Source organism: Papilio xuthus, unplaced genomic scaffold (assembly GCF_000836235.2).
Source record: "Papilio xuthus unplaced genomic scaffold, Pxut_1.1 DF826945.1, whole genome shotgun sequence".
Classification (NCBI taxonomy): Eukaryota; Metazoa; Arthropoda; class Insecta; order Lepidoptera; family Papilionidae; genus Papilio; species Papilio xuthus.
In genome coordinates this window covers 399,304-471,392 of record NW_013531704.1, presented here as the reverse complement: position 1 = coordinate 471,392, position 72,089 = coordinate 399,304, and the positions used below count along the sequence as shown (strand labels likewise).

Here is a 72,089-nt window from a genome sequence, read left to right as displayed (position 1 = left end):
GAAATCTTATGAAACACTGACCTATCTCAATTGAGTAAAATTATAAAGTGCTGGAAAAATTAAAAATATTCACTCTACTGATGCCGGAGGAAATTCATCTAATTATCAAATTCAATAATAATAATCAGAAGACCACCAGAGTCCAACATTGTGTGAGCCACACGCAGGACAGGCGGCAGGCTCGCGGTGCAGGTGACAGCGATAAAGCGGAATAATTCCGTATGATATATGCCGCGTGTGGGGTTACACAGACACCACCAGTCTATCTAGACCCCCGCTTACGTGATGTCACAAATAATTGTATACTAACCAACACAAATCAAAGAAGATTACCATTTGTCAACCTTTGTTACTATCTTAGTGGTCAGTTTTATAAAGTTATACTTAATGTTTTGTATTACAAGGATAAGTACTGGACGTCTTAATTATATCTTCATAATTAAACTGTAAAGAAAAAATCGTGATTAAACCTGTATTATATTTAAGAAAAAATTCAAAAATGTCTGTGAAGTCCCTTAGTGTAGGCTTGATCCTTCCTTAAGGCCGTACTGAACACGATAATGATTTAATTTATATTTCTTACAGGCGTATTGTTAATCAAAGATAAAAGTATATAGTTATATACATATGGAGTAATATAATACATAAGATAAATATATATTCTCATCAATTAAGATATAATATACTTATCACGTAGCATGTATATGTACATAACATCGACAACAATAAATAATAAGAAGGAAACATTTAAATAATAAATCCCTTTTCATATTGTAAAGGGCAACTAAACAACTTCCTCGTGTTAACATGTATTTAACATTAACTATGTTAATAACATTACGATCATTGACAGATTATTTTCCTGATAAATAATCAACAACAAAAAAATCGGTTTAAAATGATTATCGTGACTCAAAAAATGATTTTTTTTTTTATAAGAGAAGGGAGCAAACGAGCGGCGGGAGCACCGAGGTGTTCAACGACACACATGGACATCTGCAACATCAGAGGAACTGCTTATTAGTTGCCGGGCTTTCAGGCAATGGTACGATTGCTTTTTGAAGGTCCCTAAGTCTAAGTATTGGTTTGGAAGAACAATTTAATAAATTATTTTATTTGTAAAAAAACTCAAAATTCAAATAAGAGCAATAGAGTAGTACAAAGCTTATATTTCATGAAAACCACAGATTAACATGATATAGCAATCGAAAAACATGATCTGTTGGTTAGAGAGTATAATTTTCATTCATTTCATATGAATTAATTAAAGCGGAAGAAGTTGTCAAATAAAATATTATATCAAGGACCGATATTTTCAGCGATTCATCGGAACAAATCTATTCTTAACAGATCCTCCGGGGTCGTGAGGTCGGTGAGGGTGCCGGGTGGTCGCGGGCGGCGGGAGGCATTGTGCTGCGCGGTCAAGGCGCGGCACAGTTCGCACGCGACAACCGTCGCCAGTGCGCTATACTTGTCTTTTGTCGGAACAGATACCCTTGTATGTTACAAAACATTATGTTAATAGTTACTAATTCATGCTTACGATTATTATGACTTTTTAACACAGTAAACCAAGGCAAGAGAGGCAAATTATTTTCGTTTCAAAGACGACCTTAAAAAGAGTTCGTTCAAAAACTGAACACACATCATATTCTGACGTCATAGCGATTTAGTACATTTTTAAATTAAAAATTTCAAAAACAGATATTTTAAAAATATTTATTAATATTTTAATTTCTACTTTTTTACCAATTTTTAACAGATCGAGCTTGACATCGAAATCGAGATTGGGCGTCGTTGAACATCTCGGTGTTGCCGCTGCTATAATCCTTCTGTTATAAAAAACATGCATATTATTATTTGCAACGGATTGTAAGAAAGACAGACTGAGAGGACTTTGCAACGCTAATTTATAATTAAATGCTATAAAATGTTATTATAAGCGATTAGGATAGCTTACAATCAGCATAGAGCGGATAGTTAAGTGCCGACATAAATCAAGATCACGATAGCAAAGCAATAAAAATATATAGAGCGAATTAAATATCAAACTATATAAGTGTTAATGAAACATTTCATTAATATTCATTTGAAAATCGATTAATATTATACGTCGCGATATAATATTAAAATGTAGCGAACGTATTTTGTACTACAAGTATATCCGATTAGTTCAGTTGTTAATATGTAACACATTCCAGGATTCAATTCCAATTTTATTAAATATTACCAGTGTATTACTAGGAATAATGGAGAGTTATATAAAAAAACAACAAGGAATAATAACTCGTGTTTTAATATTTCTAATAAATCTATATATATATATAAAAGAAAGTCATGTTAGTTACACTATTTACAGCTCAAGAACGGCTTTACCGATGTGGCTGAAAATTGGTGAGGAGGTAGCTTAGAGACAGGAAACGGACATAGGATACTATTTATTCATTTTTTTCCAATTAATGCCTTGAAGAGTTGCTTTTTATTTAACATACTAATGTTATAAATGCGAACGTTTAGATGGATGTGATATGGATGGGTGGGGCTACACTAATTATTTTTTTTGATATATACACGCGGACGGAGTCGCGGGCGACAGCCAGTCTAGGATTAACAATATATTTCTTTATACAATAGATCTGATTAATCGGCGGACGTTAGTACCGAATGACATAAAGAGCATCAAACTAAAAGAAATCATATTAAAAGTTATAAAGATGTCAATGGTAATCTAAAGATAAATAGTGGCAAACGGGAATTATCGAGCCGTGATCGTTTGGTAGCCGGCGGTGCATTCATGAGGGCTGTTGATAAATTGACGACATTTATCTATAAGAGATTGTATCAAAATATTTTAGTTGATCTTCAGGATAAGTGTCACTGTAATGGTCCAAGCTTTAACTCGCTCCCCGAGGTAGACCGCTACTGTCCCGTGTCGTGCGTTTTAACGTTTAAAGACTTAATATTAAAATTACTAGATGATATAAATAAAAATATTAAATGTAAAATACTAAAATTAAATCATGGCATTTAAAAATTAGATCATGGAAAATATTTAATAGGTTATTAAAAAATAAATTTGTAATAATAAAAACTAAATTATTATATTTTTCTTTTTACAATTATCCTTGAGAATTATAACCCATTATCTATAAAATATAGACGGAATTTCTTTTATTTATTAAATAGAATTCTTAGAAATGTTATGACAAAAATAATATTAATTTTATAGCATCAGCATAAAAATTATAATAATTAGTCAATGATTTATAAATTAAGAGCAATAAACGTGCCGCTGACAAAGTTCAACGACCTCTATAAATCATTTAACATTGAAATAAATAAACTGATATATAAACACGGCTAAACACTCACGTATATTTGTCCGGTGGCGGCACCGACTAGTTTCGAGCCCATCGGGGGCCCTTCATCAGGATGAGTGGTACTCTAAACTAAAACTAGTCTGTGAAACTAGTCGGTGCCGCCACCGGACGAATACACGTGAGTGTTTAGCCGTGTTTATATATCACTTTAGTATAATGTCTCATGAAAGTTTGAATAATTTGACATAAATAAAATGACTTTGACAACAAACAATATTCTATTACAAAGCTGTGTTATTATAAACAGCAACAAAGTCCAAAGCAACATTAGCTGCTGTACGAGTGGATCTTTTGCTTAGGACAAAACCACGACTACACAGAAGACAGGCGAGAAGTACAAATAATTCCACATTTCTTCTGATGAGTATACCGGAGACCAATTCTGGTTCTCTTCCAATATCCAAACTCACTTATATAAAGAACTAGCTATCGCCTGTGACTGTCCGCGCGGAATTTAAGAAAAGCGTAATAATTTTACATCTGTACCAAATTCTATTAAGATCAGTTGAGTCGTTCCGGAGATATGTACTTTCAAACAAACATCCATCTAAGCTTTCGCATTTATAATATTAGTAAGATACTAAGTGGACGTGGTTTTGGGAGGAAGGGTATGGATGTGAAAGAGAAATTTTTCTAAATAAATTCTCCTCTGTCTATTAAAGGTACCTTTAATTTTTACAGCTTTCAATGGATACCTGTATTTTAGCGTTATCAGTCTACTATTAGCTCATTTGCCATCATAAAAAGATCAACTCTAACATATGTACCACTTTATAAAGTCATCAATTAATGTTATTCTGATTTATAAATTGAACTAAGTGAATCATTTTCTTAAATATCACTAAAACTAACCAGTAGAACGAGTTCTGTGCTTTTAAACATTATTTGTGATGTCATTTCCGAAATAGGTAAATCTTTACTAATATATTATTTCACTAGCTACACACCACACAGAAGACAGGTGTGAAGTGGACGCAATTCTGCGTTTCGTCTGATGAGTGTGCGTCCCGGAGGCCTAATTTAGTCCCTTCCCTTCCCACCCTTTTTCTTATAAGGAAAGGATGGGAAGTGGAAGTGGACTGTCCGGATGAGAGGATGCATGGAAAGGGAAAATATTTTCTTTCTGTGCATTCTCCTCCGTCGATTAAAGGTAGGCAACGCATATGCAATTGCGTATGTCTATGGGCATCGGTCACTTCGCTATATCAGCGATTTCAGGTGGCCGCTCGCTCGTTTGCCACCTTATGATATAAAAAAAAAGCTATCGCCGGCGACTCCGTCCGTGAAGGGTTGAAAAACAAACTTAATAAGTAGCATATGTGATCTTCCAAACTATATTCTACATCTTCCGGAGATACCTTCTTACAAACTTCAGTCCATCCATCCATGTAAACATTCGCATTTATAATATTAGTAAGATTTCACGGTGAGTTTCTATTGTCGTCGTACGTCTTTTGTTTTCAAATAGAATAGTACTCGGCAGTTGTATTACGAGGTACATAACATGTCGTGTATTTATGCTAAAATTGGTTCAATTTTTTTTAATTCAATAATTAGGTTATAAAAGAATTGACTTAAAACAGTATAAAACATGTTATGTAAAATAACACATTAATATTGTATACATTATTTTTAATTAAAAAATGTGATAAACTAATTCACCTCCATCTTTGAACTTTCATTTTCACTCGTGTTATTTGTAATTTGATATCTTGTATGATATTTATAGAAATTATATTCAGATCATTAATAAAATTTTTAAATAGAGAAATATCAAGGTCAAAAAGGTCAAAAAGCATTCGTAGCAAGAATGCTGTCTTACGAACTTCATATTAATAAGACTATTAAAACTTTTGTGAGACATTTTCAATCAACTAATTAAGGTTTAACTGCCGCGTACTCCGGTGTACGCGTACTAGCATTGACGAGTTTCGGACCCGTCGAAGAATCTTCAGAGTGAGGGGGGTGCGGGGGGAGGCATTCAACTTTAATAAAACGTATAGAAATCTTACAAATTTTATCCATAACTAAATATATTGAGCGTGGACTTAAAGTGGGTTTTGTCCTTCGATAAAAAAAAGTCTTTTTATGTGGTGGCGAAATCTCGGTCCAAGATAAGACTTAGAGCTCCAGGTCCCTCTTTGCTTCATCCTTTATGACAGAGACAGGAGCGTCATCAATAGACTGGTTAGCTGTTCAGTATTAACAAGTTAATTTAATTTTATAAATCAACATGCAATAGTGTTATAACGTGAGTCTTCTGCCGCAGCATTCCCGCGGTTCGGCTTCGCGTTTAATTCAATAAAACTAACGGTAACCATTATCTAAATGAATAATTTAGCACTAACGGGAGTGAGATTTGCGCGTTTAATCATAATGGTGCAATAACTTTGGATTGTGCTATGCAGATGAGAATGGTCGGGAGTAATGCTGGGTCAGAGGTGCGCGGCCGCATAGCAATTAGTATGTTGTATTGTCGTGATGTTATATCTATTGCCTCGGTCAAGGGATGTGTCCTGTAGCTTTGTAGAAATTACTGATTTATTTTCATATGAAACAAAAGGGTAGTTAATTATACAGGATGCTTTCAAATTGAAAATATTAATGGGTTATTCTGAATCGAAGTTCGGTAAGTGGATTGTAAAAATCTTACATGCTTAGAATCTAAATTTAGTCATGATTCTTTTATCTGATATCCTGTGTTATAACATGTTGGAAAATAGTGTTTATATATTTTTTATTAATATATGGGATTAAAAGACAATTAAACGTAACTCTGATACAATTTTCAGTGAAGTATTCTTTTTTCGTTATGTTTGAAAACAATCGTACTAAAATAATATTGTTTTCTTAATCATATTTGTTGAAAAAACTGAGTAAGTAATACGTTTTTGTACATGTTTCGTCTGTGGAAACGCCCGGTAAATTGACGTATGTATCGTCGAAACCCGTTATCGTTGACAGTTTTATTGAAAATCGACTTTAGTCACAAAAAGATTATCCTTTTTTAAAAGATTAACCACACAAAAGATGTATCTTTGTTTGTCAATATTTAGCTTTTCTTTTAAATACAAATCTATTAAGAAATACATTTTAATTTCTTTATCCTTTCCTTTGAAATATATAAATTCTATATTTAAAAAACCGTTAACTACTTACCGTGGCGCGTGTTGTCAGATCATAACAATAAACACATTAATATTATACAACTAGCTGTCGCCCGCGGCTCCGTCCGCGTGGATATATAAAAAACTTTATTAGTGTAGTCTATGTGTTCTTTCAGACTATGTTCTATACGTTTGCTAAATTAAATCGAGATCCGTTCAGCCGTTCTACAGATATCTTCAAACAACATCCATCCACATCACATCCATCTAAACATTCGCATTTGCAATTTTAATAAGTTAAATATAAAGCAGCTCTTCAAGGCATAAATTCGAAAAAAAAATGAATAAATAGTATCCTATGTCCGTCTCCTGTCTCTAAGCTACCTCCTCACCAATTTTCAGTCATATCGGTAAAGCCGTTCTTGAGTTATAAATAGTGTAACTAACACGACTTTCTTTTATATATAAAGATTTTTAAAGACAATAAATAAAAAAATTTAAATATAGAACGATTTTTAAACTTGACTGGCACAATACATTAAAATAAAAATAAAATAAGACACAAATATCGTATATAGACCGCAATTACGTTCGCACGTTATTATAATTGAATAATTATATTGGCAATTATTTTGTTATTCTAAATTTGAAAATGATAACTTACAACACTTTAAACAAGTAAATAAATCCATACAATGGAGATAGAAATCGATAACAATTATTTGATTAAGTATCGAATAAGTTTCAATGAAAAGCTACTCAATTACGTATAATAATTTCTATCACTACAACTTGCAAATTGTCATAGTATTACAATATAAATCCCACCAATCACGACGTCGGTCTAGCCACCAGCGTCTAGAAATTACGTGCATCGCCTCTTGATACGATACTATTAAACAGCGAATACTACATTGCCACTTTTAATTATAATTACCAAAACATATCACGTACACAGGAAGCAATGTGTTTTAAACTAACCACTAACATGGTGACATATCATAGATTGAAATGGCGACATTTTTTAAATTGCCGTAGTAAAGGTCATCAAACCCGCTTCCATTCAGGCGCTGGCGTCTAGTAGAGTGTAAATCAAGCGCGCCGGTCCACATAAATCGCTGTGAGCTCCCTAAAGTACCACGGTATCGGATTAACAGACCCTAAACGTAGTATATACAAACGATATCTGACTCGAAACGTGTTAATTCAAAGCAAAATAATTTAGGGTTCCCTAAACTTAATATCATAAATTATATTAAAATCCAGAGCGTATTTTTCTTATATAAATTATTCACAATATTAATAGATTTTGTAGTTACCTATTTTCTTTATTATGTTATTTTAATATCAAAATATGTCAGTGCGCTAGTATAGAGTAACCGCGGGTTTCTGAGACCAAAATATATGTATAAAGATATCGTCATCTCTGTCATTATCTTTGATAAAATAGAGACAACAATATGATTTAAATGGAGTCTTTGGTCTCAGACACGTTTAAATATGACTTAATAGTGACATCAAACAATTTTCGTTTGAATTCATTAGAGATAATGATGTTTAAATGGATTTTGGTCCAGTTTAATCTTTAATAGACTTCCCAAAAGAGCGAGAATTAGCCTAAAACTGTTTCTACCCAAATGGATTATTCGGTTTAATGTACCGAAATGGATTAGTTAGTAAGGGTTTAACTTCAACCGCATATTTAGACGTGCTTAAACATTTAAGTTAACAAACCCAACACAGATTATAGAAATATAATAATTTAAGCTAAACCAGATGTTTAACTTGAAATTTAAAGATACTTTTTAGATGTTATTTTGAATTTCGAAAATATGTTTGTAAAGAGAAGAAAATGTTTGAATAAATGGCCGCATACAAAATAAAAGCCAGAATCCTACTTAAAAGAAAAATATTTTAATCATTTATTTCTAAATAAATTGTCGATTTTTGTTCTTTAGAATAGTGAATGAAATTAAAGATTTTTTTCTACGATTAGTGTTCGAATTAACGCTCATGCATGTTTCTATGTTATACATACAAAAGTTGTATGAAGATTTTAATGGGTGTTGTGGACACGCGGTGGGACCGATGTCCTCAGTTTCCTGGTAGACACGTGTCAAAACTATGCACGTGCTCTGCCTCGCAATAACCTCACAATTATGAGGTAACGATTATCAAGATAATTTTGGCACAATACTGGTCTACTCAGTTCGAAGAAAGTTAACAAATGTCTGAATATTTATTACAAAAAATGTAACAAATTGTATTTTAATAGTTAACTAATGTAGTACACATAAGTCATTAATTGTGAGTTTCTGAGACATTTCGTGATCCCTGTCATTATCTCTGAGTAAACAGAGACAACATGTTTTAAACGGAGATGTTAGTCTCAGAAACCAACGATTAATTCTCAAATAAGTCGTCATTGTTTTAGCAATTCAAATTTTCTTTATTAATTTCTGCGATATTTCATCTCTTTCAATCATGTATGTTTAGAATTGCATTTGTTTGAGTTTAAATTAATTAAATAAAAATAATGAGAAGAACCCACATAATTAATTTCATCACACGCTTAACAAACAAAACAATAGTAATAAATATTAAAAAAAACCCCGTTACTCAATACATTCGGTAAGTATTATCTGGTATAACGATGTATTTAGGTACAGTCTGATCAATAAATATGCGCCGCGACACACGTACAGCCGGACTAATAAATTTACTGTAAAATTGAGATGTACGAACGAGATCTAATCTGACCGCAGAGATTTATGGACCAAATAGATTTATTTTTTTTGTATAAAAAAAGTATAGAATGTCGCCTTCTATTAGATGTATAGGCTCGAGCCACATCTCTATTCACTTTATCTTTGTACCGGTCTATAACCGACTTGTTACTTCCAATCGAAGGCAATTAGGTACTGATAGATGTTTTTAAATGTAACAAATTATATTTTATATGCATTAATTTATATAATTTTATTTATAATTCTTCTTAGCAATTTAAATTGTGTGTTATGGTCTATAAATCTTTTGCACGTTTTCTGGGAAATAATTAATAAACATAAAAGAAATAAAATCTATATTAATCTACTTCAACAAAATTGACCTTTAATATACAAAAGTCAGCGCATTAAATTGATTTGAATATCATGGAATATACAATCATGAGTAAATTAGTTCGAGTAATAGAAAACAAATGCTAATTTTTAGCTTTTATTTCAATAAGATTCAAAAAACGTAATTTAATATTTCTACAACATCTATTATATTATTAAATAAACGTGGAAAGTATAATGATAATTTTTTTACACAAAAAACCTTTTTAAAGTCACTAAACAGGGGATGATCGGCTAACGGTCCGCTACCTAGACGATAACGGGCGTGACGTCAGAGGCGCTCGCCGTGTCGGAGCGGGCAGGCCCAAACCGGCCGGCGAGCATTAAAAAACGTCAATTCCCGTTGAAACAGTAACTATAGTAAAACTGTTCTCTCATAAAACAATTCAAATTTAACTTTTTTCTTACTTTTACCTTAACAAATTTGTTTGCGCAAATTTCTTTTCTGCGAATCTTTTTTGCATGGCGGCACGTTTGCAAAGTTTTTTGATTTTTTATTGGGGATACGTAAATGTTTTTTAACAAATAGTTTGTTACCATTGTTATTGTATAACGGTCTAACAAATGATTTCGATTTTTAATTATTTTATAACTTTAGTATAATATTAAAAAAAAAAACATGTATTATTTGAGCCAGTCTGAAAATAACAATCATCACAACTTTTTACAGAATTTTTATAAAAAGCTAACTTAAAGAGAAGAAAGTTATCTAGACTTTAGCAAATTAATATTAATATCACATCCTGTATCTAAAATTATTACAAAAAAAATGTTTGTTCTAGACTGCACAACATATTAATTATTTTATCAGTTCTTAAGTTACAATAACTTCAATTTAGTTTTAACCAACTTCATAACACCAAAACAGATATCAAAACTTTAGCGAATGTAATTTTTTATTTCTATTGCAATTTGTTACTGTTATACGCTTAAACGTGTAAAGAAAACATAGACTAATTAGACAAAAAAAATCTTTTACAACGCTACAAACTGGGCCGTTATTTTATACAATTAACTTAAGTTACGTAATTATTGCTATTGTTAAAAATTGCAACTAATAAAACTATCCTTAGGAAGGGTAACTGAAAGAGTCTTGTTTTATAACCTTAACTGTTTTGTAACATATTTTTTGTTCTTTATTTTGCTGCTGAATTGGATTTCGCACTAGAAAAGTTACCTTCTTTTATTACTCCTTATGTTAATTTGGAAGATTTTAGAAAGTAGCAACATCAAATGTAATTTAATTGTTGATTATAAAAAAGGAATAAGACATTATGGATATTATTCAGTAAAATTTATTTTTACATATCTCTAACCGTAAGTTTCAGAGACTCAAATACCCGTTTAAAATATATTGTTATCTCTATTTTTTAAATATAAGGACAGGGATGATATGTTTTATACATTTTGGTGTCAGAAACCATCGGTAAATTTATATAGTCAATGTTTGTTCGTCAATCTTACTAATATAAATACGAATGTTTAGATGGATGCATTTGTTTTAAAGTATCTCCAGCACGGCTGTATGGATCTCAATGAAGATAGGCATGGATGTAGAGCATAGTCTACCAAGAACACATAGGCTACTAATTATTTTTTTTAATTCAGACGGAGTCGCAAGGGAGAGCTAGTTCGTTCATAAAGAACCAGTGTATAAGTACTATAAGTAAAATCGTGATATCAACGACGACAGTCAACTTTAAATGTTTGATAGAATTTCTATACAAAAAACATCAACGATCTTGTAACTCGTTTTGTACGGACTAATTGAGGCGTGGGATAATTCTTATATATTATGTATTCAATAAAACATTGATTTATTCATTAAATCCGTTAGTCATCAAATATTAGTTGTTCTCAATAAATATGATTACATCTGACTGATGTTTACGAAAATTTTAATATTATAAACAATCTCACGGCTTTTGTTAGTTTAAAGAATACTATGGTTTTGTTAAATGACGTTTGATATGTAAACTTCGTACATTCACTTTTAATTATACAATTATACATGAAATTATATAAATAACTATAACTAATATGAGATAGTTTTGAAATGACAGATCAGTTGACGATAATTAAAAAGGTTTTAATTAGGGATGTGCGAATATTTTTCAAATTTTCATTGTATATCTCGATATAATATTAATATTCGGACACCCCTAGTTTTAATTTATCAATGTTGTTATTCGCCCAATATATGTATAGAAATATAAGTAATTAATGCGACAAATATAATCCAACGTCATAAAGTATTTGTTGGTGAAAAATCAATATTTAATTATCAATAATTAAAAAGGTTTTTAATTATTGAAATTAAGCATAAAATTTTTAATGTAGAAAATAATATATACAAAAAAAATAGAATTAAGATTTTCAAATGTAAACCTCTGCTATCGCTACGTATTGAAGTTACGTTAAACAATCACGTCTCGATCTATAACGTATAGTTTTATTAATCGACATCGGAGCTGCGCGCGCGCAGTGGCAAAGTTCACGCTGTCCCACCACCAACCATACCTATACCATAGCGCACGACGTTAGAGAGCGAGACAGATAGATGAAATAAACATATGGAGTGACGGAGACAATAGTATAGACCCAAGTTGCGTTAGAATTTAACCACGCCTCCATGCCGGGCGCAAGCGAACATCCTCCTGAGCGAGCATTCGTGCGCGCGCGCCGCCGCAGCAACACGTCGTCCGCGTTCGATCTTCACGAAAATGGAATCGATCGCACGACCCAAAGTAAAGCAAATGGGACTCGCAAACTAGACTGGAGCATTCCGCAACCGAAAGTCCGCTAAACGATGTGTCAACAGAACAAATAGAGACAATAAATTTAACAGAGTGCACGCGCGATTTCAGTTTAAGTTTTCAGTTAGAGCCTTCCTGTAAATGAAACATGCTGACACATCTGTTTGTTCGCATGAAAGTGACTGTATTGTGACATTTTGAAATCGATAGTATTGTTAATTGAGGCGCGGAGTGTACTCGCCGCTCGGCCGGTGCAAGTCGGATATTGACTTTGAAAATATTACCGAAATACTCAGTGTTGTGTGTTTGTGGGATTTTCAACGGGAGCTGTGATTTATTTTGTTTTCGTCGAAATTATACAAAGCAGTAAAGGTATGTTATTTGGCATTTAACACGTCCATATCGCACCCTAAATTTGGTTCTTATTTGCTCAGGACTGACGCAAATCGACCGATGTCCGTCCGAAAACCGCACGATTTTAAAACCAGAATAATTATCGATCTCCTTACAAAAGAAAAAGTCATAACATATTTAATTTCGACTGCGGCGCAAAAATATTTGGCGTTTACATGATAATTGTATTTGGAGAACATTTTTACACACCGTCACATTATTTTTGTTTAGAGCAATTTTTATTCATAGCTTTTCAATCACGCAAGTTCGAAAACTTTGTTCAGATTAAAATTTAAATAAAATTTAACGAAAGAAAAACTATTAAACTTTTCGCCTTACAAAAGACTTAAACGAGTATCCGCCCTCCGATTTCATAAACGACGCGACATCGAAGTAAATATTTCACAGTCGCAAAATACCTTCCATTTAAATTGTTTAAGAGTACTAGGATTTTGTAGATTAACTACGTATACTCTTAATCTATTTAAAATTAACAATTAACTAACCTACACTTAAATAATCCTACTTACATCTTTAGTAATACTTAAGCTGAGAAGTAATTTTAAAATAAGCTTAACATTTAAATACAAAAAGTACTAATATACTAGCAAGAACTTTAGCAAGCTTTCTTAAAGTTTCTAAGCTTACTACTGTAATCCTTTTTAGTAATATGAACTAAAATTTTTAATCAAACAACATCTTAGGATTAACGATTGTAATAATAGCGATTAACACAATTTACTTTTAAGAATTATTAACAGTACAGAAATCAAAGAATGATATGTATTTTTAGGGAAAAGAAACAAAAGCAAGAAGCATATATATAGAGATAAATACTAGTAATATCTACAAAATTCCTTATTTAAATATCTCGTTACTAAACCGACAGTATTTACTCCTACAATGAGTGATTTCCTCCGCCGGACTAAAACATTGAATATTTATATGTACGAAGTATTTCAAAATGAAACGTGTTAACTATAGTGTCATATCAACTGGTGTTATACGCCTGATGACACAAAAAGCTCATGGATTTATCTTTCTCATATGAAAAAAAAACACTAAGAATGATGTAATTACACTCGAATATTAAAATATGTTACGGAGTAATGTGGATATAGTTTTCCTAATTGAATTTACGATATTAAATTTAAAATATGTCAAAGAAGCGACGGCTAAAATAAACAACGTATCTATACAATTATTTAATTTATTTAAAGTTAAATTAGACATATAACATAAAATCTGTAGCTGTAGTGCAGCTGAAATATATATTTTAAAACAAAAATAAAAAAAACATCAAAATCAATGAATGATAAATGCACTCGCGTGTCGCACTGACCCCATTTGAAAATCGAAATTCAATTGAACAATTGACCATTATGTTCGTAATAGTTGACGTTGATATTAAAAACCTAAAGATAAAAAAGAGATATTATATGAGAAACAATAACGCGTGGGAATCATTCCCACATATTTATCTTTGTAAAGGACAAAAAGTATGTACGCGCACAATATATAGGCTCGCCACAAAGAACAATGATGACAATAATCAAATGACAAAAAGCACTAATTTAGACACGTCTCAAGTTAAAGTTGATTTTGCGCATTTAAGTGATTAGTACTCGCTAATAAGGTTGTGTGTTTCCTGGATATTAAACGATAAATAATAAGGTAATGTTCATCATACAAATGTTATAAATATATTTGTTAACAAAGAGTTGTTATCAAAGAAAATTTGCGTGTACTCAACAAAAGAGTTTCGACCCGCGACTAGAAAAGAATAACATCCCGCGAGTCATTATATCGTATGGAGATATGTCCCGTGGAAAATATTTGACGTGGAAAATATCCTGAAAGATATAGATTTATAAATTTATTTAGCCATAAATATATAGTCCTTAATTTTAGATACTTATATTCGTACTTTTGTACTTAATAGATAAAAACGGCTATATCCGCTATTCTTGTAATTACGTTGATTTTGCGCAAACCATATATTTGTATGAGTTATTAAAATTAACTTACTTTTACTAAGTTAAGTCAAAGTTTTAAACTAAGTTAAAGCCAATGATAATTTTAATTTGCTTTCAAGTTTTAAGTTTTAACAATAACATCTTTAGCCGATGCTTTCCTATAACTATTAAATGTCTATTGTACTAAACCCTTCACAAATTAGCGAGCAATATACTCAACTTTTGAAACATTTAGATGTTTTTGACGATGTCAAAAGGCTTTTCAGTCACTAATTGCCGACAAATTATCGTCTTGCGACATCACTTCTTTGCGCAGTTTCACTTCAGACTGTCGAAATTTGATCGTTATGTTTTTGTTTTGTGTCGATAGTAAAATATAATCATTATCATATGAATGTACGCTACATATAACGAACATACGTAGTATAGTAACCAACCTTAATCCAAAGTAATTGAAGGTAATAAAATCGATGAAAAAGGTTGCCACAAACTGACAAATATTTTATAAACACAATACACTAAGGGAAACTTGAAATCAATATGCGCTTGGATATAAAATCTTATATATTCGTGTATATATGTATTTAATTTATATAGTATATATAATAAAGGTACCTTTATCAGAACTGGATGTCGAGTCTTAAGGGAATGTTTAAGGAATGTTGATTGACCAACCTGGACTAGTAAATGCAACTTAAAGCGCTTAAATCAATACACACTTAAGTGACGTTAAGTAAATTATCCCGTCACAAGTTTCGCATCTGTTTACTTAACAGATACCTGGATAGTTGAACCATTAACTTGAATCAAAGACATTTTTCCGTCGTCACTATAAAAACAACTATTGACATTAAATTACATTTATTCAATGTTAAATTAGATTTAAATAAGATGTATCGTCATTATACCTTCAAGAATTTACACCAAATTTACATTTTTACGCTTTACAGTCGATTAAAAAAATTATAACGGCTCAGGGGTTAAGTACTTGATTTGTAATGTCCTGGGTTCGAATACCGCCATCTAAAAACGTGCTTTCGATTTCCGATTAACATATGTACATCCGACACTTTTACGGTGAAGGAAAAGCATTGTAATGCAACCTACACAAATCCACGAAGAAATTTAGAGATATTTGTGAACACAACTAAATCGCACTAGGCCAGTGTGGTTGACTATGACTTAGTCACCTGTATCTTAGGGTAGGCTCCAAGCCCCTGATGATATAGTTAACTAAAGGCCGGCAACGCATCTGCAGTTCCTCTGGTGTTGCAGTTGTCCATGGGTGTCGTTGATCACCTTGGTGTTCTCGCCGCTCGTTTGCCCCCTTCAATTATAAAAACTAAAATCTAGAATATATTAATAAAATAAAATTGGGCTCTCAATGAATAAAAATAACACAATAAAATAACTTGATTAACTAATTTGTTAGATATATTGATCCTACATTTTATGATTTAGATTTCATCCAACACATTGTTCCAATTTACAAATATTTTTTCACATTGATTTATTTATTTTTATCTTGATATTTGAAATTGACAACGCAAAATATTTGCTACATTCATATATTTCTCAATTATATTAATATTTCTTTGTTTAGAAATGTGTTAAAAGTAATATTTTAGAATGTTCTTATTGCATCTAATTTATATTAATAAAAAGCAATCCATATCACTGTAAATAATTTGACTTACAATACTCGTATATGTATATGGAGATGTAGATTGTTATATGTTGATTAAATATTGTCTGTAGACGGTTTGAAATAACGTAACTCGCGATATTAAAACTTAGACTTAAACTTAGAATATTAAAATTAGACAAACTCTGTTCTTGAAATACTCAATTGTTACTTTTTAATTGTAAAGAAAAACGCAAAAAAGTAAATTTTTTTTTTCAAGAATTAAAAAGTTCAACTCTATTTTTTTCCTGACACATAAATATATAGTTTTATCAAAATTAAAGTGTTATAAACTAAAGTTTTCTATAATATCGTAAGGAAACTGAGTTTAACATAACCTAGGCTAACCTCGCGACCGCCGCACCAGTTCTCACGCGTCTACACCGACCTAATGGTGCCCGCCGCCATCATCTGTAAAGCCGTGATCACAAATACTGACCAGAATTAATATAAATTTAAAACTCATAAGAAAACTGAACAAAAAAAGAAACAATTATATAGATTCAGTGTAGTTTTTTCATGTAATGAATGAGATGTCTACAAAAAAGATTGAAATAGACAATTATAGCCCATTTTATTCAATTTTTAGCGTATTTGTTTAAGTCGTAATCTAGAATAATTACGTTAAAATACATGTAGAATAATTATATTTTACCTGTATTTTAACGCTACTAAGTTTTATGAATCTTCAGACTAAACTTATTTTTTAAAACTTACTTTGTACGACACATCAAAACAATTCTAATAATGTGACTCTGTGTATACTCAGCTTTAGACAAAAAGTAACGCACAACACATCACAATTGCGTGTGTCCAATATTCAGGCTCCATTGAAATTTACCTTCGCTTTATTTTCTTATCATCTTTAAATTGATTGTCATTTGCCTTTCATTGTTTTACTTTAAATGATTCCTTCTACATCACTTAAAAATCTAATTGAACAATTTGATATCAACGTTAATTACACCATTTTTACCGTGGATTTCTAAAACCAAAATCCCCATTTAGTATATTCATTAACAGATATACTGTTTTATCAAAGATCGAAGATAAGAGTAACAATATTTTTTTACAGATATTTTGGTTTCAGAAACCTACAGTTAGTAAAACAAAAGATATCCGTCGCACAGTGATAGTCACAAAAGTTTAAATATAAATAATATAGTGAACTTTTAAAAAGAAATAAATTCTCATATAATACTACGCAGTTGGAACTGACAGTACAATCTTTATTACATCGTATAACCAAACATCAATGAATACCAAATTCCTTGGAGCTGAAACATCGAAATCGTCCCATTGGATTATAAACATCCGTTGTACTTCCTTGTTGGAAAGTGTTTAACATGAAAACTGTTACAAGTCCATTCGTGGTCGTGAGCGCAGCGCAGTGCGACCATCCTAGACAGCAAGACACTCTTGTTTACGACGCGACTGTACCTTTTTATTGGCATGTCGTGATGTTCACACAATGTTTGTCAAAATTCCAACAGAATATGTCCTCAATTACTATTCGCACAAAATTATTCAAAATACAAAAGTAAAAGTAGAGTGAACAAATCACATAATTGACTATGTTAGTTGCCTAAGCAAATTTTAATAGGATTTTAGTATGAGTAAAAATTACTTTTCTTCATAATAACGCTATAAAACGTAACAAACACAACAAGATATTCGCGTTTAACGTACGTAAAGCCTAGATTAGGTTAAGATTTTTATTTAAGGATAACAATAATGATACTTTATAATCTACCTCAAAGACGCTTCCTCGAGTAATTGAATATCATTTTGTATATATACTTTTTAAAATGTAAATCCATATATCACAGTAGTGAAATCCAACGTAAACGGAAACTTAAGAAAATAAGAAAGAATGGAGTGTATCACACCTCATTAGACATTATAATTATTTCTTAATATCTATTAGTGGTACGTCACTTGTTTTTTCTTCAACCTGTTCACCCCAAGTAGCGAGAGACTCACGCATCATTAATTACAATAGCTCCGGTCAGGTGGAAACGATTAATTTTAATTAAGATCAGCCGAAATGCCTTTCTGTATGGTACAAAGTATAAGCGCAAGTTATTTTGTCGCATTCTCTTATTGTTCTTCTTAGAATTTTATAATAACTGTATTCCCTATCAATTGCATTATTAATTTCGAGATAAGTAAATAGTAAATTTATCGATAATTATTATTATTTTTATTTAAGTTGCTGTAGATTTGCTGACGTGTCGTAATCATTGGTGTTGTTAAGATTATTGCATTAAAACCTAAAGAACTCTACATTGTTAAGTCACCCTTTAAGTCAACTTATATTAATCTTGCAAGATTAATCATTTATTATAATATAATATATAATATTTTTTATTAAAAAAAACTTAACATCAGCGTAAGGGAAAGTGTTTTTAATGTTATTCCGCTTGTCTTCTTTGACTTGTACCACTGGCGGTATCATCACGATGATTTCTATGAGTGTGTTCGCATGACCTCTTGCATCACTCAGCGATCTCTAATTACATTGCAGCCAAAATCCGACGTCGCCCACACGCACCACCAACTTTATTTTACCGTTTAAACATTGAAAAGAAGCCTTTACAATCAATTGAATGCGTCGCACGGGTCAGCGGGTTAACGGTAAATCTTACTTTTGCAATGGGTGTTGATTTTTAATTTGTCAATGTTACCGCTGACAGGCTCGTTATTATGTTTCACATGTGTTTTTTTTATGAAATCGTGATTCGATAAGTGGAGTGGTGAAAGAAGTTTTTTTTTTCATTTTAAATGTCACGCGCACGGCAGCGCAATCCGTCTACTGAGGGATAATTTCATTGATTAATATATTAAGTTGCTAGATTGATAGCGGTTAAGATGTGTTACAAAACTGATACGTGAAATGGATTCTTCGTGCGTCGGATTGCATAAGAATGCTCCACTTTATATGCAGGATACTGTACGACTGAGTTGGGTGCATAAAAATCTAAATTAACGATTACTTTTCTCAATTCATTTTCTGAGCGTTACGTCCACAATGACACGCGTCAAACGTAGTCTGAGTTCACTCGCAGATAAGTGAAACTGTATGCGGGGACGTAACAATAGTGTTTTAGCCGAGGCCGTAAATTTTCAGCTTTATTAACCATTTTCCGGTAAATCTACGGAATGGTGTAACGGTGACGACCGTAGGCGCCATAATGTCTACAATCAATGCTTACATTTACACGCGACGACATTTTCCAATCGTGTCGGAACCGTATCTCAAATAGACTATTTGACATACAATTAAATTAGTTTATATTGACCATAGACAACGGTAATCTATTTAAGAGAACTCTTAATATATCATGAAATGAAACATAACCAATAGAAATAGAACATGATAAATGTTTAATGTGTTCTTTTTCTAATTAAAACTTTGATTTTTTTTTTATTTATACTAACATGAATTTAAATTTCTACAATATAAGACGTGCCTCTACGCAATTTAGCGATGCATAACTAATCAAATACACTTCAAAGACAAATGACGTTTAACAAAAAATGCAGACGATTCTCATGTTCTGATTTAAATAATTTATAATGTGAATATTAAGAATTGCATCACAGATTAAACATTAAGCATATAGAAGTAAAAAAAAACAATACAATTTATGATAATCTGTAATTTTAAAATAGTTAACGAGAACGTCAGAGCGTAAAGTCGCTCCATATCTAATATTTTAACGGATAACATCGAATTTGGGCAAAACCGTGCAAAGAATTAAATTAACAGCCGCTATTTAGCATAATATAGAGACACAATTATCATTTGAAATGGCTCGTCTCGTTTTTGTGAGCGTTTTCTTTAAAATACCAAAATAAATATTTATTTTAAAAACTGCATTGTATAAATAATTTAAACTGAAACAAAGGAAGGTGTTTTAATACACATTAATATTTCATTTATAATAAAATAAAATAACTCAAAACAATTTCAATTAAAATAATAATGCATTCTTGCAACACTCGATTAAAACAGTTTAAATATATTTATCGTATCCGTCCCGTACGGTGTAAAAGTACTTCAACGTAATAAGTAGCAATAACGTGAATGTCATTTACTATTGAATTTCAATTTTACGACCGCACCGTGTCGCCCGCGTCTCCCGCCTCATGATTGATTCTCACAAATAACAACTCAACGTATTGTGCTGTCACTTTGTGCAGATTGCGATGCGTCTGCCCTTACACTCAATACATGATTTCTATTTCTCGTCTATTATTAAATTAATTACGAAAATTGCAAACACTAAATGTCTTAATAAATAATAACTCAGATATCATTGTAACAATTAAAAAGACAATCGACTTATTCACTGAAATTCCTTAAACCAAAAATTAAATTTAAATGATACATCCTACTAATATTATAAATCCTGCGAATATTTGTATGGATAGATGGATGTTTATTTCAAGATATCTCTAGTACGGCTGCATGGACTTCGCTGAAATTTGGCTTCCATATAAAACATAGTCTGGAAGAACACATAGGCTACTAATTATGTTTTTTTTTAATTTCGCGCAAACGAAGTCGTGGGCGACAGCTAATAATACAAAAAGTTATCTTATATCTTAACTTAGACGTTTATCATACGAATACTATTTACTACGTTTATATATCTACTTAAACATTCAATGTGTTAATTCGCCTACAATGTCTGATGGTACGACCGCCACTGCTGACGTACCGTCACGTGACGTCACACACAGCACACGTCACGTGAGTAATTAACCCCCTCACAAGATCAAGTCCACGTGCTACCCCTGACTTAAAACACAGGAGATAGCGTGCAATACACATACTTAAAAATGTTATATTAATTTAGTATTTATTATGTCTATCGCTATGTATTTTATTGTGTCAAATTATTTAGAAAGAAAGACTTAAAAATTATTGAAATAATATTTAGAAGGTTTATGTCACTTTTTGATTCCATAAAAAGGAATATGTATAGAATTTTAAACAGGTACGAATTCGACATTTGTATTATACTATTAAACATTTTTTCAACCCAAAAAAGCATGGTATGGTTTAGTGCCAGAAAATATATTTTATGTTTCGACTGTTAATCGCTTTAGTATCATAACTTGTGTACAATGAGCTTGTTCTCTGTGAACTAGAGCGCGAACACTGGCCGCGAGCGACTCTACCATTGTTATGTAAACAAACGCAATAATTGCAGGAAAATATGCATTTTTTGCACTTGGTTATTAGACAATTAGTTCAATGGTAATTGTGAATGTTAATAGTAAATAAAGATGTAAAAACTTATAGGTTATGATGTGTTAAATTATTAATAAAGGAGTATTTAATTCATTTAAATTGTTATGAAAGCAATTATTAATCTTACTAATATTATAAATACGAATGTTAAGATGGATGGTTTGTTTGTATAGTCTGGAAGAACTCATAGGCCACTTATTAAGTTTTTTTAATACCGCGCGGAGTCGCGGGCTACAACTAGTTTTATATATTATTCTGAGCTGTAGAAATCAGCTACTAAAAGCTTGATTGCCTCTAGACAGTCCGGAACTCTAAGTGGTTAATCGCCTTTGATTTACAAAGACTATCGGTTATTACGACTGTATATTAACGGCATCACACATGTCTTTATAACCGATTCTTATGTGACGTGATGTTTTTTTTTATATATGTAGATGTTCACTTACATAGTTACGTTAAATTGATTTGCATGAACGTTTTGCGTCGGCGCTTTCCTTAAACACCGATATGTTTGTGTTGTACCTATGAGCTTAAATATCCGTCTCTAACTCAAGTTCTAAAGAAACAAGCTTTGTGTATGAATAATTAATCTTCAATAAACATTCTTAGTGAGGTGCATAAGTCGTTTGAGCAATCGGAAGTCGACTCTTATGGAGTTGCTTTTAAAATGTACATCTTTAATATACATCTCAAAGATTAAAAATTAATATCCAACTATAGTACTTACTACGAAAGAGAGAATAATTGCTTCTAAAAAAAGTTCTTTGATAAAAAGTTCATTTAACGTAAATATAAAATTACAATAATTTCTATTTTTTGCTAAACTGTCTAGACAGTGTACTATTAGTATAATTTATTTAAATAATATTAAAATATTATTTAAGAATTATAACTTCGCAACAATTGTTAATATTTACATCATAAGATTAATATTTTCAGTTAATTAACACGTTAAGTTATAAAATGGAATAATTTTTACACTTTTCATATTGAGTATTCAGAAGTATTATTGATAAAACAGCTGTCGCCCACGACTCCGTTCGCGAGGAAATAAAAAAATAATTTATAGTCTATGTGTTCTTTCAGACAATGCTTTATAAGAATGCCAAATTTCTCAGAGATTCGTTTAGCCTTTTTGGAGATACCTATAAACAAACATCCATCCATCCATAAAGTAAACATTCGCATTTATATTATAATATTAGCAAGATAAAATTAAAATATCTGGGAAAAAAGATATTGTAGATAAATTAAACTTACTAACATTCTAACATCTAATAGCTTAAATTCTTATACAAATTCAACACTACACATTTGTTTCTCGAAGTGTACTCTACCGGTGAGCTTGTTTAATTTACGTGTAACTTCTGTTGTGTATTTATCGTAATGAGGTAATCAACAGAACGACGGTAATACTAACGTATCCTACAAACAATGCAACGGAACCTAAAGCGTGGATACAAACACCTAAACCTTTGACTACAGAGATACGGACTAGGCAAACGTCGTCGTTGTACTAAAAAAAATCCGTTACTATTCGCAGCGAGTGAGGCAAATATGACAACATACTATAATCACAAATGTGAAATGGTGACTTAAAAATAGCACACAAAACAAACAAATAAACGAGATTTGAACATCATTGTTTATTTTTATTTAAGTGAGAATAATGCGCGCTCTTGACTGATCCTGTCTTTTAAAAGTCAAAGTATCAAACGTGTCGAAACCAACGCGGATCGAAACACATTATCACTTTGCTTAAACAGCAACGATCGAGTGACCAAATACAAATGCAAATATCAAACGGTTCACGCTTACGACACGTGTTAAGGTCGCGAATCGCTTAAAAACATCTACAACTTTTTATCGTCAATCGTATCGACTAACGCCGCGAAATTCAGACAACTTTGGCCTTTATTGACCGATTTCAGTATGTGTTTAATAGATTATATCTGATAGAACAACAGCTAAGCCTTAATACGATAGAAGTAAGGATTTGTTTTGTTTACGTTTTAATTATCGTAATGTTAATGTTGCGTTGGTTTCGGGAGGTGTGTATTGATTTGTCCTTGTCTACGAGATGTCTTACACTAATGACCATAAGCCATGCATTATCAGGTCTTTTGAGTAAACAGAAGCTTTCCTTATGTAGTCGTAAAGAGTACACACGTTACATGATTTAAAAACTACATTATAAATTTGATAATGATATTATAAGAATCATTAAGAAACGACTCTTGAAGTTACAACCACATAAATCCTAAACAGTGTAAGTTATAAACGATACTCAGAGTGTTTATTTATGTTGATGTTAATTACTTAGCAAATAATTTACATGGCCGAATATTATAAATTCATATTTTGTAGAGTGATTTTGAAGAATTACATAAAAAAGACGCATAGTGTAAACAAAGCTTTAGAAGGCAGTTACGCTAAGTGGCCGCTAACGGGCATCGTATGATCAACTACGTTATTAGTTCACTGTTTGACACAGTGTACTACTGAATAAAGTGTAGGCAAATTAATAAGGAAAAGTGCAGATGAATTAAAATTATTTTCAGCAAACCAATTATTACAATTAAAATTATTTCCTAAATAAAGTACAGATATACGTAAAAGGTATGATTTAAACATAATACATATGATATTTTGGTTATTTAAAAGCAAACATTGGATTTACGTCTTTGTAAAATTACTTGCAATTGAATTGCAATCGTAATTATTCTTTTAATAGTCTACAATAAAAAGAATACAAAGAGCAATAAAATGTAAAGAAAAGATTGAGAAATTATAGCGATAATTCGTCTTCGATCAGTCATTAATAGTTAGAAGACATGCGAACTAAAAAGTCAAAACATTTATCATAAACAATTTGACCCTTCGCATAAAGATGTCGCTGACATCGCATCGCGTGTACGGACAGCATAAAAATCGACGCGTGAAATGTAAAAAGTCATAATCAAATTAAATGTAATTTATCTCGTATGTGACGTAACTTGTGTGTTTTCTTGATTGGTGTACGATTCAAAATGCTTTAATTGTTAAAGGCCTTTGTTTAAAAATGTCATGGTTTATATTTATACGGTCTTTTTAAATTTCTTTCAAGATAGTTGAACAAGTTTACGGTCTCACGGATGTAACGGGATAAACAAATTGATAATTCTAAACGGCCTGTTTTACTTTTGTTCATGTTAAATGTAACCTTTGGAATCTTGTGTAAAGCATCGAAATATCAATTGCCTTCTTGTTTCACGTTGAACATCGCAACTACTTTTAATGAGTTATGTAAGATTAACAATCATTTCTACTTAATAATTAGTAATTATAAAGCTCGGCCACTTAACATTTGAACATGTAATTACGCAAAACTGAAACAATATATCTGCTGACCTTACCCTGTGTAGCCTCAGTCAAAATCACAGATGACCTTTTCATTTAATATTGAAACCTAAAAATTATATAATAAAACACATATTTACATAACCATAAACGATCTCCGAATTACCGAGCGTCTTATCGTCGAGCATTTATCTTTAAAACAATAACCTTTTTAGTCTGTGTGAAATCCGAGCTCACTATCGCACTTGTCCATCGAACGATACTTTTTATTGCTTTTGTTTCTATACTCTGACCTACTGCCAGTATCATTTTGATCCGGACAAGCAACCTTCTCTGTCACTCACTTAATATAAGACAGAGATAGAGGGAAGAAATTAAAATTTTGATATCGCATTTAAAATTAAATGAACAGTTTAATGGGCATTAGGATATTTAAAGTAAATTAATTGATATTAAATATTCATCAAGAGCTGGTAACATTTAGTTTAAAAATATTTCTTATATCGTAACAAAGATCAAGATCAGATAATTATTTTTAAATACTTAATAATAAATTATCTGTGTAATAAAAAAAATATTATATAATTACAAAATTATTGACTTTTTATCTGTCTTAGACATATGGATTGTCTTCAACTGGGATGTACAGGATCTAAGGTATTAAGCCAGCTATGTTCGTACAACTTTTAAGCATGTAAGGACGACTCTATCTCTAGAGCACTTTAAAATGGTATAAAGTAAAAATATACATACAAATATGTGTTAGATCACATCGTTCACTTTCGTAGATCGGCCGCGAAAAGTGGGTGTTAATGCAATCGATCCGGAAACGCTCGCCGGCCAATGTGTAGCGCTAAATGCTTTACTAATATAGGGTGACCAGCCTTGTAAAATACACGGATAGTCTCCTTTATATAAATGTGTTAATTTTCAAAATATATTTATCATATTTTTATATTGTTTAAGTTACATATTATACAAAAGATTAGAAGACAATGAATGCATTACTGTATTTCATTTTGTCATAATTCTACGATAATAATTTCCATAATTAAAATAAATTTATGGTTTAAATATCATTTTATTTGTTGGCAAATTTGTTTTGCTGTAATAAAATATTATACTACCTTCTTAAGTCCAGTTATCATATTCCATTAAAGCTTAAACTAATATCATTTTTAATCAAATTAAAATTATTATTATAAATTTTTAATTAAAATATAATTATAAGCGACTTTGTAATCAAAATTGTGAGGAATAAAACTATTGATTTATTCTATCATTTAAATCATAAAATATATATTAATAAAATCAAATCAACTATTGATAGCATCTGTAAATAAATTATTCTATTATATATTAAAAAAGCAAATCTTCTAATGACTTGAATGAATCTATTTACAATAACATATTTAATTATTTACGTTTACAACAATAATAATTATCTGAAATACGAAAAAATGGTACTTGTGAAATTTATATTTTTTTATTAATTTATTACCTAATTCTTATAACAATGTGTTTATTAATATCAATTTAGTATGCAGTAGTCAAAAATAACTATTTCAGATTTATTTATACAATAATTATCCTGTGACAAAGTATCGTATAAAAAGTAAAGAAAAAAAACAAATCCTAAAATTGGTTTATAATATTGTCACCGTAGCGACGCGGTGTGGCGTGTGGCGACCAACAAAAGCCGCTAATTCGTCCACTATCAATCGCGCGCCTCATCTGGACCCGCTAATTTAGAAACTCACCGACTTTCGCCGAGTTGTTTGTGTGATCGTTATCGTTCGTTTTGTACCGCGACCTGTGTTTGACCAAACATTGGTTCATATAATAATACTTCGATAGCTGTTAACATCTCTAGATGTGCTACGATCGATTATAACTTAACGGCTAAGTACGTGTAACCATATCGCTGTTTATACTGTAGTTAATACGGTTTTTAGAAACTTTATTCATATTTAAAAATTAGGCTTATGTTTGATTCTTCTATGAACATTTTAACTAATGTTTTCCAATGGATGTATATTATTATATTAAAATTATTAAAACTATGAAAATCAATGAAAGCTTTCCTGACAAAAGAAAATCGTGATTTGCACTTCATTTTATATCGAAACTTTATTCATGAAAACGGATCAATCCGTTTATTTAAATTAATTTTATTCACTTTAATATAACTAACAATTATTATTCGTTATATTATACTTTATAACCGTCATTCGTAGCTCTTGTCCAATAAATCGAAGTTAAATAGTAAAAATAAATAGTTGTTCCCTCGTACCACCCATTACCACTGCAACATGCCACCGCACGTCCGGCCTTTTAACGGGGCAATAACTCAAAAACGTCCTTTGTGAGATGATTTTTGTGCTAACCGTACACAATGCGGCGGTGCATTGTGGACTAGTATTAACACAGCACTTAAGCTGTTAGAGCCTCGGTAATAGACGCGTGTGGGTGTTCGGCCAATGTTTGAGCCAATGTTTGCCGTGTATCCGGGATTACATATTCCTGTTCTAAGATAAACAAATGCAATCATGTAGCGATCATTCACTTATTGGATATGCAGACAATTGCCAAATTATTTTTTATTCATGCCACACATGTTAGAATTCGCATGACAATTTTATCTTGCACGCATAACCAAATAAATGAATTAAAAGTACTAATTTGTACATACTTTTAGACAATATTAATAAGATTGCCTTGGCGCGAATGGCGCGTTTTCGTTACCAAGTCAAGTGTCAGATTGATTAGTGAAGGGACATACACGTTGATATTTTAATAAGGCTAGTGTTGCGCCGATACACCGCCACAGTGTTTGTTTTTCTTCCTAATACATTGAGAACTAAATAATAATGAAGCCACAATAATAAATAATGTTGAAAACTAACTTCGAAATGGCTAAAAATCGCCTACGTTACGATCTTACGATTATATTCATGTTTGTTTATTTGACATTTTACTCCATGATTTTAAAAAAATGTTATTCTTATTGTAATAAACTAATAAACTTGACCTTTTATTATTTATAAAATAACCCCGGTGAACGAGTTTTTATAGTAATTAAATCTATTATTTATTTTTATCGAGATCAAAGAATATTAAAGAAAAACTAATGAAATCAGAACAAATTTTCAGTCTGGTTTATAATCGATTGCAATTATCTCGATTACTTGTAATTACAATAATCGATATTGATTAAATTATAAAAAGACAAACGATTCAAACGACACTTAAATTGTTCACAGATAATAAATAAAAAGTTACAACGACCGCAACAAACCTTTTTGGTGAAATCCTCTTTTGGCTTTTTTTTCCTTTGGTTTTGTTTATCTTTCGCTTATTACAAGCCTTTAAGAGATGATTAGGGATTACACCCACGGCTTTGAAGGGCCAATAAATCAATATAAGTTCTTAACTACAAAGGAGGTTGGTTTAAGATTTAAATATTAAACTATTATTTCTGGTAATAAAACAAAGACTTTATAACATATTCCGTATTCAAGTTAAACATTTCAAAAACCGTTAAAACTGTATCTATTTTTAAACTAAGAAGTAAGGTAAATCTGTAGAAAAAGGTGTTTGTATTAGAGGGCTTTATCCGTCTGTCCCATATTTCATTGAATCTAAAATCTGCAAAATAGCGGTTTATTTTACCTTTTTTATATATTGAAAAATATCTCAATGTGGCAACACTACAACATTTCTAACCTATGAAAATTAATTCCCTTTGCAATTGAATAATATTTAATTAACTATATTGTTTTGTTCCAGGTACGCATTGGCTGTCATATACTTATGTCTGTACATAAAGGTATTTCACTATCTTATTCTTAAATATAAGAAAATAGTAAGTAGTATAATAAAATTCCAATGAATGTTTAATAATTTCTTCTTTTTTTTTCATCTGTGGGTGTTTGAGTCGGTCGAGATTGACCCGGGGTCACATACCGCCGGCATTCAAACACCTCAACTAAATTATAACACAATTGTTTTCCGTTCGGAACTCGCTCGATATCTTTTTAACCTTTCGTGCATTCCTTGCGACGCGATAGTCTTTTTTTATTGTCTCATAACGTTCGGAATCGACTACGGTTAATTGCAATCAAACGAGGTGTGAAGCGCTTTGGACACGTTTCCGAACGTTTCCCGTTACGTCATCCATTGCTCAAACTGACCATATAGTGTTCAATAAAATTGTCTATTTCCCAATTAAATGTAATAGCGTATGTCGTTTATATGGCGGTAAATCTTTCGACACCATTTAAAGGTTATGTACACTAAAACACTTTGACGATCGTAAAACGATGTAAAAGAATATCGTATGCCTAATTTATAATCTTTGATGAACTGTTTTGGCGCGTAAATTTCGAGAATCATAAAAAAAAGAATTATGATTTTTAAATCAAACGTTTCTACATTTACTCACGTAATTAAATAATGATTAAACTACGATCGAGATATAATTGTAGACAATTGTTAAACCCGAGGCTAATCATCATTTAATATCTGTATCACAAATGCCAAAGATATAAAATATTTCATTGTAAGATCTAGATGGATGTGGCCCGAGCGTGGTATTATGCTAATTAAAAACGTGGTTCTCTTTTTAAGTGACGTAGCTGATTTATTTGTTTGTGAGGCAACACACGATAGTGTGATGTCCATACAAATTTTTGTCAAAGGCAACAAACAATACCGTAGTCTATTAAGAAATCGGCTATTTCAAAAGACTGTATTAAGGTCGACGATCCTGTGCAAATTTAATGCAACGAAATGTGTGCATGTATTAAATAATTTTCTGAATGCCTTTTCGTAAACTAAAATAAATAATGATGAAAATAAATCATTCACTCTGATTTGATTAGAAATAATTTTGCATTCATTCTTTTATTTATCGTGTTAATCTGTATCACTGACATTAAATGTTTAATTACAACACAATTTATAATAAATAACTAACAATTTGATGCATTTTAGCAATTTAATATCTTTTTTATTATTATTTCTTTTATATAGTTTTTTTTTCAGTAAAACGTTGACATCATATAATTCTCTATATCCGTGTACAAGGTGCGTCGTTCTGTCACTGTTTGTTCTTGATTACCATAGATTAAAATATTTTAATTACAACTTAGTCTTTACCCGCCTGGCGGCCATCTTCATCTTTGACTATAGAAAAACGGACTAGGCAAAGTGCCGCCGCGTTATTATACTGAACAAATATCGTCTCTTGCGTAAGGTAAACTTACTTGACAAGTAAACTTGAAACTTATTTATGAATGGATTTGTAGTCAAAAATTTATATACAAAATAAGCACTCAGGATAGCAAGACCGAGGGAGTACGTGCTTGATAAGTCCGATCTTTTAAAAGTTAAAAATCTTACTTCAAGTTTTTATTGGTCTCTAATCTTAATAAAGGAGGAATAAAGAGCCATAATTGCTGGATACTGGATCGAGAACTGCTCTCGTGTCGCCATTGCTGTTTGTTTATGACCAATTACATAATTAGTGAGCTTTTAAGTTTTATGACGCCTTTAAATTTATTTCGTTTCGATTTTCTTTATTTAAAAATCTAAATAAGGAAAATCGAATAGACATTTAAGATCATTCTGTTTATATTTCTTAATGCATTTGTCTTTGTTTTTTTTCTTCTTATAGAATAATATAACAATACTGTTATGATACAGATTTGTTAACAGTGGAAACTCACCCTTATTTATTCTTATACAATAAACTCGCAATTGCATTTGACAAGGTGTGCTATTAATGAAGACAGTTCGAAAGTTTCTCATCTAGCGATTAATTCGCAACATAATCTCTACATTTCAAGGTCAAAGGTCGATTTACAAAAATGACAACGCAAACCTGCAGAACAGATCAGCAATATATAAACACATACGAGTGCGAAAAGGACAAAACATGAAACGTGCAGATAGCTCGAGGCGTCGCATATCTCACCTCATATAGCTTAATTCATATCAATGTATATTAATGATGACCCTTATTGTTATTAGCATAAGTTTGAATTTACAATCAACGTAAGGATCTAAAATCAGTTACGCTCAAAATTATTGCGCGAGAAATGTAATCATAACGTGTGTAGTTAAACCTTAATATCGAATATCAAAACAATAAATCTAGTATTACTAAATAATAATTAAAAACTTAAACACATCTAAAGAAAACTGCAGAATTTAAAAAGCGACAGTGTTCCAAATTCAAAAAAATATTAAACTTTAAAACGATGTATGAGACATTTTTAATTTACTATGAATACGTAATTAATTATCTCTGATAGTCACTTGATACTCACTAGATGGCGCTGATAAAGATTTATTACTGGATTTTATAGTTTTCGATCGACTGTTAAGACAAAATTGTTGAATAAAATAATTTTACTACTTTATCAAACAGTAGATAAAATATATAAACTAAAAAAAGAATTTCAAATATTTTACAAAGTCCAAAACAAACAGATATTAAATAACTGTGGAGTAGTTAAATTATAATTAATTACAATTAATTATTATTTAAATATTCATATGCATATAAATTGTCAAAAAATATTATTAATCTGTACAAGGAATAACCTTATCTGTTTAACTTATCAAAACTCGACCACCCAAGTTTAGTTTTATGTACCACGGTCAAGCGACCAAGAGGGCTATTTAAAATGTAACTAGGATTGTAATTAATTACATATATTTTTCGTCAAATTATGATACACCGTTAAAAGGATAGAAAACAGGCTACCGATAATGTTAAACTTCGATTACATAAACAAATGAATATATATTTTTAAATTAGAAATAAAAAGTTTACCCCCTTCACCTAAAGATGGCAGCACAAACTGCAAGCAAACAATACCCTTCCTCATGAATTCAATTACTTTTTATTTACGAAATTCAAATAAAAATAATACAAAGCGATTAAAGAAAATAATCCAACAATAATAAGAGAGTTTACTTAATTGAAACGATAACTTGAGTTTATATGAGTTGTGGGCTTAGACCACGCGTGGGCGTGGGAACTCAGCATTGCCCACTCTCGATATTATCCATTGCATTCTATAGTGAGTGTTTTGTTAGTATTAAGTCCTTTTACTAGCGAAGGCGTGGCAATACTTCAGGACCGGTCTAGAATTTGATGCAGTTCCTTGTAATTTTAGGTTACACTACTGTAATACAAGTAAAGAAAATTATTGACCTTAAATTAGTTTATTACTAGTGGTCGCCCGCGAGTCCGTCCGAGCGGAATTAAAAAAACATAATTAGTAGGTTATGTGCTCTTCTAGACTATATACTATATGTATGCCAAACTTCAGTGAGATCCATTCAGCCGTTCCAGAGATATCTTCAAACAAACACCTTCCATCTAAACATTCGCATTTATAATCTGAGTAACATTTGTTTTAGACATTACTTTTAAAATTTATTGAGTTTTCATTGCTAAATCAAACATAATTTTGTTTACTAAGACAGAAATAATATACAATAATATAATAGTATACTTGAAATATTATTAATAATTAAATTTGTTTATTACAGTATGGTTCGAAAAAAATAATTTAAAGTGAATCGTATTAAATAAAAAAATCTATAGCCTCGTCTATATAACATAATCACACATTTAATAATATATATAATACTAAGAGGTCATGAGTTAAAGAAGTCATAAAATTATATCTATCATCAAGTTGTAAATTAAAACATTAGATCTTCACTGAGATTAAACAAAATATACTAAAAAATATATAAAAAATGGCATTTTTTATATAATAATCATACTAGCGGTCGCCTGGGATTTGGCCTGCGCGGTATTAAAAAAAAACCTTAATACATAAGCTACTTTCCACTTAAAGTCCGGTCAAAATGAGTTCATTCCAAGATTACCGACAAACTGTTTGTCTGTATGTCCACGTTTGTTTGTAGTAATCAAAATGTGGCAAGAGACAATATAGTATGGAATATTTTTTTCCAATTCCGCGCAGACGGAGTCTCTGGCGACAGCTAGTATTAGATATAAATTCTAGTTCTTCGTCGTAGAGTACTTTGTATTTATAAAGGCTAGCAATAATGTCGAGTTAACATATTTTAATTGAAAACATCAAAATATAATTTTATTAACGTAATAATCAGTAAGCGGACTATTAAACAAGTAATTGAATAGTTATAGCTTTGTTCGAGGCAATAAAACTGCTCTGGTATGCAAATCGGGAGCTGATGTGAACTGCTCCTATCAGAAGACGTTTTATGTTATGTGAAACTCCCAGGTTCAACATCACGAATGTACAGACAGTAAAACTTAGAGCTTACTCTAGTAAAAAAATTATGATTTAAAAAGAAAATGGGGTAACCTAAACATGTCAAGACCGGTCTTACTAAGAGTGAATACAGCCTGTTTTATTTAAATTAGTCGAAATACGACAGTTTAAAGACATTCTTTGTATTTTTAGGGTTCCGTACTTCGTACGAAAAAAACGGAACCCTTATAGGATCACTTTGTTGTCCGTCCGTCTGTCTGTCAGGACCCTTTTTCTCAAAAACGCGTGAAGGTATCAAGCTGGAATTTATTTTATTAGATTAGAGCTTAATAAAGCTAATTAAATCGCTAGATTTCTTAAAAATTTGTTTAAATTAGCAACACAAACGAAAAGGGAGTGAAACTTTCAGAGTAAAGATTGTGCATTTTTTGTTCCTTATACACAAAAGAACAGTTATTTAAGTCAACAATAATAGTAAAGTAGTCACAGAAGTCTCAATTACATTAGATTCCCATACAGCGCAGCGCGTACGTGTGTTCCCGGACCATTACTGGGCCACGAAGCGCTCGGAGCGGCTTTCCCAGCCCGCCGCCCTACACTGCCGGGCCTGCAAACTGCAGTTTCATTATTTGTATCGCTCCGAGTTATGCTTACTTTGTGTTGTATGACTGGAGACAAGAGTAGACTACTTTTGGGTTATGAGTACAAGGTTCGAAGTCATGAAAACAAATGACGAATAAACAATTAACAAAATGAAATTTTGGCTAATAATAAAACTTACGATATTCCATAGCTACGTAGGGACTTAATTACCTAATCACTTTCCATTGACTCATAAATCTATATTAAATTAAAATTTATGTCTCAATCCTAATAGCTATACATTAATATAGTCTTTTAAGAGTCATAGAAAGTTGAACCTAAAAATGTTACGAAAAAATGAAAGAAAGGGCATCCGTTCCATACACATTATGGACGATATCTCAACGATTACTTTCAGTTCTCTACCTACCCCAACAAAGCAGTAATGTCGTAACAAATTATAAATATCACAGAACACTTTGCTACACTAGGACGGTCAATTTAAAAGTCCGCGCTCGTTTCGTAACGGTAATACAAGTAGGTGTAGGTAAATATTAATAGGATGCGCACACGCAGGGCCCCGCATAGGGCACCGCACTAAAGATCGGATCTGACTATAAACACGGCACATTATTTGATTACTGCGCAGATCGCCGGACGATGTTGAGATAGCCCTTCGACACAGATCCACTTCGGTTACTAATCTATTTTATTTTTATTTAATTAATAAATAAAAATAATTTTATGTTTTTAACATCACAAAATAGATATAAAATTATCTAACATTTTGTTACATTTGATTTTTTAAATTAGGTTTATATAGATATTTGTAGCCTCTCTTTGTTTCTTGATCTATTCAGAATCTTACTTTTGCGATAGTTTAAATAGATTAAATAGAAGGAGGTTGTAATTGACATAGATGCAGAACATATTATTTAATTTCTGTGCATCCTCTCCGTCGATTAAATGTAGGCAACGCATATGCAATTGCGTATGTCTATGGGCAACGATCACTTCGCTATTTCAGCGATTTCAGGTGGCTGCTCGCTCGTTTGCCACCTTATGTTATAAAAAAAATGTAGAACATAGTCTGCAATACACATAGGCTACTAATTATTATTTTATTTCGTGGACGGAGTCGCAAGAGACAGCTTGTGTAAATAAAGAAATGATAACTTATTCAAATCTTATCAACTTTCAAGTAATATATATGTATTAATAAAACTTGCATTTATTAATATAATATAATAATTAATTAGTGAGATTTAATAGTAAAATAAATAAAAACAAAATACCACGTTCATATGCAACATAACTGTATTATAAATTAAAAAATCAAAACCGGAAAAACAATAAAGATAACTTCTTTCTTTTTAATGTCACCAAGAATATATGAAATATATCATTAATAAGCGATTCTCGAGACGATTAAAAAAAAATCAAAACAACCAAAAGATTATACGATTCTTTGAAGCCCTTGGTTTGGAATTAAAGAAAAAGCAAAAATAAATTCTAATTCTAGAAACTAAGGCCTAGTTTATATTATCGGGATGTAGTCACCCGCTGCGCGCGTTAGCAGACCCATACCGAAAATAAAATATCAATTTTTAAAATAATAAAATCTTAGAACGGTCACACGGCGTCACCACAACAAACTTATCACGTGTAACATTAAAAATAAGAAACATTCAAGATTAAACTTTATTGCTATTACATAAGGATGATGTATAAATTAACTGGCCGTAAAAATCATGGAATCACATAAATTCGAATAAAAATGTCAAAAATGAATTCTCTAGATTGTAATCGCAATAAAGTTAATAATATCGCGATGAAATTTGAAATAAATATAAAATAAATGCGACTGACATTAAGAATTAGTGCAGAGACTTTTGCCCTTTTTACTAACACAAGTTTATGGACGTTTCTTAGACTTCGGACTACATTTTTTAGATAAAATCATCAAGTAAAATAATTTTGAAATTTATTTAACATATACATTTAAATTAATAAATTCTATCATTTAATAAATATTAAATGTTTTACTGTTTTCAAACCATGTTACACGACATTAATGATCTAATTACGCGGGTAATCTACATATTACTAAACTGATAATGGCCGATAATAAATTAAACTTAAGACTATTCACCAACCTTAGTGGTATAAGTAAAAAAATGTAAGCGATATATAACCTTACATTCTTCATCATCTGCTCACTATACGTCCCCACCGAGGGCCTCGGAGCCTACCCTAAGTTTAGGGTGATTAGGCCATAGTCAACCACGCTGACCAAGTGCGGGTTGGTTGACTTCACACATATCTTTGAATTTCTTGTCAGATATATGCAGGTTGCCTCACAATGTTTTGTGTTGTTGCACCGTAAGAACCTCGGATAAATGTACATATGTAAACCGGCAATCGAAAAACACATTGGTACATGGCGGGATTCGAACCCAGGACCTGCAGATTGCAAGTCAAGTGCTTAACTCCTGAGCCACCGACACTCAACCTAACCTTGTCCAAAAAATCTTTACTTTAATAATTTATTCTATCAATTTACAGACCGCTATCTCTTATATTTTGCGGAGCACAAGTAGCTATAAAATGACTACATGTCACTAAGTTACAATCAACCAAGTTAGTCATTATTCTTAAAAGGCACCGCACTTACAAGCCTCCTACAAGCTGACAGTAAAACATCTTTATTCTCTAACTTTAAGACTCTGTTAAATTTCCAATTGATTTAAACATGTTCCAATTGAATTGATTTAAATGTTTTACAAAATTAAAATAGATTAGTTTCTTTATTTATTAATTTTTAACTAACCGTTTCTGAGACCTAAATCTTTGTATGAAACATCATAACGTTATCTTTGGAATTTGAGTGTCAGAAACCTACGCTAAGAAGAGAAAAATAACTCTAGTAAATCTATTTATGCTGGTCGTATAAGATTGGTGAATTTCCCACACCTTAAAAATATAACTTAACCCTGAAAAAGGACATTTATTTGAACACTTAGTACTAGTAACACTCCTGTAAAAATACTTATAAACCATTGGTTAGAGACAGTGCGTATAAAATTTTATTTTATAATATAAGTGCATATGCTTAACTTAATCCATGTAGATACAGGATGTTATATTTTTCATATGACAACACTAATTACCATTACACCGGTTAAGTTTAAAGTTCGCGATGAAATAGAAACTTATTTGCATGCATTGCGAAGTCATCGAGGGACCGAGGGTAGTTACAGTAAATCTTACGACCAATTATTTCATGACTTACGCCCGGTAAAATATTATATGAATATACCACACATTATGTTTCGTAGTTATTACAGACCGTGAATTTATTATACAATATATTCTCATCCAATGCTTCCTTTTTAGAATTATTTTTTTTTAATTTTTAAAGCAAATGTTCTGCTCTTTTATTACTATAGTTATTTTTGATCGTATATTAACATATCATTATAAAACGCTAATGATAAATTAATAAATGGATGTTTATTTTAAATTTAGAGTACCTTTTGATTGAACGAAGCACTATAACAAATGGTTTCATAAATCCCATACTTGTCGCCCAAGACTTTGTCTGTGCGGAATTAAAAAAAAATAAAGAATTGCCTCTTCCATATTTAATCGAGAGCTGGAAGCCTTTCTGATGAGACCTTCTAAGAAACATCCATCCATCTAAACATTTGAATTTTTAATATAAGTAAGAAGTACAATCAATGGACATAAGGTTCGAGATTAAATTGAATTAAGAAAATGTCAAAATCTTATGTAAACGTTAACAAATGGGTTTAAGCGGCGCTAGAAGTATGTCACCTTTAGCTCAGCGCATCCGCCAGGTCGCTATATTAACATACAATCAGTTGAGTGTCGGCAGAACTCAGTCTCCACAAGTAAACTTAATACAGGTACAACTCGGCCGGGAGATGAGGAGAAATCCGCAAAACACTAGCCTCCGGGCTGTTCTCTAATGATTCCGCACACGTTCATTATGTTTTTTAAGAAACAACTCTGTGGCATACAGTGTAATAGTTTTCCTACATAATAGTTTCTTTATAAAACCATCTCTCTTAATACTACGATATAAATTCGCAAATTCTCGTGGTGACTTAAACTGGACAGTAAACAATGTAGAATTAAAAATGGAAATTGAAATCAACGTTATAATAAAAAATGGCTTAAGAAAGCGATTATTCAAATCAGCTACGTAATGCTTGTATAATAAGGGAACGATAAAAGCTAACTTTTAACCCGTAACTATTTTGTACAAGAACCATGTTCGCAATCTATTAAATTATCTAAACATCGACGATCTCACATTTCCACGTTACAATGAAACAGTAAAGCATGGCGAAAGCCGCGCCCATTCTGGAACGAACCACGCGTGAAAGGTTGAGCTCATCCCGTGACCCGCGCGGAAAGTGCACCTTAAACCATTTAGAAGCTACCTCCGTATCATTCACGCCATTCTCTACCTAAATCCTTCACGACAAAATTGAATTTCCTATGAGATAAATTGAATATTTATGAAGGTCCCGATCGAATGTGTGAATGCATTTTAAATCTTATGACTTACTGAATAAAGGCGAGAAGTTTAAACAGTAGAGATGCACTAGAAACTAGAAAGTCTGACTTGTATAACCCTAACCTGTTTGAATAAGTAATAGTAATTTTTGATATGGAATTAAGAGACACCTGATTAAGATACAACGAGCTGCACTCTCATAACAAATAGCCGACTAATAAATTCACGATTCAAACTTCAATTTTACAATGATAGAAATGTAAATAAAACAATAGTGTAGCGTAGTGACGAGTCAAAACAAAGTCAATCTAAACTAAAGATGAATAATAATATAAATTATTATAGTTTTAAGGTACATCTTCAGTTGTTCTAAAATAAGATTTACTTCAAACATAGGTACCGAAGGTCTATTACGAATAATTGCGATATGCGTTTGTTGATGGCGTTACGAATACTTTCTCGTAAATTTTCGTGATAGTTCTCTCTGTTGATCTCATGAATTTGTATAGAATTATAGTAGTATTGTACCTGTGTCGTGGTGTATCCGTAGTCTTAAGGTCGTATTGGCACAGTTTCGGAGCTCATCCTCGAGGACAGAGGCCGGTGGTGACCATCCGCTTACCACACTTCCGTGACCACCGACCATGACAATAATCACCATACAGCATGTTTGCAATATTTTTTGCATACAGCATATTATAAAATAAGGAAATAGTATAATCCAACCACGTCTGATCCAGAAATGAAGAACCTCCCAAAGGTTTGCGTGCTTGAATTTTCTAAAACTGAAAGTAGATATTTGTAGCCTAATAAAGAAAATAAAGATTGCTAGAAACCTGCCTATATTTTTGATTAAGCCAAAATAGTTTGATACATTCTAAAAAGTCCTAAGTAAACTCAAATGGCAAACGCACTTATTAACCTTGGGTTTCAAGCTTGAAAAACAATATGAAAACCATAAAAATGTAACCTGTAAAATTTAATAAATGTAATTTAGGAACACCCTGTGCTAAGTCACAGCAAGGAGCGTGTAATCTCAGTTTGCATCATCATCAGACGGACGTCTACTGACTCGCGTCCATAATAACCATTCGACGATACGCAAAACATCGCTATATCTATGCAAGATATTATTCTAGATATAGAAATCTATTAACTATCGCGTTATAATTATAAACCGTGGGTTTCCACTGCTAATAGTTTTAGTTTGGATACTTTGTCAGTGGAATCGGACGGCAATAGTAAGTAAATGTGTGTTGAAGAAACTCTGTTGTCCAGGAAAAAAAACAGAATAATTCTAATAGCTCTTGTTTATAATTCAGCTCCAAAATAACTGCCAAAAAATACTTTTAGTCAAAATTTGTAAACGCGTGATACAATAAAAAAGTTTGCGTGTAAAAAAATCTGTCAAAGCTCATCATTTCAACTACAATTTTCGTGCAAAAAAATACAGTGTTTGTTAAGTTAGCTTGATCTGGTAACATAAAGTAGTACATTACGTCTTAAATTGTTCGAGCAATGATATTACGGTCGTAATAGGAATTTGATGATCCGTTATTACCGGCCGAAGGTTAGGATGGCAATACAATCTGACACAAGGTCGCCTATGCTTGCTGATTTTACCAAAGGCCAAGTTATATCGGACGTTTAGACGATCGGTAGCTCATTCTTACATTTAAATAAACTTGAATGTTATAAAATCTATAGTAAACACAATTCTTATGACCATTTGCTATTTATAGTAACTTTGATTAAAATCAATAAAAAAATTACGAGTATGCAATTGTACCGAAAAATGTGATTAGTTTTTATTACTTTAACACTTTCCATCTCACAATTTGGAATTTCTATAAGAAAAAATGCATTTCAAGTCTCCATAAATAAGTAAAAGTAATAAATAGTCGTGGTCCGCCATTACTCGCGGCGTGCGCCTGCGCAGTGCGCGCTTGACGTATGAATGCGCCGCAACTCTCATCCATATTGATCCGGCGCAAACCCGACTATGAAATATAGTGTCGGCGCTGTCTGATCTGGATTGAAGACCTAATTTAAAGTTTAGTGCTGCATCTATTACCTATCAATGCCGGAACACGGTGGTCACTGACGTCGAATTTTTAAATTTTTTACAATTCTTTCGTTGCGGTGTTGGCTTTGTAAAAAAATATGATACGGTACTGGCATTACACTGATAAGGTAAAATTATCAATGAAACGTTTTTTGTTACTAATCAAGTCTGCTGTTGTAAAAGATTAAAGAGTACAAATATGTTATGTGGCATAAAAAAAAATATATTGACAGTCAAATGATTTCATTCAACTTTGTCATTCCAAAATTTCCTGTAATAAAGATTGCCTGTAGGTTAATTTTAACAGAAAAAATCTAAGTAGTCATACAAACTATTAAACAAATGAAAACAATAACCTCAAAAATTAAATTGTCTTTTAGCCTGTTAGAAACTTATTATTATTTTAAACACAGTATTTGGGCATGACAACCGGCGCCAGGGGCAAAAGTTAGTGGTGTCGGTTGAGTTACGAGCAACATAAATAATTGATGTAACATTAGGCGACGCAGCGGCCGCGGCGAGGCGTGGCGGCGTGGCGGCGCTTCGTGGCGGCGTCCGCCAATCATTCGTAAGCGCGCCACGCGTGCGCACTTGCCGAGCCACCGCCGGCTTTCGGAACACGCTGTAGCAACCGCGCTACACCATTTTTTTGTATAAATTAAACATGACACTCGATCATCAATGACAACTGGCACACTTAGGAATTTTGTAGACCACACCAAAACAAAGAACAATGCTTGAGTTAGGTAGGTCTCTGTCATATAGTTTGTTAGATTAATGTAAATTATATCATCTCCGGTAAAAAGATTTAAACAATTAATAAAAAGATTTACTCTTGACCACCAGATTGTCGAATACTAGCTGTCGCTTTCGACTCCGTCTGCGCGAAATTGAAAAAGAAACTTAATTGGTAGTTTATTTAGTCTTCCAGAATATCTTCTACATCTATGCCAAATGTTATCGAGATCCATTGAGCCATTTTGGAGATATCTTCAAACAATCCTATTTATGAAACAAATCTAATATCAAACTTAGGTAAGAAATTATATTATTTGCAAACATAAGACCTGTGAACCCGGAAGACAAATTAGGTTTATGTAGACATCCGACATTTAATACTAGAGTTTTTACACAATTTAGTCATAAATAAACGGATTATTAATAAATTCTGCGAGTCAATTGATGTTCGAGACATGTTTTCTGATATAAAGGTGCGGTCTAAAAGGTTGACTTTGACTTATAACTGTTATATTGAAATTAAAGCAGTGATATCATTCATAGTTCACTGATTATTCTTTCAAAACATAAATTTCGATACTCATTTTATAAAGTTTATATAAATATGATAAACCAAAATATTTTTAACAGTCACAACTCGCTTTGAAAAATGCAGTTACTCATCGCTTTATACGTCTGTAGTAACTATGCGATTTTTTTTAATCTATAACCATTAAAAAACGAACGTAAGAACTAAGGCTTGTTACGTAATAGTTTACTGCGGGTCATTAACTAAACTTTGCACTCAACATCTCACAAAGCGTTCGCAACTTGTGCAAAATTTCTCTTCTCCGAATAGATCTGTTTTACGAGCGCTTTTGTTTCGTTCCGCGCGGCCATCTTTGTGCGCAACCTTTCATGTGCCGACACAACTTTTTTTCTTTCACAATTAGTTATTGTTGCCTTTATGATCTTTAATAGTACTTTACTATTTTTCAGGTCAACTTAGGCCAACCAGAAATAGACTAAATGCTAGCATAGTTTTATTAAAATTCTTGTATTCAAATGAAATCGTTACCTTTTAAGGTTTCAAATCTTAATTAATTTTATTAAAATATACGGCACTCTTAAATCACGTCTGTATTTTTGGATAATAACGGCAATACAATAGTTTGGTTTTTATTTATAACAATTAAAATTTTAATCTTTTACATATTTTAAGGCCTCTAATGGTTATTATGTCTTTTGTATGTTATTCATGAATGTGATCCAGTTTTTGACCACATTTGATAACCGGCGACGGCCGTTTGATCTATTGTTTTGAAACAACTTTAAAAAGATATTCGCAAATAAACGTAATTAGCTAAAACAGTAAAGTACTTACTTCAAAGGCACCGACAACAGGTAAGGTCATAACGAGATAGATATATACTGACTTTTTATTGTATTCAATTCAAAACTACATTATTTTCTTAAAGATAACTTTGGAATAGATTTAAAGAAGACCAATATTAACCAAGTGGAACCGTCGTCTAGTTATAGCTTCATACATTCTGTGCTGATGTCTTTTATTAAAAAATATAATAGCTACATTCTTTTTGCTATAAAACCTCATTTTTAAATTCTTAATTTGTTTGTTATTAACTTGTATAATAATAAATATTCAAGAGTCTGTAAGTCTTGAGAATATTCTAGTTATAAAAGTTAATCGGTCACTTGGTGACAAAGACCTATCGCATGACCGGAGTAGCAAATACCAAGTAACTTATATTAATATTAGCATAATTGAATAGGTTTTAGTGCATTTTGTAGTAGTTTTATAATTAGTTAATACTAGGGAGCAATTTAATGTAATTAACACACCAAAGTTTATTGTTTCTTGAAGGTTCTCGACCTGACTTATAAAGTTATTGAGGAATATTGAATATATTGACACCTTTTAACTGTGTTAATGCATACAATTGATTACTTAACTTATTATTTAAACATTACTTGTAATAATCACGTTAGTACAGTGATTGCTCAGTGACATAGCGTGACGTGAGATCTAGGTTTGAATCTCAAATAGATTATGAGATGAAATCATTGACACTATTAATACTTTAGTTGATAATGTAGCGCCAATAGATTAATAGTCAAAGAATACGTAATCGTGCCGAATCCAGGCTTCAGTCTTGAATTACAAGTTTTAAGATTAGTTGCAATGGTTACAAGAAATAGTAAATAATGTTAGGAATAAAAACCGACACATCGGCTGATAGAGATGTATGGAGAAGTAGTACATGCTGTGCCGACCCTCGATAAGGGCAGGTTGATGATGACTGTGGAAAAATGTTCAACACTAGCCTTATTAGAATGTCAACGTTTATGTCCTCTCACTAATCAATCTTGACTTAATAACGAAAGTGATTCGCGTCAAATCATTCTAATTTTGTCTATAAATACGATATTTTTTTTACAAAACTTATTATATATTTTTGTGTCAATAAAATAACATATAAAGTTTAAGAATTGCGTATCGGTGTTTTGGAATACGGAATATGGTGGCATGTCATGAATATTTGGAACGCGTTTCGTGGTCGCGGCACAAGGCGGCGCCTACACAACACAAAACCTTCGTATTTGTAACCCAACATATAATACAAAGACTGTTTTATTTAAGTTATATAGTTAAGTAGTACTGAGGGGCTCGGAGCCTAAACTAAGTTAGGGGTGACTAGGACATTGTAAACCACGCTAGCAAAGTGCGTATTGGTTAACTTACCTTATTAGTAACCAAATATTATATACAACAGTCCCATAGACAATTGTTCTCGAAGGAAGCACATAAAGCGTGTCTCAATAAAGTTTGTCAGTTGTCATGGGAAATAAAACAAATGAATCAGCATATCCCAATCCTAATTTAAGTCTCGATTCCATTAGTCAATTACTTTAACTTTACATACTTTCAAATTTTAAATCTTAACCCTTTTTTTTTTTATGAGGACGGCTTTGTGCCGCCCTCGCATTCACCCCTGACATATATGGGTCAGAGACCTTTTTTATCTTTATTGGAGTTTTTTTTTTTTTACTACATGTTTTTAAATTTTTTGTTTTAAATTACATCTTTCTGTTTACTTATACTTTTTACATTTAAGAATCTTACTTTTACTATATAATTTTGCTACTTCATTTTACATATTACTCTGTTTACTTCTTACATTTTATCTTTGTCTATATATTTGCAGATTTAATTTTGACAATTTTTTAAGTTCTATCAATATGGTTTGCGTGGTGGTGCTTCACCCTGTGTATGTAAGCATACACACAGGGAAGCACCACTAATACTAATTTTGAATTATTTGCCGAAACTTGTCCCTATTGATTTTACTTTAAAAATTTATACTTTGACCAAATAGTTACTAATTTAAAATTTCACCTTGGAAATCTTAACCCTTAGTAGCCTAGAGTTTCAATTTTGATACCAATCTTTTAAACCGAATGTTCACATTACTATTAGTTTTTTTTATTAGGTTGGCTGTACCTATTTTACTGTTGTATAATATTCTTTCCAACGAAATTAAAAAAAAAACAAAGTTCATTATTGTTTTATTTTATCAAGCAAACACAGTAATATTAAAAGTAAATCACTTTCGTATGTAAATGTACTAAGGGTGCTAAATTTTCAATGAAAAAGATGAAAAAATGAAAAAGTTTCTATGTATCCAAAAAAATAATTAAAAATCGAGCATCAACTGTGTCTAAAACATCAAATGTAACACTTTAACTGATGATAAAAAAATACTCAAAATAAAAACACTCATCAAAATATTTAGAAAGTCATTCCAGTCCGAAACTTGGACATAAGAATTAAGACACTATAAAGCAACTTGTTCCGAAAGAATTAAAAAGTTTGACTACAACTTAAGCATCGCTTTCATTTATTTATTAAACTGGACAGATATCTAATAAAAAAATAACTCAAGATTGATCGCCTCAACTTAATCAAGACTATTGACATGTCTCTAGTGGAATTGAACCTTAAGTTGTGTAGCGTTTAGTACAAACAATAGGTGAATTATGTTTAAAATAGTGATGTGATAGCAGCTCGTACCAATGATACCATTGTAATGGGTATTGACCGGTCAGCGAGAATTTGATATGTCAAAGGTCAAATCGATTGTGTGAGCATCAATCGATAGAAAGCTTTTAAATAAAATTTATTATTCGAATAATATAAAAAGATTTTTTTGTTATGTTGGAAAAATGCTAAATTTTTTTTGTATATTTTAGTTAGTCGTCCTATACTCAAATGATGTGCTTAAATATTATAAAAATTGTACTATTATAATGTCATTATTTTTCTAAAAACAAAAACAAACATTGGAAATGATGTGATATTTTAATGCTTACTTTTTACTAATATTATAAATCCAAAACAGCTCGACAGATCTTGATGAAATTTGGCATACATATAGAATATAATCTGAAATAACAGATGGGTTACTCATTAAGTTTTTTTTTTAAGTCCGCGCGGACGGAATCGCAGGTGATAGCTAGTATTATATAAATTTTACGAGTTACCTGTAGCGTTGTAGATATAAATAAATAAATGAAGAATAATATTAATAAATATTGTAAGTCAAATTAGCATAGCGCATCAACAAATCATGCTATGGTAATTTCGCTGACGGCAACCGATATTAAAATAACGATAAAAGAAATATTGCCATTGAAAAACGTTATATGTACAATACACGTCAAATATTAGCTAATTTATTTAAGTTCTCATTTTATCGAAAACTCGTTTAAGGTCTCAAAATATTTTAAGAAGCGACTATAGTTAAGTCTTTATCGTAATTATGTCGTATAACATAGATTTTATTTTGCATAATTATACGATGAAAATCGACTGGTTTTAATCAAATCTAAATCAAAGATTAGTCATTTTAAACTGTTATATTGAATATTATTAAAATATGTATATTCTTTACGTTATATGTCCTAAAATGATAACAAAGTTTTACTTTGTATTTTAAACTAACTGTCGCCCGCGACTCCGTCAGTGCGGAATTAAAAACAAACTCAATAAGTAACCTATGTGTTCTTCCAGACTATATTCTACATCCATGCCAAATTACAGCGAAATCAATGCAGCCGTTCCGGAGATACCTTCGAACAAACATCCATCCATCAAAACAATCCCATTTTTAACATTAGTAAGAAGTAAGATGTAGGTTCTTTACGTTATATATCTTAAAATAATAACATTTAATTAGAACTAACTTTAGCTTTGTATTTAGAATACGCTAAATCATAACTAGAAGTGTTATTTCATGTTAAATTTTTCGGAATAAGTTAATCGACAGATGTTTTACTTTTATGAATACTTAACAATCAAAGAAAAATGTTTATTCAAATGTGAGCCGAGTCATTGGACAAATTGCACTTCCAAACGCCCCATTCACGGCACAAAATATCGTTCCTTTATTTCCGAACGTAAATTCATTCATTTAGATTCGAATACTTCAATACAGAACGCCTCGTCATTGGTGGCCTGTGATACGCTGCTTCACAAATATGTTAATTCACACAAATAATAGAAAATAAAGCAATTTGAATTTTGTCCGCTTGGAATAAGGTTGATGTGGTCGGGAATTAAAGGAAGGATAGTTGTGTGCTTGTTCACGTGATATTCGATCGTTTAAAGGGCTGATGGGGATCGCTTGACGCAACTGTTGAAATATTTTGTCACAACAATTTGTCACGGCGTCAGAATTTGCGTGTCAGAATGACGCATGTCTCTTGTATCCCCAGGGTTTGAATTATATCGATTAGATGCGATTAATCATTCGTCTTTATCGATTACAATCGATTCTTGTAACGGAATCCTTTCCGAGATCAAAGGTTGAGCCCATTTTGTATAACAAACAAACGAATGAACGATCGATGTTTTGTTAGGACGTTGTAAAAGGCATATGCCTATGTTTTATTGAGGTATGCGTCTATGACAAAGCAATTTGTATTATATTCAAATAATGTCGTGCGAACGTGTGACAATTCCAGTAACGATCTTTAGCAAGCCTTCCAAAGCCATTATAAAATCTAGGAAATTAATTTTAAAAATGTTTATTCCTTATTTCTAAGAGCGGGGATCCTGTATATTGCACTTTATATTATAGTCCAATAGATCGTGCGGCTACCGCTACCCGCTACCGGATTATTAGCACGCTATCCGCTACCTCGCTACCCGCTCCCGAGATACCCGGCGCGCGTGTGACAGCGTGATTGGTCCCGCTATTACCAAGCATAAACATCGCCTTTACAATGTTACAGCTTAATAGCTAAATTGATATTACATTGTATTGAGATTTTATGTCCATTACACTTATAGAAAGATAATTTTTAAGAACTAATAAACTATTTTAAACGTCCCTAATGGACTATCACTTTTATCGTCCCGTTATTGCAAAATCCAATTTAAGTGTATCCTTATCTCATTCTTTTACAAGGAGAATGTAAGAGATGAGAATATTATTTACGTGTTTTATGGAAGGTAACGCTTAAGGGCATTGACTTCAAATCGCATGCGTGACACAAACTAGGATTATGAAAGAAAAAGGTAAATGTGTCGCATCTAATTGAGATAATAATAATAATTAGTGGCGCTCAGATGTTAGTTAATAATCAATACATTTTTAATTATTAATAAAGTGACAATTAAAAGGTAATTCGATACTTCGATTTCTTTGTTGCGTTTCAATCTATTCCATTGTTTATCATTGTTGTTGATAGCTGTTATTCCTTTTAATGATCTGTAGGAAATACATTTCATGTCTGTCTTTACGAATAGAACTTTTAAAACTTATTTTTTAGGATGATTCTCACTTGTTTTTAAAAGCCGTATGTAAATTAATATATCATTTTGTTCATGGATGTGAACTATGAAGATTATTGATAAAAATAACCAAACGTTTTAACCTATAACTAAATGTATTTTACTTGATAGAATTTTAAAGTTGGAAAAATCCAACACGTTTTATATCAGCGTTACGACAGTGTTAACCCACCGTTAGCTTAGTGATGAAGGCTGAGTATCACATATTATTAATTGCTTCAATTTGTAACGTTAACTCATTTTGTGCATAAGCAGGTCAAAGTCAAAGATGAGGTCGATTCAATCAAAATTCGGATAAATTTAATTAATCAAATTAATTGAAATTATTTAATAAGTTAAAGTTATAAGTAATTATTAAATTAATAATCACCAAATGTTTTATAATTATAGACCAAGTTTAAGCAATCGTTATTATGACGTATAATTTTTTTATAAACATCATAATGTGGGAAAGGGGTATTAACCTTTGCCTACCTTTAATCTACGCAGGAGAGGACGGGCACAAAAGGACACATAACCGTCTTGCACGTCCCCTCCTCCGTTAAAATATTTTTTTTCGAAATGTAGATTTCTTTTAAACATTGCGATCTAATAATTTTAAGCAACTTCTATACTACAATTAACATCATCTTTATGATTAATTTTTGCACATCTTTCTCTATGCTTTATCTTGTACTAACTGTCGCCCGCGACTATGTCCGCGCGGAATAAAAAGAAACTTAATCAGTAGTCTATGTGTTCAGAATGTGTTCTATATGTATGCCAAATTTCATCGAGATCCGTTCAGCCGTTTTGGAGATACCTTCAAACATCCATCCATGTAAACATTCGCATTTATAATATAAGTAAGAAGTAAGATAACGAAGTTCACCAGGTGGTGCATTAAATCAGTCCAGCTGCACCTCAGTTCGTACGTTAACTGTCTTATGAAATATTAACAAGCAGGGTCAACTGCGGCGCAGTCAGACGGTGCTGTATTTAATATATATATATATGATTTATACAAGCTATTTATTACTCTATCGCTTACATGTTGATTTATTTAGTGTAGCAAATTGGGTGTTAATATAGTCGAAGTAACGCGTAGATAACTGACCGAGTAAAATTAATGTACATTTTGACAGATCAAATTGGTTCCATATAATGCATGTTTTTGTTGCATTTGTTGTTATGATTGAATATTATTTATGTTTTGATAATATTATGCAAGTTGATAAATTTATTAGTCAACAATGAAAGAAGCTATTAAAAGTTAAAATATTTTAGTTTATTAGTAAATTTGAAATCATTTACAATTTGATACTAGCCATTGACTAGACTAGAGAGCGTCGGTGGCTCAGTGGTCAAGCACTTGACTTGCAATGTGCAGGTCCTGGGTTCGAATCCCGCCATGTACCAATGTGTTTTTAGATTTCCGATTTACATATGTACATTTATCCGACGTTCTTACGGTGAAGGATAACATCGTGATGCAACCTGCACATATCTGAGAAGTAATTCAAAGATATGTGTGAAGTCAACCAACCCGCACTTGGCCAGCGTGGTTGACTATGGCCTAATCACCCTTAACTTAGGGTAGGCTCCGAGCCTCTCGGTGGGGACGTATAGTGAGCTGATGATGATGACTAGGCATTGATAAAAATGTTCTTTTATATTATTTCTTTTTTAATTAAAATAATAAAATCAGAGCCGAAATAAAATAGTACATTTCCTTGTATATATCGAGATAAAACTCAATATCCTACTTTCTCCACAACATGTGTATATAATTGTGAAATAACAATACAAAACGTAAAGCTCCACCTATCGGCGCAGGTCGACAACATGATGGTTATTACGTGCCCTCTTGTATCGACCTCCTGACCTGAGACTCTGAAGCTCTGCGATCTTAGCTGTCCATAGCAAGAGTATCGCAATTATAGAATATTATCAGAATATGTGATGCGGTTATGTCCATAAAAGGATATTTTGGAGAAATATTAATATGAAGTGAAACTGTACAGTCGGGGCCATTACCGGTGCTCCACTTACCGAAAAGTGGCCTTGTTCCTTGCAACGAAACAAACTGTCCCTTCTTACTAATAGCCAAATGAGTAGCAGTGTAGTAAATTACTTCATAATTGTAAAAAGCAAAAAATACATAGTCGCGTATCACATTTCGTATATACATTCAAAAACTCCTATTGTTTGTTGACTCCGCGTCGTCATCAGCTTTTAAAATGGAATACCACCAGATTCCCTGATAGTACCTTTAATGAAGTTAACCTAATTATTTTATTACAATAAGAACCACCACCGGAGTAAAAATAACAATAATTTAAACACAAATAAAAATGTTAAACATGCCTTAAAAACAATCTTTTGATCTTCTAACTAAATATATGATAGATTTATTATAGATCGAGAGTTGAAGGCAAATGTTATCTCACTCACCATATAAGTCGTTTAACTCAGAGACAAAATAACTCAACCGACATCCACTTACCACATCAGACATGCAAATGTCCACAAAACGAATAAACAGACGCACCGCCGGTAAGCAGATATTAATTATAATGCCACAAAAACCGCGAACGAGTTAAGTGAGGATAAAAAAAGAGACTGCATCTAATCCGCGCAACAAACTCAAAGACCATTACAAATTATCACCTATCAAAACGAAATCAAGAGATATCTTATGGTACTGTCTACAGCAAAATTATATTGCATCTTGTTATATATTAAGTTTTTTTTTATTTTTTTTTAATTGTGCTTTTCATACGCACGATATTCGTTTATCATTATTTTTTTTTATAATTAATTAAACATTCCATATTAAAATGTTCTGTACAACGTCAATTGACAGAAAAATTAACATTCAAAGAGACTAGAACAAATTAATTGTTTTTGTACTGAAATTAACTGCCCGAGAAAGAAATTCATACAGAAAACAATTGTAATATATATAATAAAATAACGAGTTCAATATTGTTGAAAAAAATCGTCTTGAAATGCAAAAATATGAGGCGACGTAAAAAAAACGTCGGCGTATTTTTTTCCCGCATCCAGACTGGGCTATTATTCATTTGCCGCGCTCACTTACACCGCTACACTTGCTGAGATTTGTGAGAACCTTTCGAAACGTACTCTCATTCACTATTCTCACACCATTCGATATTGAACTTTAATGTACGGAATGTATTCAGAATATATATATATATATATATATATATATATATCTGCTAAAAATGCATATTATATCAAATTGTACTTAAACACGTACAAAATTATTTTATTAAAAAATAATGAATTATGTGCCAGTAACATGTAAGTTACTAATTGCACACCATAATCGAAATTAATCATTTTAAGTCTTCGATAAAATATCGTATACTTTCCAGATAGATCCCCGGCTTTTGAGGCAATGAGCGTCAAAATATCTATAAAGATCGCCGCATAGATTATCTCTGCCTTGTAAAGATGGAAACTTGGAGAAGATCATGATTAATATCTAATTATGTCTAGTAAACGGCTATACGTTATTTCTAGACATAGATTTTGTGTTAGATTTAGCGAAAAAGTTACTAAAAATTAATACTAAACTTTTACATATACAATTATTTAATTTAGCGTAAAAGATCATTTGTTAGTGGAAGACTAGCTGTTGGTTTCTGAGAATAAAATATATGTTTAAAACATATCGTCATCCCTGTCATTATCTTTGACAAAATAGAGATAACAATATGTTTAAAGCGGTGATTTTAGGAACCAACGGTAATGAATCGTACATATATAAATATATCATTTTTTGTATGTAATAAAAAATAGGAGGTCATTGTGTACATATAGTATGTCATGATTAAATTACTTTATTATAACTTAAAATAATAATAATACACAAAATTGACGTACTTATTGTTAATTATTCGCATTTTCATCTTCAAGGTTTTAATAAATAGTGGAATAAAAAAATCAAGGTTTCAAAGCGCAAATTATTATTGAAAAATTAAATGAGCTCAAAATTAATATTATATTCTTAAAATAAAACAAATATACTGCTGAGCTATTTTATAAAACAGTAAAATGATACTATGTCATTTACTAACAGATTATTTCAAAAGTCGTTAATTAACATTTTCCGAATTCCAAACTCATTACCAACCTAATAAAATAAAAGAGAACCCAATACCAACACTTCCAGAAAATACCAACATAACAAAATTTAACAGTGCAAAAGTATGTAACTTGTCTCAGTTCTACCAACATACGAGTGCAATGTCATTTTTGAGTTCCCGGAGCGATTCTTACAGTCCTGTTACGTATTCCCATAAGGGAATACCTAGCTCGGATTCCCACGGCGAACGTCGAGTCCGGCCCATGGCGTCGGTGTAGGAAAATGACAGAGCGGTGTTTCTCACACGACCGACACTAATATCATGTGATGCTTTGAACCAAAGGTTGGCTCAATTGTTTGTTACATGTATACAAATGTTTGTGCAAATATTTCGGCACTAAAAGTAAGCTTTCGCTTTATCTAATCATACCGAAGTTATAAAAACTCAAGAAAGTAATTTCTCATTAAAATTTTAATATGTGTTAGGATGGATGTTAGAAGATATCTCCAGAACGGCAGCATGAATTTCGCTGAAATTTGGCACAGATGTACATCATAGTCTGGAGGAACACGTATGCTACTATTTCTTTTTTAATTCCACGCACACGGAGTCGCAGGCGACAGCTAATATTACAATAAATTAAACCATCGTGTCAATAATGTTACATCTGAATTCGTCTTTAATCGTTTAATATAATTTTAAATTACATCTAAAAGCTTTCGTTTATAAATAAAATGATTTAATTAGTATGCAAATCGTGCGTTCCGATCTCATAAGAGATAAATGATTATCATTCTGGGACAACCCTTTCGGTCCTTAATTTTTCGCAAATCGAATCATGTCGTAAGTTTTCACTTACTTACGCTCGAGTACACAATATAGAGTTTATTAAAATTCAACCTTCCGACTAAGAAGTTTAAGTTGATATTTGAATGGTAGGTTTAATTGTAAAACTTAAAAATATGGGCGCAACTGACAAATTAATTAAGTCGCAAGAAAAGGGAATCGATCTGTTGCCTCGAGTCACATGCTCGAATAGTCAGCAATCGGGATAGGATGCGACAGTGCTGACATCTCTTGTGGATTTTTGCTTTCGGGGTCTTTGACCGACAGTTGTTTTTTTAATTCACGTCCGATATGGTAAGTTCAATGAAAATCGATTTCGAATTGACCCCCTTACGATACGTCGCACACGATTTTTAATAACATTCCAGGATTTTTATTAATTACATATGTACTAATTATCTAGTCAGATCTCTGTATATAAAAAATATATAATTTCCTAATTTTATCTTCTCCATACGATGTTTAGTCTTTCTTATTTTACTTTATCTTAGATGAAATAATTTTTCTACGCATTCAATAAGATGCGCAGGCGCCAATAGCAGTTTTTCAACAGTGACGTATTGGCGGCAAACGCAAAAGAAACAGTAAGCATCTTATAAATTAATATAAACCAAAGACGACAGCCGATGGCTAAGAATTAAAATAAAATGGCAAACCGTCGCCAAAGCGTTGTCTGATATATGTCGTATATCAATAATTTGCTCGATTTAACGATTCCCGCGCTCACATGCAAAAATACGCCGCCATCTTGCCGCACCGATGTCAATTCTTTACCAATGCGTAATGTGACATTTTAAATAATTTTTTTTAAATAAAATTATATTATGACCCATATTAAACAATTTGATATAGACCTCTCCTAACATGGAAAAAAGTTTTTATTTTCGTAAACTTCAGTGAACATACGTTACATAAGTTAGTTTTTTTCAAATATCTTAATAAAAAGGGCCATTCGTAAATGAATAACTATCATTTAATTATCAATTTATTAACGTATTTAGAAAGATAAAATATAATGACATAAACGTAATTTGAAACAACATAAAAAAACTTTTATCTAAAATGATGTTTCTATTCGTAACAGTACATGGGACCGTTAAAAGTAAATCAAACTTGAAGGTAACAAGAAGCGATATCATAAAGTCGACAAATCACCGCGGGGACGACGCGGTCAGTACGCGGGGACAGGGCAGCCTCGCAGGGGATCGTGTTCGATCTAATTTAGAGCGGCGAGCGGCGAGCGGCGTGATGAGCGGAGCGATAAGCGTAGCGGCGGCGCCACGCTGTGTGATTTACTCGCGGCCTGCGCTTTGCGATGCGCTGCCATCTGATTACACTCACTGTCATCGATTGTAACAATTTAAACTTGTGTATTATATATTTTGTCAAATGAATTGCGATATTGGTTCAATAAAATACTAATTAATTTACAAGAAATGTGTATAGGCTTATAGATTTCACAATAGGTCAAACTTTTTTCTATCAGTTTAAGATGCAGTCTCTTTTTTATCCTCACAATTTAACTTTAGTGTCTATGACAATTATCGGTATGATTTTAGATGTAACCAAAACATTTATTTTATATTTTACTTCTGCACTAAAATTCGTAAACAATATCCAACTAACATAACCGTGTGGAATTTGTTTATAAAATCAAGAAATCAGTTAGTACGTATCATAGTATAAAATTAACAGACTGTAAGTAAAATAAACAACACGAAATAAATTAGCATTGTACAAGGTCTGCGGAGGCATAAATCGCGCACAGACCTCCGGAGCCTATCGTATTTTCCTTTATAACATAATCTGTGGCATCTCGACGATTTATCCTGAGTCCCGGTGACTGGGGGGACAGAGGGGGTCGCGGGCAGATGCGGGGTGTCCCTCGGGACCATAAGGATTGAGCAGATAATAAAACAGATTAATTGTTCTTAATTTATATTAATAAAACCAACCAAGGAAGAAATGCATGTGTAATAATTAACAAAATAAACTTATTGAATTCAATATTAAAGTAATTTAAAGGCAAATATCAAGCATTTTAGGCACTTAAACAATTTTTTAAAAAATAAATAAGAAAGCGACCTAAAATCATAATTTTCAGTCATCCAGAACAGTCTAAAGGTAAACAACCTTTTAAGTATTATGCCACAGAGTTATCAATATCAAAAGAATTCATAAAAGTATATTGCAAAATAAAAAATAATTTTAATGTTTCCAACAGAAGTCCCTAGCGTCTCCATAATACTGCTGCGTCTCTGTAATGGCGTCATTTCCACAATTTATTGTTAATTGCTTTTGTAAGTTAACTCGATACCAACATTAAGACATATCGCACGGCTGACAATCTGCGTTAATCCTCACAACACATTCACCGTTCACTATTAACCGTTTATAAGGGAATTTGTTCACTAGTTTTATATTACATTTATTTGTAATTTAAAGACAACTGAATGTTGACACTTAAATATTATTCTTTTGTTATAGCGTTGATGTTCTTAATCCATCTCTGTATGCTTTGTTATCTGTCTTTGTTCCAGTCTATTTTTATCAAGCTCTATAGTACTTTTATTATAATTTTTGTATAAAATACTAGCAACTAAACCCGACGATTGTTCAAAAAATAGTTTTTTTTTATATCATAAGGTGGCAAACGAGCGAGCGGCCACCTGAAATCGCTGAAATAGCGAAGTGACCGTTGCCCATAGATATACGCAATTGCATATGCGTTGCCTACCTTTAATCGTCGGAGGAAAGGATGCACAGAAAGAAAATATTTTCCCTTTCCATGCATCCTCTCATCCGGAAAGTCCACTTCCACTTCGCATCCTTTCCTTATAAGAAAAAGGATGGGAAGGGAAAGAGGACTAAATTAGGCCTCCGGGACGCACACTCATCAGACGAAACGCGGAATTGCTTTCACTTCACGCCTGTCTTCTGTGTGGTTTAGGTTTAGTAGTTTTTAATTTTTCAATAATTTCAATGAGAAAACAAAAATATCTTTACCTTAGTAATTAATAAGTATGAAAAAATGTTTTAATTAACTTAATCTAGTTTTCTTTTTTTTTTTTGTTAAAAAAAAATGGATTAAAAAACAATTTGATCGTATATCAGCTTAGAGTTTATCGCAAACTCTGTAATAACATGCGCCGTGGTCCTCGAAATTAACAACTAAATGACTGATTGGAAAATGGCCGATCTCCGTCACGGCGTATTAACACTGAATTGGGTTTCTGAGGCGGTTTTCATTCGCGCACAACTTTATGTCGACCGATAACAGCTACTATGTTGAGTTGGAACTACGTACCGACGCTTTTTCTTAGGTGATTGCATTTTATCTTTATTTTATTTTTAGAATTTTACTAGAAGACCCATTTACTACAATATTTTTTATCAATATGAAATATATTAATAAATAATACTATCGGGGAAGAGAGAGTTAAAGTTTCTCAGTTGTTTTTCCCGCTTAGTTGAAATTTCTTGTGAGAAACCTTCACTAGAGGTATCCTACAGATCAACTAAGTAACAGCTTATCATCTTTTAAATATTCCTATTTGTCTTATATTTGATATTAACATACTTATATCGTTATTTCAGATGAACCAAAAGTGCAAAGTATGCGGAGAGCCGGCGGCGGGCTTTCACTTCGGCGCATTCACATGTGAAGGATGCAAGGTAAACATTATATTATTATTAATCTAGAAGAGCACTATCTCTCTCTGGTAACAAGTTCGTGCTTAGGACTTCCGGAACATTCCTTGGAGACCCCCGTTCTCTCTGTTACACGTGGCCACCAAAGAGGTTTTAATGTGTCTAGTCTCAATAAACCATAAAAAATTAAAAAAGCATAAGTCTAGAAACATATGTCTGACGTTTCTCCTAACTGTTCCAATTTATTGAATTCGACATAATAACTGTAATTGATGAGTAGGAAACAAATTATAAAGTCAGTTCGCAGCAAATCTACAACTCTCTAACAAACGTATCAAGGACTACGGCTTGTTTAATGACGATTAATTTATATTATAAGCAGTTGTATTAGATATAGTAAGTAATATTTAATTTGTAAGAGGATTACCTAATCCGTAATAGGCTCAGTGGTCAAGCACTCGACTTGCAATCTGCAGGTCCTGGGTTCGAATCCCGCCATGTACCAATGTGTTTTTCGATTTTCGATTTACATATGTACATTTATCCGACGTTCTTACGGTGAAGGAAAACATCGTGATGCAACCTGCACATATATGAGAAGAAACTCAAAGATATGTGTGCAGTCAACCAACCCGCACTTGGCCAGCGTGGTTGACTATGGCCTAATCACCCTTAACTTAGGGTAGGCTCCGAGCCCCTCGGTGGGGACGTATAGTGAGCTGATAATGAATGATAATGAAATAGGATTACCAATTATGTCGTTTTTGTTTGATGTCTTTTCTAACTGGCGAAATATGAAAGACTGTGTCGCGGGCTCACTGACGTGGCGAAAGTTTTAAACCTTTGCAAATTTGATAATAATTTTTAACTAGTTAGATTTTATTGATAGATTTTGCTATAGATAATAAAATTTTTAGTTTTATATAAGTTAACTTTTTTATTACTTAAATTCTTCGAAATGCTAAGAAATTAAAGCGTATAAAACGACTTGACTTACATACATTGAAAAGCAAAGCAATTAACAATTGTTTGTACATTCAGAACTGTAGCCAATCGCTGTAATTGCTTACTAGATCTCGTCAAATACGTTTAACTAACATTTCCACTGATAACAACGTCTAGTTAGTTATTAATTCCAAAACATAAAAAATAGAAAAAATCATACTAATATAAATGCAAATGGATGGATGAAAGTTTGTTGGAAGGTATCTCCGAAATGGCTTAAGGGATTTTGATGAAATTTGGCGTAGATGTAGAACATAGTCTGGAAGAACACATAGGCTACTTATTATGTATTTTTAATTCCGTGCGGACAGAGTCGCGGGCGACAGTTAGTATTAAAAAAACTATTAACTACTATGTTATTTGACTTTTTTCGTATAACAAAAAGTAGACACAATTAATATAAGTATTAAAATAAATTAATAATTAAAAATTATTATTATTATTTAATTAATAATTAAATTAATAAATTAATTCACTTTTCTAAATTAATTATCTCGCGTGCAAATGAAATTCTAACCCAATGCACAGGCAGCTTCGACGTCTTAAACGATATTCATTTAAAATTCAAATTAACTTAACACTTGTCACGAAAACTTTAATTTAAAAGAGGTTAAGCGATTACCTTAAAACTGCTATATTATGCCTTTTTCCCGTGACTCCGTCCGCGAGGGCTTTAGAAAAAGCTTAGTAAGTAGCCAATATGTTCTTCCATACTATATTTTACATTTAAACGAAGTTTCATCAAAATTATTGCAGGCCTCCTGGAAACACCTTCTGCACTTTGCAACGAAAGCACGTCATTCTCACCAATGGATTCTAATAATATCTAAAAGTATGGATTGTGTGAAAGAGAAAGAATACTGTCTTGACCTTCCGTAGAGAAAGGGACAGGAATATGATAAATATTTTAATAAATACATGTATTTATATATAACATTGTAAACAAATAGCTAATGTGAAACTAGGGCTGCCAAATATCCTTTTAATCAGATCGACAATTTTCAACGTTAATTGCGTTTAATTCCGACTTAGAATTGATTCATCCTCAGTAACATTAATAAAAACAAACACACGAATAATACAATATCGACCTTATCTTTAATAAAATAAGGATAAGTTTGGTGATTGTCTGATGTATTATATGTCCGGGAGATACACGTCAATAATTCGATCGGCACGCAACATGTTCCGGTACACATTTTTTTCTTGAACCATATCGATAATTTATTGATACGATTTCTCGGTTAATTATATCTGTATTTATTTACTCTATAATTACTCGGTTTAACTCGGAACGGAAAAAAACGATGAGGGAACTAGAATTTAAGTTTTTTATCTTTTAATGAATCCGTACAGACATTACTTGATGAAATAGTCAAAATATAGTAATATTATTGACAAAATTAATTTAAACAAGTAAACTTTTCAATCAGATGGAATAACTAAAAAATCGATTAATTTCCTTAATCGATTATCTCGATTACCATGTAGATACCGAATAAGGTCGACTCGAAATGAATTGTATTGTTTTAAATTTGCTTTGGATTGCGCTAAAGCAATTTGCATCAATTGGAACAGAACTGCTGGCACAATGGATTGCGCAAGAGGGAGGGAAATGTCGCAGGATACGGCCCTGCTCTGTTACGATACAACGTAACATCCGATATCGATTGCCATTAATTACGCATACTAATTATATGATAACACTTTTGCTAGTGACAGTACCTAACCATGCAGCTCTATAATATTTAAAAGCGGTACAGTCAAAAACATTCTAACGAATTTTCATAAACTTTCCGCCCAAATAGGAGTATTAAATATGGAATGTTATGTATAATTCATAAAAAAATGTTGTATTTCTAAGTTAAAACATTTAGTAGAGTGGACATAGTAAGTTACTTTATAACGGCAGTATATTCAGGAGGCGTCCGCTCGCGCGTATCCTTGACTTTGTGCCAATTGCGATCTCATCAGTCTGTCGTGGCCCTTTTAAATGGTGTCATTACTCACGGCTTGGCACGCTTCGGTCTATTCGTGGTGCACTAACGACTAACCGCGTAAACAATACTCGACTCTAGATTGTTTACCGTTCCTAAATAGGTTATGAGTCAACGGTTAACGTTACCTTCAAGTAAGATCTTCATTTGTTCAAACACGTGACATTCGATAAAACAATTGCCTAAAAATAACATAAAATAATGGCGTGGGGGCACTTCAATCGCGTTTTTACAACATCAATATGTTAAGCATGAAAAGTTTAATATTTATCCGGCAATATGACGAAAGATTTTATATTTCTAGACAAACTATTTATTTAGATTGTAAAATCTTTTCTTCCCGTTACCTGCTTTGTTAGAAGGTCTGAAATATTATGGTGAACCGTTTAATTCCTAACCGTAACTTCAGTCAGAAACCATAAACGCTAGCAACCTTGCTAGGATTCGAAGTAACAATTATTATACAACATTCATACATCCAGACACAAGGCTATGAACGTCTAATCATAACAATACTATGTGATACGATCATAGCAAAGTTACACGAAAGTTTGGTCATGGTGTTTGAGTCGGAAACGAGTCATTGAGAAACGGATGCGCGCAGGCTCCGGAAAATGACCGCCGACGAAACATTGAAAGGTAATTTAAAAAAACAAAACGCGATTTAACCGAAATGCCTCAAATTGGCCAACTACTGACTGATGACCTAACCTTGTTTAGTACCACTTAGAAGCTCTGATTACAATTCAAATAGGTAGAAATATAAATGACGTTTTGTCAAAAAATGCGTGTTTTTTGTACTAATTACGACATATATTAGCTGCATTAAATTAGTTATCCCTTGTGATCGTATAAAAGTTGTGTTGTGGCTGATTGTCCTTGTACTCTGAAAGAGAAATTTATTCAATAATAATTTTTTAACTTCCTTAATCCTAAATACCCAGTATTTTAACTATATTATGACTCGGTGAAGTGCTTTTTCCATTCATCTAATAACTTTAAATACGATAAGATATAAGTAAGATTACATAATATTAAACTGGTAGTCTTCGACGGCAAGTCAGAGATCAGTAGCTAGCGGCTAATGGTGGGCAGTGATTGATGGGTCGGCAAAAACGTGTGAACTTGTCTCTGCTCCAATAACGCCCTAACGCAATCATTATCTCGCACTGTACCGCACTGTACCATACTTAATAGTGCCTGGTACAGTACCGCACTGTGCCGCATTGTACCGGGTTTGATGTGTGTTCACATCGTCATTAGATGGACGCCGAAGTGACATGCAGTGATATCATTTGTTTCTTTGAAAAAAGTTATGTTAGAAAGCAATAACAACTAACCGTATGTTAATAGATATAGCTTGATAGTTTCTCTTCTCAACATACACAGATCTTTAACAATTAAGAAAAAATATTACATGGGATTCATCAATAGTTAATATACACTAGCTGTCGGCCGCGACACCTAATGTAAATAGTAGCCTATTTATGCCAAGCCAAAGTATGTTTTACATCATACCACATTTCAGCGAGATCCATACGGCCGTTTTGGAGATGCCATCTAACAAACATCCATCCATTCACATTTATATTATTAGTAAGATGCATTCATTTTATAATCTACTAGTAAATCGGCTTCACATTGCAAACAGAAATTAAATGTATATAAAAATTATTTAATATTAGGAAATAAGTTGATGTCCCAGCATCATGTCACCAGCTCACCATCAGCGGTGACTGTCGGGCTGCAGGTTGCACGCCCGCCACAGATTATATTGCTATTGAGAGCACATTCAAATTGCGATACAGCACGCGAACGGAAAACTATCTATGGAAACGTTTTGGACTCGAAGTAGAGATGCGCGGTGCCATATTCTAGATATCGATTTTTGAGCGAGCAGCAGTTTATTTTGTACTAAAATAAATAAAACTTTTAATCCTTTTATTGTGCTCATTTTTCTACGTAAGTAGAAAAGATGTCCCGATAAGAAATAACAAAAATAATCTTAACGGTTTGATAAAACATACTTTTCATTAACTAATTTTTTTAATATAAAAATATGAAAAGAATTCTTTAATCGACATATAATTTTAATCGTCACTTATTCTCAATACATTCACATCACTAATCTTTCGTAACTGGCCAGCAATAAATCATCTCGACTAATTTGTTTTTAAAAGTTTGAGCGGGAATCGTCTGCGCGTAATCGTTTATTGTTTGGGGACAAAGACAGTGGCGCCGCCATTGTCACTTTTGTCAACCACGGTAGCTAAAAAAAGTTCGCCATTAGCGGCCCTTTTACTGAATTAATTGGATTGTGGTTTTGTAAATTGTAACTCGTTTCAATTTCAACCAGTTCTAACGAGAGCTATTAAGTGCTCTGTAATTATTTAAAGTCTAGATCCTGTGCGAATTGAATTAATTTAAACGATACAATTGCCTATTAAAGCGGTAAGATGTATGCGGGAACTTTCCGCTTTAATTCTGACAAATGGTTTACTAATCGACTGTCTACGTTTGCATTTTTTTGTTAATTTAAACTTCTTTATATCATTATTTGCTAAGATAATATAGACAAAGACGTAACAAGAAATTATGAACTCATAATGAGCTTTAAAATTAACTATTTTTTAAATATAAAAAATCGTCTGGTTATATATATTTAGTAAAATACACTTATGAAATATAATTGTTAATTAAGTATTGAGGAAAATTACAATAAATACCGCATCGCAAAAAAACTTACATTCAAAAGGCTCATACTTGAAACTGTAGGAAAATAATCCTTTTATCGTTTCCTCTATTAACATGTCAATACGCGTGTTGTCATTACCAATAAAAAAGTTCGATTATAACGAAAAGGTACATGTACAAAAATTACAAAACAGGAAAATGAATAGACGAAATATGTCATTCTTATCTGTTTTGAATTAATCAAAAGTGATTATAATTAATTTACTTTAAAAAAAATATTTGTAACGAATTTGAATTGCAATGTTTTGATGCAATTTCGCTCAGTAAAACAAAAAGCCATCAAACAAAAGAAATACTAAATGAACTAGATCAAAATAATTCGCTTGATTTGCCGCTACGGCCGTCATATTGAAATATTCGCAATATCATTCGCGAACGGAATCGATTCGTCGCGATTGTGACGGACAATCGATTCACTCACTAGATTTTATTTACCCCCATAATCGATGTCATGCGAATTTGACAGCTCGATCCGTATTCAATATTTTGACACAGAGACGATTGTCGCTTAAACTAATCCTGAATGTTAATTGTCTTTGTTTTACGAAGGTTTCGAAACTTGTCAATGGACGCAATTGTTAGCAAACCGATAGATTTATTGGAGCATGGCAATAGTTGTCACTCGCGACATTATTTATGTTTTACCTTTGTCATAATCAATCATAATTTATAAAACTCGTATTTAAAACTTGAAGAATCCGAATTTGTTTTACAATGCTTAATAATTTTTTCGTAAAGTTTGTGTTAACTAATAAAGCGCGGTAAAACAATATAGTTCAATTGAACAACCGGATACAGATATGACATCAGAATCGGTTGCGATATCGAGTCATATTAAACAAATAATCGATTGTATTGGAATGTCAGGCACAATCAAAACATCGTTGGCGCGGCGCGGGTCACCGCTTCCGAACGAAAACTCGCCACGACGCGCTGCACTATACCATCAAACGTAAAACATAACCTCAAACAATTTCGCTTCTTAAAAATATCGTACATAGTACCCAACTTCGAGGTAACGTTATTTCTTTATTGTGAAATTAAATTTGTCGAAGATGTACAGTTTAGGAGGTCAGACAGTTTGTAATGTTATCTTGAATGTTCTCACGCTTGTTTCGTGTTTGAGCGTGATTATGTTTGTCTGTCTGACCGTCTGCACATGAAACAAAGATAATTTGTCACTCGGTTCACTTGAAATTGGCGCAAATGATCAGAAAGTGAAACATATAAGACTAGATGTTACTTATTATATAGACTTTCTCTTATCAACTTCTAGTTATAATATAAAAATTACTGCATTCTTCTAGCGACTAATACTTAGTTCAATCTTTAATTTTTTTGAATGCAAGTCTATTGTGTTTATACAATAAATAAGCGCTTAGCCATACTATAGCTAACTTGATACAAACTATTTACAATATTCCACCTAAGTAAAGTACTCGAGTGTTACTTAGTAAACGAGTTCTAAGCTATTAGGCGCATCTTACAAGATCTCTGCGGTAGGTAACCTCTAAAGAAAACACTATAAAACGCGTGCCATAAGTTTTTATACCTTACTTTATGAGGTCTTAATGGTGCCAGCAAATTTGCTCTGTGCCAGTCTTTATGGGCCATACATTGTTGGTGCTATTAGGTATTTGCTGCGATAAAAGCTGACCTCATCATGCCAATAGCAAATTCTAAAGGATACTAACGTATAAATGAATTCAAAAACGTCAGAAATTCTTTTATCTTCAGTTCAAAGCAAAATAAAACAAAAATTAAAACCCCTATTTTTTTAACACAAATGAAACGAATGTATGTAGTTGTCAAACACAAAAAACACTGACCTTCCTTTTCTTTTGGTAAATTTGCGATTAGCGCATTCGTTTTAATCTTATTAATATTATATATGCGGATGTTTAGATGGATGTTTGTTTGAAGGTATCACGAGAGCGCCTGCATCGTTCTCGCTGAACGAATTTTTCTCAGATGTAGAACAAAGTCTGCAAGAACGCAGGCTACTAATTAGGTTATTTTAATTCCTCACGGACAGAGTCGCAAGCGACAACTAGTACGTTTAAAACAAGGAGTCGTCTACCATTTCGATTACTCTAAACTTATAATGCATTTCTGTTAACTGTACGCGGACAATAATATACAATTCAATTGCTAACAGCTTGCCCGTGAATCCCCTCGCTGAATAATCAAATAATAGATAAACCTCTACTGGGCATAGGTTCTTAGAAAATGGCCGACGTAAACTCGAAGCTATGCTATTTCCGAATACATTAATACTGTACAGACAAATAGTAAATTTAAATATCGTAATCGATTAAATGTAGAAATGTTTTTAAACATTTTTATATCTGTGTAATAAAATTGATAATACTTCATCTGTCATCTTAAAATATATACTCTATATAACGCTACTAAAAGGTACGAGCAAATGGAGAGAAGGATTTTAACAGTGGTAGAGCCCGCTTTAACATCTTCGCACAAATCGGCCCGGCTCGCCCGGTGAAATACCACGACCACACAGAAGACAGGCGTCAAGTGGAAGCAATTCCGCGTTTCGTCTGATGAGTGTGCGTCCCGGAGGCCAAAATTAGTCCTCTTTCCCTTCCCACCCTTTTTCTTCTAAGGAAAGGATGGGAAGTGGAAGTGGACTTTCCGGATGAGAGGATGCATGGAAAGGGAAGATATTTTCTTTCTGTGCATCATCTCCTCCGTCGATTAAAGGTAGGCAACGCATATGCAATTGCGTATGTCTATGGGCAACAGTCGCTTCGCTATTTCAGCGATTTCAGGTGGTCGCTCGCTCGTTTGCCACCTTTTGATAAAAAAAAAAGTCTAGAAATTTCGACGAATTTAATATTAGAATTTTCGATGAAAAAGAATTTACACTATATTATAAAAAATTAAACACATTTTTATTTACTCAATAAATTGACATTTTAATAAATCTAACTTATCCTTATACATTAGTTAATATCGGTAATAAATTAATAATAAGTTCCGATACATAGACGTATAATGCGTTCACATAATAAAAGTGAGCCTTTATTCCGCTATTAAATACAAAGCTGCCTTCACAAACCTTGACTCGAGACGTTGCATAGTCGTTATAGCATCTTAGCACTTAGCTCTCAGTTATAAATCTAAGTATTATCTAGACTGCTTTTAAAAAGTTATTACTCACTAACTATTGCCCGCGACTTCGTCGGCAAAGAATAAAAAATATATTTCTCCCTAATACACAAATAAGCTTCCTTCCAGTAAAAGTTCTATTACAATGGGTCCAACCCATTCGAAGATTATCCAAAACAAAATTTTAAAAATCTTTTTTTTTTTAATTATTACATACACACACTCCAATCTAATTCATTGTTGACTATATATTAAGTAATAAATCTTTTATTGAAAAAAAAAAGTTTTACCATACATTTTTAGTTGTCAATAAATAATTCTACTTTTTAAGATAAATGAACATTGGACGTACATATTTCTTCATACAAACTATCTCCATACATTTAACTGTGTATGAATATGGTTGTTTGTAATTTAAAATATAACACACAAAACGGAAATCTTAGTTTATAAAGAGGCTATATCTAATTTATGATTTATGACTGAAGATGAAAAAAGACGGTGTCATTCTTTTCATCATCAAAAACTTTTTCTAAGCAACTTTACTGTTATTGGAAAAATATAACTAAAATAATATTTATAATCTGTTATCCATATTTGGGTTACTGTCACTTGTAGTTGAATGTAAAACATAAATGATAGAAAAACTATTTCTTGTGAGGTGTCAACTTTTATAGACTTTACAAGCTTATATGGCATAAGAATAAAAGTGTCCTTATAATATTTTCTTGTATATTTGAGAAAAAAAGTATACAGATTTACTTAACGTACTGTAAATTTCAAAAGCATAACTTTCTGTACACCATATTGAATAAGATATCGAACACTTCGCCCTTTTAAAACGAGCCGTCAAGACTTAAAAACAGAACATAATAGACATATGTAGTTACAAACTTGCAAAAACAAATAACTTTCTAATAATCAAATCAGGCATCTTATAAATGTTCTTAAAATGTAAAAAAATAATAAAACAAGAGAATAATCCTTGCATTTATTATCTATGGTATCGTCAAACGAAGTGTCTTAACGCAGCGCCACCTATCGTAGGAAACGAGTTATTTGTTTGACTCCAAGCTAGCAAGTACAGCTAGTAAGTCATGCATGAATGTATTTAAATTAGTGATTAAATATAATTGCTACCTTTTCAGTGTTTTTTTTGCGACTAAATTGGACCTCAAATGTCATATATAATTATAAATTCACATTGTAAGGAAATCTACTTGATATATTTCAAACGACTTTTTTAATCCACTCCAAGGTCGATTTGTCTTTTGAATTGTATCGTTTTCAACACAAAACTTTTGACGGTTTTAATATTAAAGATTACAATTTAAATAACATCAATACAATCACACGGTAGAACAAATTTATAAAAAAATAAACACGCTGCACACTAAAACACGTAATTCTAAAAAAAAATGACACAAACGTTTATGTTTTACGTTTACGGAAGCGTTTCATTCAAAGCTAGATTGATTTTATTACTAAATAATTATACTTAAAATTTAGTTACTTAAAACAAAAAGGAATTATTTAAATCCGCGAATCCGTTTAGTGGCAAGTTATCCATAAACATTAAGTAAACGTGTGTTGGGAACAAGTTGGTGCCCCAAGCCGTCCTCAGGCCGCCGCTGTCGCCTAGACATATAGTCCGGTCGTCGGGTCACAGGTGGCGCTAGGGTCGCAGTAACTCTGGCTCTGTCGCCCGGCGCGCCCCGCGCACTAAATTTATCTACATTCGCATTACTACGTACACGGTTACTTGAATGTTGATCGTCCATCTCTATATTTATTATTCAGCTCTAAAATAACCTACAAACACTTTGACATTATTAAACTTGACTATAAATTGTTGACAATATTGTTTCTTAGAACTCAATCAAATATTAAGAGTTTGAGGTTATTTCATTAAATAATATTCAAATTACATATTATTTAATTACTTTAACAGCTCTATTAATAATTAAATATATTTATCGTGGTTATATAAATATATTTTTGCTGTTATTTCATAGGAACTATTCAATAGTTGTCATCGTCTCTTGTTACGACCACTTAACATTAGAATTTGAATGATTCCTTTCAAAATCATAACAAAATGAGACTCTCAATAAAGTCTTTATCTTTTGTATTACATCGCAAAATTAATTTTTAGTATGTAATTTAATTTTATACATTCAATGCAAGGTCTTTTATATTAGTTTAATATAATCTATTATAAAGTTTTAATCTCACACATAAGTTAAATTCAAAGGAATACCCGTATCAAATGATTATGTGCTTTGTCTAAATTAAACTTTGCAACACTGGACTTAAAGTTCATTATTAATTATAGATTTATCAAACACATGAACTTTTGAATTTTAATTATCAAACAAGTCATTGTGTTTGGTGTGCAGTAAATGACTATGATTAAGCTGATTAGAAGTCCATAATTCAATAAGATTTGCAAAGACGATAAAGATATACTTATTAATTGTTAGTTTCTAAAAGTATAAGGACACTTATACCGGCCAGTAGTAACCGGCGCTATCCAACTTATAATCTCGAGTAGCTGGCGACGTTTGGGGGACACTAAAATTCACAGCACGCGCGCAACGCGTTTAAAGATGGCATTGTTTCAGTTTAAATTCCTCATCTATGACGCGATCGTTGCAAACGTATGTCGTTTATCATTCACCCCGTGATCCTTGCTCGTTTTGGCAATCCAGCTACGTGTTGTAGTAACCGAGGCGAGGATAGACACATTAGTTAATGCGCTATAAAGAACCGTTATTAGTTTTCAATTGTACAACCATATGGCATAGGTTTGGAAAGTATTACGCGAGTCAAGGAACAGTATAGCAACTATAAATATAGATTTAATCCTAGTATACATCAACTTCTACTTATAAGACTAAAGAAAACAAATCAGAAATGACAATATTGAATAAATTTTCAGCCAATCTCATTGAAAGTTTAATAGATTCCAGAAATGCAAAGTATGACGGCCGAGTTTACGGTAAACTTCCTTTTAAGTGAAACAACAATGGCGTTACATAATGAAGCGAAATCCCAAGGTCGAGACAAATCGAAACCGTACATAAAGGCGGCTAACAGACCGGAACCGAGCCTGTGGCCTATTTCCAACGGAAATGACGTCGGCAAACCGTGAACACGACAATTTTAAGGCATCGTTTTCACTTTCAAGGCAACACGCTGCAGCGGTGGCCAACTGGCCGTGCAAAGAGAGCTTAATCTATCGCTTACACAGTAATTTATGTTATTAACATATCTTTAATTATCACAATTTTCTGGAAAACTGGTTCCTATTTATTTCCATCGCGTGTAAATGGAATCACATTTAGAATGTGTTTGTACAACTTATTTAAACAATCTGTTTCTTTCTTTTCAGTCATTCTTCGGGCGTTCGTACAACAACCTCAACTCCATAACCGAGTGCAAGAACAACGGAGAATGCGTCATCAACAAGAAGAACCGGACTGCGTGCAAAGCGTGCCGGCTGCGCAAATGTCTCATGGTCGGAATGTCCAAGTCCGGCTCGCGGTATGGTCGGCGCTCCAACTGGTTCAAGATCCACTGTCTGCTGCAGGAACAGCAGCAGGCGGCGCAATCGAGATCGCCACCCAGAGTGCCACCTTCACCACATCATCTTGCGCCACCTTTTCCACCGCATCTCTTCCCGGGGCTGGCGAGACCGAGGACGAAAGAGGAGCTAGCGTTACTTGGGCTCGACGACTACAAAGCACCCTGTTCCGGCTCACCGGACTCTCATCGCAGCGGATCCTCTCCCAAACTTGATGAGAAGTCGCGGCTCACACAATCGCGGCCGCCGGATAGGCCACTAACGCCTCCGAGAGATGCGTATGTCCCGCACCCCTTAGCCAATATTACCTTGCCCCATTTCCCCCATTCGCCATTCTTACCCCCTCCGCCATTCAGTCCGTTCGCTGCGAACCACCCTCTTCTATTCCCGCCCGGCTTCCACCCTATATACTCTAGACATTTGCTGGACCACGCTGCGCTAAGGCAGGCGGCTGAGAACAACAACGACGTGAGAATCGATGATCACAATGCTGACTCATCGAAGCGTTTCTTCTTAGACGAGATTTTGAAACATCAGCGATCGACTCAGCCCACACCACAGGAGGACGTTATATCGGAAGCCGAATTTGTTCCTACACCACCAGCGGAAAGGAGAACTTCAGAATCGCCGCTCCAGGAGAACCCCATGGATCTCTCTGTCAAGTCCGACGGCAGGTCTAGCTCGGCACGACGGAGATCCGATGACAGTGAAATTATAGCACCGGACAATGAAGACGGGGACTCTGTGAGCGCGGGCGGCTCCGTCAGCGAGGAGGAGGATATGGCGTACACGCAGATCAAAAGAATCAAACTGCACCCTCTAGACTTGACGACCAAAGTGTGACGTCTCCTTTATAGACATTAATAAATATCGTTACGATGAACTGTATATTATATTGTTATTAAGAAAGGCCAGTAAATCGGATTGTGATTTTAAAAATAAGTATAAAAATGACTTTTTGGGCGAAGTTTGTTTGTTATCGATTGATTAAAGAGTCTATCCCAAATACGTAAGTTAAGTAGCGTTTAATGTGTTGAAGATAGTTAGGCCCGGTTGAAGGTTCGTGTACAAAATCTGTTGTAAATAATAAATTATTTCGTAACTTGTAAGCGATAGGTTAATTGTTGGGTTACAGTGAAGTACAGCCGGGTGTCGTGACTAACTTTTGCTTCACAAATGGATAAATATATTTTTGTATAATTTGGAATATAATTTATTTGATTTAGCAGAATTTTTTCATTGTTTTTGTCATGACGTTTGTGGATTTTTAAATGTTCGTACGTTCGGGTGCAAAGTGAAACTATCGCTATATTATGTAAGTTAATGCTAAAACTGCACCTGATTTTATATATATTTTTATTACTAAAATCTTTATATTATATTTGTATGAGATGTATACTCGATGTATTTTACATTCCTATGGATTTGCTCAAAGTAACAACATTAGTTTGTCTCTCTTATGTACTCAATATAGTGAAATTTAATCTCGATCACATACTCAGATAAAGTAATTTACCAGTGGTACGTTTGTATATAATTAATTATAAGTAGCGTGTTTTTTTTTAATTGTGTTTACAAAATGTTTTGTAAAGAAATGCATTCCACGGAGACGTACAAAATAAAATAATCATGCACTCGACTTACATAGTTTCATTTTTATTTCTGTAGTATACCCCAAACCTGTTAAATACATAAACGTAAAATTGGATAAGATAGGAAAATTTTAAAGGAAATTAACCTTCTGATTTTTGTAGAAGAAGACGACGTTATTATAAACATAGAAATCCACAAATCACACCTGAATGTACTATCTGGGAATCTGGTGACACACCACATTCAAAGCGACAGTCATCTGAATGTTTCGTAAGTATTAAGAGGACGTCGTCAAAAAAGTAGCCAATAGAATACTTTAATTATGTCTGTACGGAAAAAGCTCCGTCAGTGGTAAATCACTAATTGCTTCTTATTGTTATGCCATCGTTTGCGCAACTCACTACTACCTAATTGGTTATTTTGCAAAAATTGGCGAACACCCTGTAAGTGGAACACCGCGAACGGCCCTGACTGTACATAACACTAAGAGAAGAATATGAATCGAATGACACCTCACACCAAATCAGCTAGAAATAAATTAGCGAAGCTTTTAAAAACAATAATATACTTTTTGATAATCAAATACGGTATATTACGCAGATAGAATTATTGATTTGCTTTCTTAATTTACGAACGTAGCGCACTATTTTCAAACTTCACACGAGTACGGAACGAGTACACTTAGTGTGACCTTTGGTTCCATTATCTTAACTCCGGATGTGTTCATTATTTATGTGTCAGAAGCATGAGACTGGGCGTTCCCTCGCACGCCTTGCTCTACTCAATATTCCTCCTCTATGCAAATCGTTACTTATCAATTCCAATACGCAATTACGTAATGAGCAAACGTATTGTAGATTGCTTGTACGACATTTGTACAATTATTTTACTAAGACATATTCTATGTCATTAAAATGCTGATAAGAGTCGAATTAATGCGTGATTTCTAAAGCCGACTTTTTTGTATTAAAATCCACGTTTCGCTATTGGTTGTTAACAACTTTCATGGAATTCATTTGGAATTAAGGTTTTTGTATGTAAATCAAGTGATAATGTATTATAAGATTTATTTACCTAAAGGTTTACATAACGCTGAGATTTATGTATAAAGATGTACATAATATAAATTGATTCGTTTAAATAAAAAGGATGTTATTTGACAGTAATTACCTGCCATGACAAAATAAATTATATTAAAAGTACAAACAGTTTAACTATCCTTCTAATTTAAGATGTTTTGGAGAGCAAATATTGAAACACTTGTCATCTATAGAACACGGTGACAACCCTAAACATTCTCAGTGCAATTGTAAAATAGATCCTTAACTGCCGATGACACTTCTCGCTT

At 32.4% G+C, this 72,089-nt stretch overlaps 1 protein-coding gene across 2 annotated transcripts; it reads left to right on the top strand.

The window, feature by feature from the left end:
- Positions 1-12,289: 12,289 nt before the first annotated feature.
- On the top strand, positions 12,290-70,748 carry LOC106121521 (knirps-related protein). 2 transcript variants are annotated; one of them, XM_013317222.1, is made up of 3 exons: positions 12,290-12,734; positions 56,624-56,701; positions 68,957-70,748. In XM_013317222.1, the coding sequence occupies exons 2-3, from the start codon at positions 56,624-56,626 to the stop codon at positions 69,989-69,991; spliced, it is 1,113 nt and encodes a 370-aa protein (XP_013172676.1). In that variant the 5' UTR covers positions 12,290-12,734; the 3' UTR covers positions 69,992-70,748. The 2 variants fall into 2 exon arrangements, with proteins under 2 accessions (XP_013172676.1, XP_013172677.1); XM_013317223.1 differs by lacking the exon at positions 12,290-12,734 and adding an exon at positions 56,275-56,349.
- Positions 70,749-72,089: the final 1,341 nt, after the last annotated feature.

What these genes read in the sequence shown, in the direction of transcription:
- LOC106121521 (XM_013317222.1), top strand. Translation starts at nt 56,624, where the DNA reads ATGAACCAAAAGTGCAAAGTATGCGGAGAGCCGGCGGCGGGCTTTCAC. An exon ending in TCACATGTGAAGGATGCAAG is followed by an intron (nt 56,702 to 68,956) that starts GTAAACATTATA and finishes CTTTCTTTTCAG; the next exon opens with TCATTCTTCGGGCGTTCGTA.